Source organism: Rhipicephalus microplus, unplaced genomic scaffold (genome assembly GCF_043290135.1).
Source record: "Rhipicephalus microplus isolate Deutch F79 unplaced genomic scaffold, USDA_Rmic scaffold_18, whole genome shotgun sequence".
Classification (NCBI taxonomy): Eukaryota; Metazoa; Arthropoda; class Arachnida; order Ixodida; family Ixodidae; genus Rhipicephalus; species Rhipicephalus microplus.
The window spans coordinates 3163601-3224548 of record NW_027464591.1 but is presented as its reverse complement, the minus strand read 5'-3'; the positions used below and the strand labels follow the sequence as shown (position 1 = coordinate 3224548).

Below are 60948 nucleotides of genomic sequence, written 5' to 3'. Positions count from 1 at the left end.
AACATCAATGTTCAAAGTACATATGTCATTCCAACCTAGACAAGCGATAGTATGAAACTGTTCTCAGTCGGCTCTGTTTATGAGCCACTTGGGAACACGTGGTGGACACTCAGTTACTGTCGTTGTGCTCAAAACTACGGGGAAGTGGTCACTTCCGTACAGATTACTGACGACTTTCCACTGGAGTAGAGGCACAAAAGATGGAGATACTATGCTCAGGTCTATGGAGGAGTAGGTGTTATTAGCGAGGTTATAATAGGTTGGTTCTTTTCGATTTAGGAGACACGCGCTCGACGAGATAAGGAACTGTTCGATCAGTCGACCTCGCGCGTCATACCGAGAGTCACCCCATAACCTGCTATGCGCATTAAAGTCTCCAAGGAGAACATAAGGCTCCGGAAGTTCATCAATTAGAGAGTGTAAATCGCGTTTTTGGAGCTGATAGCTAGGAGGAATGTAAATACTGCACATTGTGATCAGTTTATCAAAAAGAACTGCTCGAACAGCCACTGCCTCAAGGGGTGTTTGGAGTTGTAAGTGTGTGCATGCTATTCCTTGATTCACTATGATGGCAACACCTCCGGATGATGTCATAGCATCAACACGGTCTTTTCGGAAAATAACATATTTACGAAGAAAATTTGTGTGTTTTAAATTAAGGTGTGTTTCTTGTACACACAGCACTTTTGGTGAGTGTTTATGTAAGAGTTCTTGGATGTCGTCAAGGTTTCTGAGAAGGCCCCTGACGTTCCATTGTATAATTTGAGTGTTCATGGTGAATGTGAAATAGTGCTGTGTGTACGAAAAGCGAGTGGCTGTTTAGACGGGGAGTTTGAGTTCACTTAACAGGGCCATCACCAGGCCCTGTTATTTGCTTTTTTGTTTTCTTGGCGCGCTCCAAGGAGCCACGCCGCTCTTTCGGCACCAAGGGTGCCGATGTATCCATTGCCTCCTCGGAGGCACTGGATGCCCGCACATGCGGGCTGTTAGTTTGAATTTTGGGCCTCGCCTGGTGAGGGGAGGCCTTGAGACCCGAAGACTCTGGAGTCCCCGGTCTCTGTTTGGGAGTAGGCGGTGTAGCCTGGGCTACAGCCGCCTTGGGGGCAGGTGCCACAACCGCCGGCTCGGTATGCGCGGGCCGGAGGGGTGGCGAGGGCTGGTGCGGCGGTGCCCCCTGACGCGCCGCATCAGCGTATGTAGGTCCATAGAATGGAGCGACTCTTCGCCGTGCTTCCTTAAATGTAATATTCTCCTTCACCTTCAACGTAATTATCTCTTTTTCTTTTTTCCAGTATGTGCAGGAGCGTGAATATGCGGCATGGTTTCCTTCACAGTTTACACAGTGTGGCGGTTGTTTGCAGTTCTCAGACACGTGGCCTAGGACTCCACATTGTGCACAAGTCTGGCGACCACGACAGGTTTTAGAACCATGGCCATACCTCTGGCATTGGAAGCAACGACGAGGGTTTGGTATGTACGGCCTGATAGATGTCTTTGTGTACCCTGTTTGAATAGATTCCGGTAGTTTACTGGATGCAAATGTGAGTATTAGGTGTTTCGTCGGTGTTTCCTTATGATCTCTTCTAATAATGATTCTCTGCACATTAGTGACATTTTGGCTCTTCCACCCCTCCGAAAGTTCAGTCTCAGTCAAGTCAAGTAAGTCCATGTCAGATACCACTCCGCGAGTTGTGTTCATCGATCTATGTGGTGTTATGGTTATTGGTATGCCACCGAAATCTGAAAGACGGTCTAGCTTTTCAAATTGTTCTTTGTCACGGATTTCGAGGAGAAGGTCTCCACTAGCCATTTTGGTTACCTTGTATCCTGTGCCAAGAGTTTCGGTAAGACACCTAGAAACCAGGAAAGGAGAGACGGTTCTGGCTTGCTTTTCAGTTTTTTCACAGTGGATAACATGATAGTGAGGATATGTTTCTTTGGGCTGGTTAAAAAAGTTTATATCATCGGTGCGTACCCGCTTTAAGCCGGTACGATCAGATAGTAAGGGGAATGCTCTGTGCATGCCTGTCTTATTTTTGTTCAGCAGCGTTGGCGGCCACCCACCACGGAGCCCAACGAGGGGACGCTACAGGTTTGCGGATGCTGAAACCTGCAGACGCCAGCCGTACAACGCCACTATAACCCAATGCGCCTAGACCAAGGTAGGCTATTTGCACAGGGTTAACCCTAGCCACCAGGAAGTTTGGAAGTAAACGGAAGAGGGCAGAAGACAGGACAGATAAACAGTAAGAGATAAAGACGAAGATGTAGGGAGAGAGAGATAGGAAAAGGCGACTGCCGATTTCCCCTGGGTGGGTCAGCCCAGGGGTGCCGTCTACGTGAAGCCGGGGCCAAAGGGGTGCGTTGCCTCTTCCGGGGGGCCTTAAAGGTCCAACCACCCAGCGTCGGCTCAACCCCCAGGATCCCCTTTTCCCCAGACACGGCAAAGCCACGCACGGCTAGGCGTGGGAGGGAGTCAAAACTCCCCCGTTAGCTCGGGTCCGTGGTGTCGCTACGCACCAAACGCCTACTTGCGCAGGCGCCCCTGCGGGCTAGAGGACATCCTAAATTCTAATACACGGGCTGTCTAGATTCTAATACACGGCTAACTTGCGCAGTTTTTGGCATATTTGTTTTCAGTGGCTTCCGCGGTGGCCCACTGCCCAATTCCACACCACACCTGTCTTTCGACTCTAAGAGCTGGTCAAGGCATAGCCTTATCGTCCGACAATTCCAGCTCCGGTTTTCGTCTAAAAACACATTATTCCTCTTTTTTATTACATACTATTAGATGAAACAAATACCAAAAGCCTAACAGCAAGGAGCTTAACACAAACCACATGAGATTGTCAAACGTAAGAAGGCAAATGCACCCATCGAGACCGAGTGTACATTATAACGCACATTTGAAGGCAACATCTTCTTATAACAAAAATATTCGCTGTTAGGTTAAACAAACGAGCAGAAGTTATTCCTAAACTCTTCCTAGGTAGACTGAAACAACAATAAAGAATATATAACTGGTAGATAATTGAGGGATTTGGGACCTACCGCAACACTGTTACTAGAACGTGGAAGCCAAAAACTATATGTTGGAAAGCAGGAAAGCATCGTTTCCACTGCAGAGTTCTTTTTGTATTGCTGATCAGAGGACACCACATATTAGAGAATGCAATTGCCCCGAGAATGGTGGCTCTAATAGCACCAAAAGTTTCAACTTTAAAAAAGTAATGTGAGTTTTAGTGCACGTGGGGTCTGAAGAGGATATTTGTTCTGAATGGTAATTGTTGGACTGCATCTCATCTGCCTCTACGCTTCTTTCTGAGCGCTTAAACGTATAAATTTCGGCAGTTTGAGACTTGTATATTTTTGCGTATCCTTGGCAGCACAATATTGTGAATGAAATTCGGCTAGAATTAGTGCCTTTAAACAGGCAAGAATTCCATTAAGGTCAGCGTTTTAAAGCTGGTGTATAATTCAATATTGGGAAACAGAAATGAACAGTTTTTCTTCCCCGTGCCTTTATCAATCCTCGCTATCACCAATGAACCAGTGACGGACGCATGGAGGTGTTGCAGGGACCACGCATGACAGGGTGTACTCAATGCTAATCAAGAAGATAGTTTTGTTGCTGTGGTCAAGCCTATATCAATGAGATGGGATATTGCCTCAGCAACTAGGAGCACGAATGTAGGAGAAATATTAGAAATTGTTCTTGTAGCCATGTGGCTTCGCGTTTGTAATTGTTATCGATTGGTTCTCCAAGCGAGTTCATTAAAAATCTAGGTATATAAAGTGGTTGAGTTATCGAAGACTCTCGCCTTGTGAAACAATAAGAGTTGATCAGAACGATTGCATTGTCTTTTCTAGAGTGTGTTGATGGTTGTAGATGACTGAATTTATGGTCGAAGTTATTTGCACCATTCACAATACCGGGAATCAACAAAATAATGTGACAAATATTTTGAAGTACGTGACGGACATGGGGCTAGCTGTAGAATTCTCCGCAGAAACATTTCATTCGATCTTTTATTTGACTTGCTTAGAGGTACCAATGTGTTACTGTGTAGCGATGCAAACATTTTTCTATACACAGTGAAAAAAAATTTAAAGCGTCTCATTTTTTTGGCTTGCCTTCCGCTGCGCAGAACGTGGTGTTGCACAGTATATCTCCGTGTTGACGAGTGCCTGACGAAAAAAAAGAAGAAGAAAATAAAATACAGGATAGAGAAAATTTCCTCGTCAGCCTCATGATGTTTTTTTTTATGAAAAGCTGTTTTAAAGTGCCAGGCAGCGCCCGCTTTTTGCCACGCCAGTACATTGAAAACAATGTGTTCGTTCAAAACTGCTGCTTTCAAAAGGATTGTGCTAGCATAGTTATCATAAGCGAGGTGAATAGAAGTCGAAGTTTCCTTATTTGAATATTCTACATGAAGAACAGCGTCGAGAATCAGCTGACGTAGGTACCACCGTACCAGAAGCCCTCGTATATTGTCTGTTAAAGCGCAAACGTTGTCAAAACGTAGCCAGCTATTTTTATTTAGAAAAAAAAATATGGTGTCTTGGGTTATATTATTTCTCATATACATTTAAAAATATGTAAGTACACACCATGAGTACAAATCACGTAGCGACTAAGTGGTGCAGCAATTTCATCGCGGCGTCGCCACCTGCCTGTCATTTTTTGTTATGTTCACCGTCGCCTTCGGCAACAGCGAATCCGTGTTAATACCTCTAAATTTGCTGCCTTTCCTCTTTCCGTGCGTTGATTAACAAACGTATTAACCAGTAAACGAGTGCCTATAACATTTCGTATCACTGAAGAAGCTACGACCATTGCTTAGTTTGGTTTTCGACTGCACTGCTGACGCTATCGAAGCTACAACTTATTTTATACGAAACTGACTGTTTGTCTGGCTTTCCAAGCTACTTCACGTTACATAGGATGTTACTTATAGTTAATGAAACACCAATTAGGTTCGAGTAACTGCTTTATTTTTCAGGTACTGCGCATTGATTCACAGAGCGCTTGCGTTACTCCTGAGTGCCGCAATACGGCATCTTAGACCAGAAAGCGAACCCTGGACAACGATATCCGCGTGTTTCTGTGCCCGCCTAGGCATAAACAATGTAAGAGCAAAGTGTTGACAATGGATAATAAGACCTACAGCAGGTCGAAGTCATAACTTACTGGAATGCTTTTCTTCGTCACTTTTGGTCCAAGTCGCAGTCTTTAAGAAGTAGGACAATGTAAACAAAACAAATTCGAAAAGGATTAGTGTTAACTGAATGAAAAGTTGTCGCTATGAAATAGCAATAAGCCCACGAAACGTGATACATATAACAGAAACTGAAAATGAGCATGCAATATAAGACGTAGTATAATATTTTACATAATTCCAATGGGCTACTTATTTATTTTGCCGTAATTAATTTTTAGTGGCGCACCGTAACCCAAAGACCATCAGGGCATCTGGCGTAACAGTCCTATTTCTCAACCGACACACGCGAAACTTAAAAGTAGCGCATTGGTAGCTGCGGTTGACGTATGATACTTGTATCACGTGACGGGCGTCCATCTGCCCGTGCAGTATAAGTGCACAGGTAAATGGGGCATCTCTGAAAGTGTGCGTGACTACATGTAGGAAGAATGGGATATTTTACATGACCAAGTTTGAAGGAAGATTCAATGTACAACAGACTGATGTCTCGTTAAAAAACGCCCCCTTCGATGAACAGCAAGATAGTTAAAGGATACCCCATGATTGTACGTTCAACCCCGTACGTTGGCCTGATTATTTTGACATTAGATGATAAAGAAAGCAGGATATTTCTAAACGTTGATTACTTGGCACTCGTTAAGACGCGTACGCATCACATGTTTTTCTGTTTATGTAAAGATTTTTAGATATATAAAAACAAGCTTTAGGAAAAAAAGAAGGAAAAAGCAATCTCTCTCTTGTCTTTTTTCTTGCCTGTCATCTGCGTCACGATGCTCATTTATACCAAAAGATAATGAATTACCAATTAGTGCAGATTGACATCTTGATGCAATCATTCAAAGGTTCCCGGAGGCCGCACTTGATTACTTTTGTCCGGTTTCTCGTAAAAAGCGAAAGATTGTACTGAGCTGCGACATTACACAACTGCCGCACAACCCTATCGGTCAGAAAAGCAATGCGTAGTATGAAGGTTTGACAGTGCAAATTTTCGCTCGTGATGGCACAACCTCCAGCCAAACTGCACAACTTCAAATGGCAGGCACTCATTGGTTTTCTTCGTTAAATGACTATGCGTCCTAATTACCGAAATATTTGATTGATTGATATGTGGGGTTTAACGTCCCAAAACCACCATATGATTATGAGAGACGCCGTAGTGGAGGGCTCCGGAAATTTCGACCACCTGGGGTTCTTTAACGTGCGCCCAAATCTGAGCACACGGGCCTACAACATTTCCGCCTCTATCGGAAATGCAGCCGCCGCCGCCGGGATTCGAACCCGTGACCTGCGGGTCAGCAGCCGAGTACCTTAGCCACTAGACCACCGCGGCGGGGCTAATTACCGAAATACTCAAGGCAACGTTTACGAAAGCAAAATAAATACCTAAGTATGTCAAGCAGGGACTTGGGATATCGTGCAAGCATGCGCAGGCGTTATTTCCCTGTTAGAGGACAAGCAGTGATGACTATTATTATAATGATTTATGAATACTCGGTTCTCTAGGAAAAACAGGGAAATGATGGTTGATGTATAGATTCATGAATACTTGCTTCTATAGGCACAGAACAAACTTAGCCATTGGTCGCGAGAGAAAAAAGAATGTGTGGTCATTAAGCCAGACATCTCAGTCACAAAAAAATGAGGGAAAACCTGACTGAGGTCATGGACACTTTCATGGATGAATGAATGAAAGATTTTCATGTCACAACTACCACTTTCATGCTATATCTTGGATTATGCAAACTGCCTTAGGGGTTAGGAGTGAGCGAAGCAACTTCATTGACGATCCATCATAAAGGGGGGAAGGCGTAGGGAAATTAAAGCTATAGCGTGCTTGGACGTCCCGGAGCAGCAACCTACTCGCGTCAAACCTGTGAGGATGCCACTTTTGGCCACTGGCGTTACAGAATGCTAAGCATATCCTGGACCACGTCTAATTGGTTGCCTGGTTCTCGGCTGATGGTCTTGCTGTTGACGACAGTTGGCATTGCTTCTAGGTTACCCGGCGGTGGCGCACAGTGCCATAGGAGGTGTTTATGGGTGGCTCGCGCCTTCTTGCAGTGTTAGCCCATATATTTGTTGTGTATAGCTCCGAACAGACATGCTTTGCCGAGATGGGAGCTCATATGGCTTGTACTTGCAGCTGCCGTAGTGTGGTTGCTTCGCTGCGTTGTAGGTCTCACTGAGGTGGTGGGTAGATGCGTCTGCTCGTTCTGTACCACTGTTGAACGTCGTCCGCCGTAGGTTACGATGGAGTACTCTTCCTCTTTGACATTCGACTGTGGTGGCTCCGAGAAATGTGTTGATGGAGATCCGCAGCCATAGTTAGTACGTGTGCTTCCGTATGTGCCTTCTCGTTGCGGTTCGTGCCCACGTCCAGCTTCCCGGCGTGATATTGCTTAGTCAAGTCATGTACTATGTGCGCAAAGTTTAGCTACGGTGCCACAGCATCGAAACCACAATACACGTTTCTCTACCCAATACAATGTCTTTAAGACACCCCTAGCAATTCGTTATGCCACAACTATCTGTTACGAGATAGAGAAACACAAATATTTACCCAATCAGAAATCGTGACATTGAAAGTCTCGGTTGGCCAGGAGACGTTGTTAGGAGTAGTAGTAATTTCATGGGACATATCAATAGGGTGGGCCACTTTCGTCTTGTTCGTACCGGTAGACTTCATCTCCTGTATCACGGCGATGACACAATGTTGTGGTTATTCAATAGGCGTCGCGTATGAAATACAAAAAGGAAAGGACAAGCTCTCTCAGGCAAGACAGATGAGTTGTACCACATATCTCAGATGAATGTGGCATTGGCGCGCATTTTACAACGCATCAGTGGTCGCTTTAGACACAACTTACATAGTAATTATTTGCGTGAACGTGTCGAAGCACTCACGCTAATACAAAACTGAGCGCAGCGTCAAGGTGGGGCAAAAATAGTAGCTTACAAAAAGTACGTAAAAAAAATCTCAGGTGATTGCCAAGGAAATGTGTGCGAGTCGGCTTCAGGCAATGAACAACTTTATTGCCGGAACAAGAACGAGTATATATACGCAACTAGTGCCGCCGCCAGGCATGCGCACTAAAGGTACAAACAGTGACGTGGCGCTTATTGAGCCTTGCTACATCTTCCCTTTTTTACGGGGCAGTTAACACCTGGTTAGCGCCTCTCAGGTAGAGGGTACCGACAGGGCTCGCATCGTTGCCTTGTGCTTCGCCGTAGTTCTGTAGGGGCCGATGAGGACGCCCCGTTTGGAGGGACAAGGCTCGCTTCTGGCTGGTTTGATTCTGGTTGCGGTTCTAGCAAGCGGAGATGCTCTCTTGTGCGCCGAAGTTCCCGGCCGTCTTCTGTTTTAACGATGGCCGAGCGGGTTTCCCCGAACGGTCCGATGAAGACTGCAGGCGCCCAGGTCCGCTGGTTTCTATCATATACGGTGACTTGCTGGCCTGGCTTCACAGGCGGTAGTGTTCTGCTACCGCGGTTGCAGTAGGTCCTCTGTCGTTGCCGTATTTCTTGAAGGCGGCCCTGTACCGCTTTTGGTGGGATGGTCCTCGGTTCCAAATGGCTGGTAGGCACCGGTAGCAGAGTTCTAGTCTGGCGTCCCATCAGCCTCTGCACAGGGGACTGGAGCACATCATCACGTGGAGTATTGCGCCACTCAAGCAAAGCCATTTGAAACACGGGCATTTTCAATGAGCACTTTTTTAAAAGCTTTTTTGCCTCCTGGACCGCTCTTTCCGTCATGCCGTTTGACCGCGGGTGGTAGGGGCTTGAGGTTACGTGAGCAATGCCCAAAGTGTCCAGAAACTCCTTGAACTCATGACTGCTAAAAGGCGGGCCATTATCACTGCACAACTTGAGTGGCAAGCCATGGACGGAAAAAATTTCTGAACACCATATTTTAGGCGAGCTCGCCGTTGTCGTCCGAAACACTCATAGTTCAAAGAAGAACGAGTAGAAGTCGACAATGACGGCGAACTCTCGGCCTTCGAAACAGAACAAATCTATGCCGACAACTTGCCATGGTAGCGAGGGTACCTCGTGACTCAAAAGTGGCATCTTAGGGTTCTGAGGTTTATGCTTTTGACATACTTTGCAAGCTTTGCAGAACTGCTCGATGTTGCTTGCCATATTCGGCCAAAACATCGCGTTCCTTGCCCTAGCCTTCATTTTTTCGACTCCCACATGCGCCGAGTGAAGAGTACTCATCATTTCTGATGTCTTCGATTGTGGCACGATTACCTTGTTACTCCGGAATACGAGGCCGTCCTGTTCGTGTATCTCGTCCCGGTACTCCCAGTACGTCCGAAGTGGCTCGGGGACGTCTTGCTTGTGAAGCGGCCATGCTGTACTTGCGTATTCGCGGAGCTTGCCCAGGGTTGAGTCCTCATTGGTGGCTTGAAGCAAGTCTTGCAGCGCGCGTGAAGAGGCTGAAATACATTGAAGAACATTGACCTGAAACTGCTCGTCTTCTGGCATGCATGCTTTGCTCGGAAACGTTGACAAAGCATCAGCTAGGAATAGTTCTTTGCCCGGTTTGTAAGTCACATGGATGGGGTAACGTTGTAGAGTAAGGCGCATGCGTTGTAACCGTAGTGGGCATTGATACAACGGCTTACTGAATATCGCTACTAAGGGACGGTGGTCACTTTCCACAGTCACTGAATGCTGTCCGAATATGTAGTCATGAAATTTAGTGCACCCATGTACAATAGCAAGTGTTTCCTTCTCTATCTGTGCGTATCTTGTCTGCGCTTCCGTAAGTGTCCGTGACGAAAATGCGACGCGCTGCGCATCCTGCATTAGGACAGCGCCCACCCCCAGCTGGCTCGCATCCATCGATAAGGTCACCGGTTTACTGGAATCAAAATACCGGAGTACTGGCGCTTGTATCAGAGCCTCACGCAGTCTAAGAAAACTTTCTTGCTGCACCTCCGTCCAGACCCATGCAGTGTCTTTCCGCAGCGAAGTACGAAGTGGCGCTGTGACCTCAGACATGTTTGGAATAAAACGCTGTACAAAGTTCATTGTGCCCAAAAAGACTTGTAGCTCCTTACAGTTCTTTGGTGTCGGCATTTCCAAAATGTCCTGTACACGTTGTGGGCCCACACGCAAGCCTTCGGCAGTGAGCACGTGCCCAAGGTAGCGAACCTCTGTCTGCAAAAAGAAACACTTCTTTAGGTTTAGTCGAAGATTCTGTTCGCGGCAGCGTGCTAGAAGGAGCTGCAAATTGTAGTCTTGTTCTTGCTTTGTTTTGCCCCAGACTAGAATGTCATCCATTACTACCGCTACATTTGCGAGACCTTCTAGGACACGATGCATCGCTGCTTGGAATATTTCTGGTGCTGAGGCAATACTGAAGGGCATGCGGAGAAAGCGGTAGCGTCCGTACGGTGTACTCATTGTGCAAAGTTTGGAGCTATAGTCATTCAGCTTTATCTGCCAAAACCCTGAAGCTGCGTCTAATGTCGAAAAAAATTTGGCTCCAGCAAGCTTTGGCACAACGTCTTCCAGTGTAGGCATAGGATAGTTCTCCCGAAAGTGCTTTGTTGAGCTCGATGGGATCTAGGCAGATGCGTACTTTATCTTTCTTAACGACGGTGACCATGTGACTTGACCATTCCGTTGGACCCCTTACCTTCGTTATCACGCCTTGTTCTTCCATACGCTTGAGCTCTTCCTTGACTCTTTCCTGAAGGGCCACGGGAACTCGCCTGGCTGGCACGACGATTCCAATGGCTCCGGGCTTTAACTTCATTGCGTACTCTTCGCCTTTCAGCTGTCCCAGTCCACTGAAGACTTCTGCGAAAGGTTGAGCCGCTGGGTACAACTGTTGGACGTGAACATTTTGCACGCGGCAAATAAATCCTAGGCGTTCCGCCACTAATCCACTTAGAGTCACAGGCACATTTTGTTCGACCACAAAAAAAGTTTCTTCGTGCTCTTTGCTGTTAGCACGTAGGCGCAGCCGTATTTTTCCTGTCGCTGGGGTCTTATGGCCGAAGAAGGCGGTCAGGGTCGCGTGGCAGGTTTGCAGGGGCCTATTGCTAAGCTTTTTTTGAGTCTTTGCTTGAAATTACGCAGCAGTTAGCACCCGTGTCTAGCTTGCACGTGAATTGGCAGCCTTCGATGTCAACTGCTGCAGTCCAGTTATCTCCCGCTGCGACTGCGCATACGGTCAAAGCTTCCAAGAAAAAATTTTCTTCATCCATTTGTAGTTCGTGCAGCTCTTTTTTCACGCCTCTGTTTTGTCGCCGCACCGACGATCTACATGCTTGAGCGAAATGATTACGCCCCCCGCAATTTTTGCAGGTTTTTCCTGTAGCCGGGCACCTTGCGTTACCGTGCGCGCTATAACCGCACCGACTACAGTGATGCTTTTGGGTGCTGACTGCCTGAATAACTGCGGCGCTTGCTGCTTCTGTGCCTTCATTAATTTCTTTAAACTGCTGCTTCCGAATTTCTTGGGCGCGACACATTTCGACGGCCCTGCTGTACGACAGATTGTCGGCGATAAGCTTTTCTTGCAAGCGTTTTTTTCTCAATCCCAGAATAATCCGGCTGCGAAGCAAACGGTCTCCTAGGTCCCCGAACTCGCAGCTCTTCGCTAAAAGCCGGAGATCGGTTAGCCAGTCATTGAAACACTCCCCTGGCCTTTGGTTCTTTGATCCGAAGCGGAATTCATTAAACGTCAGGTTAGTCACTGGCTTGTAGAATTCCTCAAACTTTTCGAGCAACGTCTCGACGTTGTTTTTGCCTGCATCATCTTTGAATTTGAAGGTGTTGTAAGCCTTCCTACCTTCTTCGCCGACTGTTACGAGTAACGTTGCTGCTTGTACTTCTTTAGGCTGCTTTCTCAACTGGGTAGTGGTGGAGAACAAAATGAACTCACTTTTCCATGTCTTCCATGCAAGCCATGCGTCTGTCGACGGGTCCAGTGGCTTGGGTGGGGGAAGCAGAGTTGACGGACCCGACATAGTGACGGGAATCCGCTGCCACCATGTGTGTGAGTCGGCTTCAGGCAATGAACAACTTTATTGCCGGAACAAGAACGAGTATATATACAACACTAGTGCCGCCGCCAGGCATGCGCACTAAAGGTACAAACAGTACGTGGCGCTTATTGAGCCTTGCTACAGGAAAGAGAGAGAGAGAGAGATTTTATTTGCAGAAACGGAGATAAGCTGGCCCTAGCTACAGCTTGCTCTGGCCTGCTACTCCCCACCGGAGAAAAGCAGCGGGTAAGCAAAAAAGTAATAAATGGCGGTGCTAACGTAGGGAGATGAGACTCAAGTTGTGTTACATTGAAGCAAATATCAAGACTTGCTTATAGTCCAGTGGCTCGTAAAACTATAGGCTAAGCATACGGTAGCTGTAGAAATTCACGCGGTTGAGTACTCTGCATAGGCGACTTTGGTAACTCAGAGTTCTATGTAAGTGCTTATGCGTTGCATACCTTGTTACATCTTATATTGTTGCATGTGTGGAAAATAAGGTGAAAAAAAGTGCCCCTTGTGTTGTACTTAAAATTGAGGAGCACAAAAGTTTCGGTCAGACATCTCTGCGGTATGGCTGGTAGACGGTCGAAAATTCGTCTAGGAGTGTTTATATATATTTCTTCAGTCTATGTATAAGCTGCTGCCGGCGATGTCAAATTCGTATCTCTACAGCTAATTGGGAGCCTTAAGAAAACTCACATTATTTTGCCTCAGCATTACTGGACACCATGTTTCGATCGAAAAGTTCAATATGGGGAAAATGTAACAAAACATTTAAACTTTTGAAATGTAATTTCAATGACTTCTTTTGGCAATAAAGGAACCAGTAATTGATTGATATGTGGGGTTTAACACCCCAAAAGACCGTATGATTACGAGAGACGCCTTAGTGGAGGGCTCCGGAAATTTCGACCAGCTGGGGATCTTTAACGTGCACTCAAATCTGAGCACACGGGCATTAAGCATTCTCGCCTCCATAGAAAATGCAGCCGCCACGGCCGGGATTCGATCCAGTGACCTGCGGGCCAGCAGCCGAGTACCTTAGCTACCGGACTAGCGCACCAGGGCTCCAATATTGGGAAAGAACGAGGAATGAGCGTTTGCTACTGTTCTGGAGGAACGTGTATAACCTAGAAACGGCAATAGCTTCACCAGACGTCTATATTGCAGTCGCCATGAAAGATAGACAAGATTTACATCAAGTCATTAATGCAAGCATCGATAGAGGTGTTGATTCAGGGTTACTGAAAGGTAGTTTTATAGTAAGTGCAGGAAATGTATTATATTGTAGCAGGTATACTTTGGTGTTTTTCTACCACTGTCAAATAATTAAAGTGCAATAAACGTGAAAATAGACCACACCAAATTACGACGTAGGCGTAGTAAGCCGGCGCAGAGTAAATAAGGTACAGTGATTTACTTTTACGTGTAGAAAAGTAGCTCACAGTTGTACTGGAGCTTCCTAGCTTCAAAGTTGTGACACGGCTCAAAGAGTGGCAGTGACCGCTGTAGTGAGAACTTAAAACACTTCGAGCGTTTTACCGGCCCAGGCAACTATAGACCTTTTTAAAAACGACTCCCTGGGGGCCACCATAGTTCCTCCAGGGCTTCGCAAATTGGCGTAACCCCTCGAAAATCCACTGTGGAGGCTATGCTACTAGCCTATGCTCTCCCGCGCGAGGCCCATCATGGCGGCGTTTTTTGCATCCCGTGAAAAGCTGTATACTAGCAATAAGTGACCCTGTAATATCCTCAGCATGCTGAACTACTTTACTCATCCAAATTATGTTTTTAAGCTTAGGCTTGCTTTGAAGCTGAGAGTGAATAGATGTTAGGATAACTTAAAGTACACAATCTTGACATAGGATTACGCGAACTACGCGTAATAAATATAAAATGAGAAACTCTTGCGGCCGCGCACCAAAAAATACGATCAACGTTTGAGCAAAAAGAAATTTAACAAATATATGTGAACGAACTACAAGCAGCATCTTACCGGGATAACGCCAGTTGCACTCGACGATCCCGCAGATGCTGTGATTCCATTCCAGCTCGCTGTAGCGCCATGTGACTGCGACGTATTTACCACACCGTGATACGAAGTTGTCTGTCTTGTCGTATTTGTAGAATGCGTCTGATAAAATTCGAAGTAGGAATTCAGGCTACATACCTTTCTGCAAGTCAAGTACATTATCACTGTGTACTGTTACGTCCCAAAAGACATATTCTAACAAGGTTCAGGACTGACGGGATCTTTGGAAATGGCGGAAAACTATAACATATTGCAATAATATAACCTCAACATGGCAGAAGCATTCCTTACCCATTCGTGAAGCTTGAGAACAGTGAGACAATATATTAGGCGTCATCGTTTTACTTCCCCCTAATCTGTCGATTCTAATAAAAATTCAACCTATAAAAACGTGGTTTTGACCACAGGTGGGAAAAAAGTATGTAGCTCACTCAGATTCCCTCATATAACATACTGTGCCCTTAGAACTCACGCACTAAATGTTTGATCAATTGGACCCACTGGGTCTCGAACTCACCAAAATATTGCTCTCCCGGACTCACTCAGACTCCAACTCATGGCTCAATGTGAGCCTCAGTGAGTCTAAGAGAATCGACTCATAAATGATGCTGCCAACCTATGGTTCTTACCCATCTAAAACACAGCTTCATATTAAAAGAAGAGCGAGTTTTTTGCTATGTGACAACAAAGAAATGCCTTTTTACCGAGGTGACGTCAGTATCAGTAGCAGTTTCTCTGGTGACCACTCTTTGTTCGGAGCTCATTTCAGTGATTGTTGATCGTGACATATTTGTATTGCTATAATTTGAGGTGATTTTTACGGTTGCCTGAACTGAAGAAGCCTGGTAAAAGCAAAAGGTGATGGTTGTTTGTTTACGTCACAAAAACATTGTCACGCATTTCATATACTATAAGCTAAAGCTTTTACATACATCAGATACACATGTGAAGCGGAAACCAGTTGTGTACAAAAGTTTCCGGCAAGATGGATGCCTGTTAAACTTGATAGTACCATTTGCAAAATTACCGAACGGATGTTTTAAGCATATACGGAAACATCGAATGGAGGAGCTTTCTGCCACATTGCAGTATGTCCTTGAAAAAGGCTAGTTTTTAATTAGGCGTAACCCACTCGTCCTGTAGAGTTGGTAAAAGCAGAGCTAGTAACATAGCCGCTGATTGTCACATTTGTACTAATAAAATCCTATATGAGGTTAAGTTAACTCCGAAACCTTCCTTTCTTTCGCGGGAGTTTTATTTCTTCACCAATCTCTGCTTTAACATTCGCCAGTGCGCCTTTTAACATGCGTACATTTGTGTATCCGATAAAGACTTCTATAGTGTAGGTGGCTGTCATTGTGGTGAATAAAGATAACAAGAAAACTTTAGAATTAAACACCATTTTTAGTGTACAGTCCAGTACACTGGTACAAGTAGTGGTGTAAGGACTGGCGAACATAATTAAAATGGAAGTTGGAGCGAGTTGGTATGCGTTCATCTTTGTTGATGCAGCGCATACGCGACGATGACGACGACGACGGAGTCGTCTTCTTGAGCGCGCTGCATGAACCAAGATAGACTTCAGTTAATGTCTATCTATCTATCTATCTATCTATCTATCTATCTATCTATCTATCTATCTATCTATCTATCTATCTATCTATCTATCTATCTATCTATCTATCTATCTATCTATCTATCTATCTATCTATCTATCTATCTATCTATCTATCTATCTATCTATCTATCTATCTATCTATCTATCTATCTATCTATCTATCTATCTATCTATCTATCTATCTATCTATCTATCTATCTATCTATCTATCTATCTATCTATCTATCTATCTATCTATCTATCTATCTATCTATCTATCTATCTATCTATCTATCTATCTATCCACTTACGTTTGTGCGCTCTCGTGGTGACCTCCTTAACATGGCTTGAACGAAAATTAGCATGGTCAAGACATGAATAATGTCACAATTCTGTCCCGTACGTCGTCAAACACTTCCCGCCAGACAGTGGCACATACCCACGGTTGGGTATGTGCCGCTGGTATGCGGGTATGTGCGATAAGCGATTGACGCTTAGTATCTATCCAGGAACGACGATAACACACATGAGTAATTTTAACGCACGAGCAATAAGAGGTACCCAACATCGGTAGCATTGACCCGAAAAATGCAAAATATAAATGGCAGGGTCCCAGCTGGAATCACACCCAAACATTCTGCGTGGAAATGAAGCATCGTACCACAGAGATACGCCAGGTCTCGGAACTACTTTTCAATAGACGGCGATCTTCATGAAACGTCAATAATGGTTGCAGTGCTGCATACCCAACTTTGTAAACACTACATATGTACTCCTTTCATACGGCCGTCTCGTCGGGTTAACTTCAATTGTGGTTAGTTTCCATGCGCTGAAGCAGATTTATGTAGCAGTGCCCAGGGCCAGCATCCTCGCGAGTACCAGCGCTTCATATCAGCTTCTCGTGTTGCTAATACGAATGTTCCAGTTGGCATCGTTGCGCAAGTGCAAACAACTGGTTATATAAACGTCTGCAGCTCTTCGATATATGTCTGTGCTTGCAGCATTTGTACACATATTTAGCGTCATTTCATGACGTATCGCTCAATAAAAATTGCAACACGGTCACCTTCCCTCCACATCTTCATGTAACGTCAATTTCCAGGTACGTGTGATCTGCCGATTTTTCATAACTGTGATTAATGTGAGCCCCGACGCTACGTCAGACTATGAGCCACCTTTAAGCATCACACTGTAGCTGACATGCCTCTTAAGCCGATGAGTGGCGCACAACTACGCAGTTTGCCCAAACACATTCATCGGCCTCGCAGTGCTTGTCCCATTACGTAGATTCCCACTGCGCGTAGGATGTTCCTGAATTCTTAGAGATAGGCATTGAAAACTTTTTCCCTACGCCTAAGAATGACCCGCTGTGTCATGTATGAAAGGACTGCATTGAATATCTCATTTATGTATGCGCTAATATGGACTAGTTTAAGCCCCGCCGCGGTGGTCTAGTGGCTAAGGTACTCGGCTGCTGACCCGCAGGGCGCGGGTTCGAATCCTGGCTGCGGCGGCTGCATTTCCGATGGAGGCGGAAATGTTGTAGGCCCGTGTGCTCAGATTTGGGTGCACGTTAAAGAACCCCAGGTGGTCTAAATTTCCGGAGCCCTCCACTACGGCGTCTCTCATAATCATATAGTGGTTTTGGGACGTTAAACCCCACATATCAATCAATGGACTAGTATAAAAAAGTCACAGTTTTGCCACAAAGGCGAAGCAATGAACACGATAGCAACAAATTGGAAAGTCACGCGCAGAATGGCAAGCAGATAAAAACGTGCTCTGCGTTTCTCACGCACAAATGACGCACGAAACGTACTCACAGGTACAGATGAACGCGAATAAGCGCCTCAGCTGTTACTTCGCTGTGTCTGAAAAGCGCGCCCTTTTCGCAAATGGAGGCTGTGCAACGATTGCAGTGATTTTTGTGCGGTAACTACAGAGTCATTCCTGCGAAACTCAAAGGCTAGCCAAGACGTACGATCCTCCCCACTGCAAGATAAGGTCACGTGGTCGAGCGTACACCCCCTTATTCTCTACGCGGGCCGAAGTACGCGAGAGATGAGAGCCGCCGCGCGCTCACTGCGCCATCTTGCTGATAATGCTGAAAACACGATGGTCCCCCCCGCCCCACCCGAAATGCCAGCCAACAGCGGTAAGTGGTAGATATAAATAGCTGGTCGTTTGAACGTTGAGGGATGTACCCTTCAGTGGCTCAGTAATTAACGCCTCGCATTCACCACATGGAAGTCCCACGTGCGATTTCGCGTACCAGAGGCTTTTTTCTGTTTTTTTTGCGTTACATGTATCGATACGCATACAAATACGGTGCATGACATCAACGCCGCCGCTGACGACGGCGGTGAAATCCAATCGAGAGTGTTCACATAATTGCTGTCGCAATAAGAGCCACATCGAGCATATATGCATCGTCACGGGGCCTGTTTGCCCCGACAAAACACGCTTAGTGTACAGTCACACACGCACATAAAAAATAACTTGAAACTGTGTTCTCCACAATACCCTTAGTGACGCAAAGTAAACTTCAAAGCTGCCTTAAATTTTGGGTAAAATTGTTTAAATATAAGAAGCTTTCCTCTCGTCATGGACTGCGATGGTGCGTTTTCTGCCAGAACTGTCACATCACGACTTGCCGAGTAGGAGCTGATAGGGAGTTGTCAAATAGGGGTCCCAATAACTTCGGGGCACCAAAGAAATAGCGTCGAGGCCACTGAGTATGTGCGACAGCCATTAAGGGTCTAGGTTTTGAGTAGGGTACACTATTTCTCTAACTTAGGACGAGTTCCAAAGCCTACCGCCGAAAGCTTAGCGTCAGTCAAACGTGACGGCAACCACGGAAGTGACAGCTCTCGGCCAATACTAGAGTGACTTAGAGTAGGAGGAGTGTCCAAAGCACCAGACACGCTATTCTAAACCTACCTAATCTCACTTTTTCTCGTGTGAACACTAGAATAGAGCTGCGTGAGTCACGTTGCTCACTAGTAAACTGTTTCACCAATGAAGAAAATGCAAATTAAGGTTACCACAGGTTTCAGAATAACTTAATTTTTTTCAATGAAGGATGCGTAATCTCACCGTAGTCACTTACGTGAGATGGTTCACCGGATGGCAGCGTTTCTTTTCCACTTGACTCAATTGGCGGTAACCTTGAAGTTTTCGCTGTAGTGTAATATGAGGTCGTCCTTTGCGTGACCTTAGCCGAAGACGCCTGGCAGAAGAAAAACATCTGCCCAACTTTGCTTTGGAAAGTAGGTTAGGCATTAATGTGTTCACTCTTACACAACATCAGCGGCATCAGTTGGCTTTTAAGATTGGCTTTTTAACCCAACACTAATTCAGTCATTGAGTCATTGAAATATTTAATAAGACCTCATGCAGAAGTTCATTTCACATCTGCCATTGCAGGTGAAAGCAAGATAGATGGACGATACCTCTCCACATCTCTCTCTCTCTCTCTCTCTCTCTCTCTCTCTCTCACACACACACACACACACACACACACACACACACACACACACACACACACACACACACACACACACACACACACACACACACACACACACACACACACACACACACACAAACACACAAACACACAAACACACAAACACAAAAACACGCGCGCGCGCGGGGGGGAATAAATTTGTAGCGTTTTACATTGGCGTTATATTTAGCCTGACAAATAAAGTGATTGATTTGATTGATATGTGGGGTTTAACTTCTCAAAATCACCATATGATTATGAGAGATGCCGTAGTGGAGGGCTCCGGAAATTTCGACCACCTGTTGTTCTTTAAAGTGTACTCAAATCTGAGCACACGGGCGTACATCATTTCACCATCGAAAATGCAGCTGCCGCAGCAGGGATTCGATCCCGTGTCCTGCGGGTCAGCAGCCGAGTATCTTAGCTACTAGACCACCGCGGTGGGGCTCACAAATAAATTGAATAAAAAAGAACTGGCCAATATACACAACACGATATATCCAAACGACCCCACAGCGTCGCCTAATATCCCAGCTGGGTTGCAGAATATGACCACCAAGTACCGAAATGCGGATTTCTCGGGCATTTTTCGTGTAGAAAAATGCTTCTTACCGGATTTATTTTGGGAATGTAATAGGGTTCTACTGACGACGACGACCATTGTTTGGCGCTCGCTTTGACGGGTGGAGACTTTGAGGCGTCGATGTGGCTAGAACTCGAGGTCTTTAGCCCAGTCATCGCAGCTGAAGAAGTCTGGCGAGAAAAAGAATGAACTTTTTGTTTATGTGAGCGCTTGTATCTCAGCTGGACCAGTTGCTCAAATATCATCACCGCCATTTGTCGCGATGGTGACGGTAAGACCACATGAGACGTACAAGGACAAGAAACCGACGAGAAATAACGCTGCCTTCCAACTGAAATCACGGATGCAGTGATCACAGAAGTAGAACAGAAGTAGAGCGCTTGGATCCTGCAGGATCCAAGCGCTCTGCTTTGTTTGTAATTATTTTTATTTTAGGGACTAAGCTCCTTAGAGCCGCACCCGTTAGTCCTGCGTCCCGTCGTAGTATGTAACCAGTCTTACGCTTTGACCTGCAAACATTTTGACCTCCAAGGTGGTGCCGTTGAGAGATTCCTTCTGTGCGTTGTTGAACAACAAAAAATAGTGCTCAATGGACATGCCAATAGCTGATATTGGGGTATGAGAGATAGGAGCATTCGGCTTTTAGTTAACGTGCACGCTGCGATCCCCATTAGCAGCCATTGCATGTACATTGAGCACTATCTGAAGGGAAAGTGTTGCTACGTTATACCCGCTGGGTGTAAACACCTTAGTTTTAGAAAGGTTTAGCGAGCGTTGAGCCACAGTGCCATGAATACAATGAACTAGTATATACCATGAATGAACTCGAGGTAGTCAAAGGTGGGAAGTAGGTACGAAGTGCAAGCCGCAAGAAAGTAAAAGCCGAATTCTCCTGTCTTTCATTTCCCATGCAGCCATTGGCATGTACATTGAGCTCTATCTGCCAGGAAAAGGTTGCTACGTTATACTCGCTGGGCGTAACCTCCTTGGTTTTAGAAAGGCTTAGCAAGTGTTGGGCCGCGGTGCCATGAATACAGTGAACTAGTATATACCATGAACTCGAGGTGGTTAAAGGTAGTTAAAGACCCGAAGCGCAAGCTGTTAGAAAGTGTGCGTGTGCCACCTCTCGTTTAGTCCTTGGAATGTCCGCTGGATGGCGGTGTTTCTATATGGGGAATATATGATGAAAAGGTGCGAGATGGTGGTACTTGGAGTGTTGCATAGATGGACGAACGGACACACTGACAGATGCATGAATGAACGCATGAACGGGCGCAGGGGCGGATGCATGGACGAACGCAGGAACGGACGCATGCACGGACGGGCAGATGGACGCATGGACTGTCGCACAGACGGAAGGAAGCAAGAACGAATGGACGGACGAATGCTTCGCCCCACTCTCCATCATTCGCTCCGTGAATATGCTGCCAATTTATTTTTAAATGCGAAGCATTTATTAGCAAACTTCGGTGACTTTGAACGTATCTATCTATCTATCTATCTATCTATCTATCTATCTATCTATCTATCTATCTATCTATCTATCTATCTATCTATCTATCTATCTATCTATCTATCTATCTATCTATCTATCTATCTATCTATCTATCTATCTATCTATCTAGCCACCTTCAACATTTAGCTCTCCTGGCCGTTCGAATAAAGATATAACTACCAACTTGGTACGGGATAACATGACTGTATAAAGAACATATTCGACTGGTCATAACATGAAAATCATGACATGTATGCCATGAATGTCATGATTTACATTTCATGGTCATGCAGCTCTTGCGGTGGTTTTGTTCCCATGACATGTTGCAAAACTGGTATGGTATGAAATGATTGCATGGCGAATATAAGCAACAGACCTTAGCATGACACGCATGTCATGAAAATCATGACATGCGTGTCATGTAACATGACTACATGCCACGCCCATGATGCGCTCACGGCCGTTTCGCTAGCGTCACAGGTACCTAGTTTGGTAGTACGGTACTTGAATGTAAGACGAAGGTATGTGACTGGTGCAAACATGATAATCATGGGATGCCGTCCGTGTCATGTAACAACATGACTACTTTCCACGCTCACGATGCGCTGGCGGCCGCTCTGCGAGCTTCACTTATGCCGAATTTGGTACTACGAGACGTGAATGGATGACGAAAGTATGATACTGGTGCCAGCATGATAAACACGAGATGCGTATTATGTAACAATGTGACTACATGCTACGCTCATGATTCCCTGGTGGCCGTTTCGCTAGCTTCACATTGTTGCGACGCGCACCTCCGACGACGTTACGAAGGGCGCCTCGAAATCTCACCGCTGCAACCACTGTTTCGAAGGACGGCGATGCCAACACGGTCCCGAAGGCGCCAATGCTTCGAACTCCGCCGGAAAGGTCACCTGCCGTTTGGTAGCGTAGGTTTCTCAGCTCGCGACTGCTTCTGCGCAAAGCTGATAGACGAGCGGACGACACGACGGTGAGTTTAAACAAGGTTTATGTACAGCATATATACAGAGGCGTTACAAATTCGGCACTGGGGCCGACAGAGACTCGAAGAGCCGAGCTCTCCTCTCTAACACATAAGTCTGCTCTAAAATGGGTCTCTTGTCAAAAGGGGTCCTCTCGACGCGCCGCAGGGCTTCTTTTATATGCCCCGGGTCCAACCCAAACGTCCAACACGAAGCGCCGCTGGTCGCGAGGTCTGAATCCTCCAATAAGGTCGCCGCTGGGCCGCGTCCTTCTTTCTCCTCAAATATGGAGAGGCTGCGCTGCAGGTGGCTGCACCCAAGGACGAGTGACGTCGCAAGGCATTGCATCAGACCCGCCAGACAGGAAGGCGCCAGTTGTTTACTCGACGGGCTCGCTTGCGGAGATGACTCACTGCACGTGCACGCCAGAAAGGCGCCGTTGAGTTGTTGATCGCGTCAGGCGGGCGACGCGGGCTGGGCTTGACACAGATTGCCTTTTTCAGAGGCATGGACGTTCGCTGTGGAGTCGCAGGCATAACAGCACCCCCGCCGCCAGACAATGCGCCGAAAAGACGAGCTGCTTCTACGGGGCTCGGATGACAGGCGCGCTCGTTCGCCAGGTCCCTCCAGGTTCGCCTCCAGGGCCATGGTGAGAATGCAGCTCCAGACTCCGTTCCGGGAACACATCCCATTCTTGAGGACGGATCCCAGCTCCACTGGCTTATCGACACAACTTGTTGACCAGCTTTGCTCGTCTCTTCTGACAATCTTTGGTTTCAGCACTTGTCGATGGTTCTGCATCTTGCCAAGAACGGTGCGACAACAGACAACACACGACACAAGCAAGTGCCCTTGGTCACCCGACAGAACACCAGACAAAGTATAGTTCAACATATACCTAGCTACGTGTCTTTTGGAATTTCGTTCCCTCTACATCAAGAGGCACATGTGGGATACAAGACTCTTAAAATGACAACTCAAATTTTTTTCCCACGTACAACAACGTAACGAATTAGAATACAACATAAAGTTGGCTCCTTGAGCTCACTCTGGACGAGAGCGCTTAGCTAAGGTCATGATGAGGTCAAAATTTTGCCCGGAATCGCCAGCGAGAAACCGAAAGGTTGAGAAGGTACTAGCTAGAACGCACTGCTCAATGCACCTGCATTAGCGTTAGGCTTTCCCCTTTTTTTAGCGAACGTCAAAGTTGTGCAATTGGAGCATCATGCTCCACCTCAGTAACCGGCCATTTTTAGGCGACGATACCTATGCGGTACCAAGAGCGGCTCACACTTGCGACGTTGCACAGGGGAACAACGATACGGCTTGCTACGGATTGACTCCTCACCGCTTAGCTCGATATCGTGTTCGATCACCGTCGTGTTTCCGGGGCGGTCCGAAAACACGCCTCCAAACTCGGAAACAATCCTTCTCAGATCCTCCTTCCGGACTTCACTTAACGCAGGCTCTAGGTTTATCTGCTCCCAGATTACTTTCGATCCCCCTTCGATTACCTCACAAGAACTAAAAATTTCTGCTTCCTCTTCCTCTGAAGCATTCAACAGCTGATTTACGACTGCTTGATGTTGAACGTTGGGTTTTATCAAGTTCTAAATTTTGTTCTGCTGCCTTCCTAATTTCTTTTCATAATTCGTATCGGGAAGCTTCGATATTACATTGGCAGGCCCTTCCCAATCAACCTCAAGCTTGTTCCTCCTGGACGGCTGCAGCAGCATTACCTGGCTTCCTCCTTCAAAAGCGCGCTTCTTCACCGATTTGTCGTTGTACTCTTTCGACAACACTTGTGCAACTTTCATGTGGCTTTCCACTTGCGCTTTAATCGAGAGGTCCTCGCGCTGCTCTTGAATGGGCGTCTCTTGATCATCCCTCCACAGCTCGCTCCAACTTTCCGCTACAGGCGAGAGCGTTGCAACCCTCTCGCTCTGACTCAATGGCGTCATGTCGTCTCCCCCTACGCATACCGCGCCGGTCGCTTCGGCGACGGGCCGCTCGCGTGACTGCTCACATGACTCACGCGGAAAATTTCCTGTCTGGGGTTCCGTCGACCCGCCGACAAGGTCACTTGAGAGTTCACCGCATTAAACAAGATCAAGCTTCCGCGAAAGTTCTCGCGCTTGCGATCGCGTGAGGGCCACGTACGCTAAGTTGGGGAAGAACGATTTACCCTGCTCTTTGAGAAACTGCTCTGAGTTGTTGGAGAAAAGATAAGGAAAACGATCGTTTAGCGCGGCAGACACAGCCGCTTCAGTGCGAAGCTTACCGAACGGGCCTTCAATGACAACCGTAGCTATTGGTAGGCAAGCACTCTGCTCCTCGGCGACTTGCCTGATCCACGCGCGTTCTCCTGTAAAGTCATCCGGAGACACCAATGAAGGATGGACAACGTCCATGGTTGCCGCTGAGTCTCTAAGTGCTCGGCACGTTTTCTCATTCACCCTAATTTCTTGGAGATACGGCTCCAACAACCGCACGTTTTTTTCTGATTCTCGGATTGTTGCGAAAGCAAACTTTTCCTGACAGTTTATCGCGATGTGCCCTTCCTTTTTGCAGTTGTAGCAGATTAGCGGCTTCCGTGATTCAAACGCCCGTGTGGTATCAGTGCGTTGTTTAGGAACCTCACTCGATTTCTCCGTTCTGTTTGCCCTTCCCCTACACTGTCCTTCGTAAGAGACGGGTCCTTCTTGAAATTACGGTGCGGGTTTCCGTTGATCAGGTTTCTTCGAAAAGCCCTCTTTCCTTTCACCCTTTTCAACGCGCACTGCCCTGCTATGCAACTTTCGGCGAGTATAATACTCCTCAGATAACTCTGCTGCCTTGTTTATCTGTACTTCACCAAGTCTGTCCTGCAGCCAAAGTTTGACATCCTCCTCGATGCAGCGGTAGAATTGCTCCAATGCAACGCATTCCACCACTTTATCGCGGTCGTCATAAACACCTTCGCCCTTGAGCCATTCAATTAAATCGGCTTTAAGACGAAACGCGAAGTCAACGTGTGACTCATTCCCCTTTTCAGCATACCGGAACCTTTGCCTGAAAGCCTCGGGTGACAACTTATAACGTCTCAAGAGCACTTCCTTAACCTCGTCATAGCTCTCAAACGCTTCCCTCGACAAGCAAGTTATCGCGTCGGACACTTCGCCGGGAAGAAGAGCTAACCGGTTCTGCGCCCAAAAAGACCGCTCCAAAGCGTTTCGCTCACAGACGTGTTCAAACTTGACGAGATACTTCGCCATGTTCTCGCCTACTACGAACGGTGGCAGTTGGTCCCGAATTGCATAACCGCTGACCTGAACTGTTGGAGAAGCTACGCTAGGCGCCTGCGAACATTGTAGTATTGCCAATTCTATTCGTTTCAACTCGAGGCGCTCCTGTCTCTCGGCTTCCTCGCGGCGTTCTCGCCTTTCAGCTTCTTTACGTTCGTGAGCTTCGCGCCTTTCAGCTTCTTGACGTTCGCGAGCTTCTCGCCTTTTAGCTTCTTCACGAACTTCTCGCCTTTCAGCTTCTTCGTGAGCTTCTCGCCTTTCAGCCTCCTCGCGGCGTGCTTTGATATCCACCCAGGCCTCATCGACTTCCTCAGCCGACACGCCCTCATCCTTCATGACCTCAAGGATCGCTTGTTTCCGTTTCGCACGGCCCAAAGTAATGCCGAGTTCCTCACAAATTTCGATGAGTTCCTTGACTTAAAGTTCTCCATCGTTCACACTAGCCTCTTGCTGTTTGCCCTGTTAAGAATCTACTTGCCGTACCCACTATAAGCCTACTAGCAAGACGCGCAAGCAATTTTTCACACTCCCGCGTTTACCCCCACCGCATTAACTTTGGTTTCAAAGCATTTCGACTTTGCTTGAAACGATCAAAGCTCACTTCAATGCTTCAAACAGCCCTTCTTTAAACTACTACAACCTGAGCTAGAGTAGTCTGGTGAACTGAGGGGAAAAGGAAAATATCAGGCACTCACCGCATCGATGTCGCTGACGCCGGCCGATCCCACAGCTGCCAACCACTGTTGCGACGCGCACCTCCGACGACGTTACGAACGGCGCCTCGAAATCTCACCGCTGCAACCACTGTTTCGAAGGACGGCGACGCTAACACGGTCCCGAAGGCGCCACTGCTTCGAACTCCGCCGGAAATGTCACCTGCCGTTTGGTAGCGTAGGTTTCTCAGCTCGCGACTGCTTCTGCGCAAAGCTGATAGACGAGCGGACGAGATGACGGTGAGTTTAAACAAGGTTTATGTACAGCATATATACAGAGGCGTTACAAATTCGGCACTGGGGCCGACAGAGACTCGAAGAGCCGAGCTCTCCTTTTTACCCCTTAGGTCTGCTCTCAAACGGGTCCGCTGTAAAAAGGGGCCTCTCTCGATGCGCCGCAGGGCTTCTTTTATATGCCCCGGGTCCAACCCAAACGTCCAACCCGAAGCGCCGCTGGTCGCGAGGTCAGAATCCTCCAATGAGGTCGCCGCTGGGCCGCGTCCTTCTTTCTCCTCAAATCTGGAGAGGCTGCGCTGCAGGTGGCTGCACCCAAGGACGAGTGACGTCGCAAGGCATTGCGTCAGACCCGCCAGACAGGAAGGCGCCAGTTGTTTACTCGACGGGCTCGCTTGCGGAGATGACTCACTGCACGTGCACGCCAGAAAGGCGCCGTTGAGTTGTTGATCGCGTCAAGCGGGCGACGCGGGCTGGCCTTGACACAGATTGCCTTTTTCAGAGGCAGGGACGTTCGCTGTCGACTCGCAGGCATAACAACATGTACCAAACTCGGTATTACGCGACGCGAACGGACGACATAGGTAAATGACACATCCAAACCTGATAATCACGGCATGCGTGTCTTGTAACAACATGGCTACATGCCACACTCATGATGCGATCGCGGCCGCTTCACTAGCTTCACATATGCCAAATTTGGTATTACATGACGTCAATGGATTACGAAGGTATCTGACTGGTGCAAACATGATAATCATGAGATGCGTGTCATGTGAGAACATGACTACATGCCACAGTCAAGGCGCCAATACATTTTGACGTGACGCGGTGCGTGTGCTCTCCGGCGTTCATTTCGTTTCATCACACCGGCGTTGCCACGCCAGGCGCCGGTCCTGCCATATACTCCCAGGCACGCGCCGCGCTGCGTTGCTTTGACGCATGCACGTTTCAGCGCGTCCGGCGTCCCTCCGTCACGAAATGAAGGAGACACAGTGTTGTCTGGGTAACGCATCGGCACGAAATGCAGCATGTCGCATTTTGCGCTGGTTGCCGTCGGGCCGTGCCGACGGATGCTGGTCACGCCTGGCGTCAGACTATAGAGTGCGCGTTTTGCTAGCGCCTAGCCTGTTCGTGCGTCAACGTTGCGTCAGAGTATATTGGGCTCTTTATGATGCGCTCGCGGCCGTTTCGCTAGCTCCACATATACCAAATTCGGTGTTACGTGACGTAAATGGATGCGAAGTATATGACTGGTGCAAACATGATAATTGTGACACGCATGTCATGTATAAACATACATTCGCGGGCGTTCCGCTAGCGCTACATATCCAAAATTTGGTATCAAGGGGCGCGAACAGATGACAAAGATAAACGACACATCCAAACATGATAATCATGACACGGAAGTCTTTTACGGCATCATTTACCTCCAATTCGTAACGTTGTGCTGATTTTAATGTGACATATTGACATTTCTCATTCGTGCTTCGCATATCATCGATTCCCACTGTACATGGGATCTGCCAATTTTTTTTCTGTTAATCTTTGTCTCAGTTGTCTATCTGTTGCATCTGTATCAGCTTTTCTTCGTTTAAAATGTATATATGTGTGATATTGTTTAATAGAGCTTTCACTAGATAGCGCTGGTGTCAGTCCTTAACTGTAGTCACCATCTTAGTTTGCGCTCAAAGTTTTTTAAGACAGTATGGGTGCTTTTACTGGCATATGGCAGCGTCTTCTAAAAATTACACCATCTCCCACTAAAGGAAACCATAAGTGTCATGTGAAGCAGCCAATGTGTCGACTCAAGTCCTGCTCAATGCAGCCACCTTGTTCGATGTTAACGCGTCCTTACAAGTGGAGCAGACCGTGAATTCACTTTAGTGTCTGTTGCCGTTCCTTGTCCCGAACACATGTTGGAGCACGCCGCCGGGAGCACGAGGGTACATCGCGCGTCTGCAGAATCTCGTTCTCTGACGCCATCACGTGATTGCTGAGTGAGTGTTAGAGAAGGCCGCAGCTCATACGCAGCCATTTACACAGGCGGCCGGACCACGCTAGTGCATGAGTGCGTTCTGAGTGCTTGGGCCAGCTGTTGCGCGTGCGCAGTAGGGGTCGTTACGCACACCTTATTGATCTTCTCCATAAGCTGCTTCGCATCTAAGAAAGTAACAATGAAAGATAGCAAGTTTCGCGCAAATAGGAAGAGAGGTAGCGATATTGCAGTACAACATTCCATCGCAGAATTGTACCCATATACATTCCGAATGTTTGCTCATATACAAAACGTAGAATGCCATAACCATTGTCATACCATAAGAATAATAATGACTACAGTCAAACCCGGATATATTTGGTTTGAAGAAAATAAACAGAGTTCTATGTATAAGACATCGAATATACACAAATATGTTATATAGTAAATATAAATTCGATAGAATTTTACAACTTGTTACACACTTATTCATTGTATGCATGTTTGACGTACGCGGGCTCGAAGCATTGCCCCCCCCCCCCCCCCGTTTCTAGCTTCACAATTTTCATCCATCAGAGCTGTTAGCAACCATCAGCGCAGATACCGTCACAATGTTCGGGAGGCTTCGCGATTTTCTGATATTATTTTAAAATGCGAATCGTCGAGCTTACTCGGAAGGTCTAGCAAGCGCTACCAGTGATAGCGCGCGAACCTTCGATGCCGCCAGTACCGTAAACGCAGACCCACCTCTCGGCAAATCAGTTTCATCGACAGCCAGCGATTTGTTCGCCGCCATCAGTGCACAGTGCGTATTGCTGCAACTCGAGTTTTCATCTCCCAAGTCAAGGTTCGTCCCAATGAAAAGTTTCGCCCGTAACACGCCAACGCTAGCCTTATTCAGCTTCCCGGCCACGTGACAGTATTGTCGCGAGTAGGGAGCTCATAATGAAGCAATAAATATTGAATCGGACAAAAACAACGAGTAAATACGGTTGTGGTCGAAAACCGTGAAAGACATTTGGACGTTTCGTACCTTGCTCGAGTGGGTGACACTCGATAATTTCGGAGACATGACTGTCACCCCTCTCTTGTGCACGTGTGTCTCTGTCAAGCTTTGCGAACTTTTTTCCCGCGTAGCAGATGTTTTGTTTGCTTCAATTTCTGTTACCTGGCTCAAAAAGTGAAATACAAGAAGACCACAAATCACGCAATTGACAAGATATATACATCACTAACAGTATATGAAACGCTTAAGAACAAAACAAACAAAAACAATAACGACGGAGAGGCGTGCGAAGTGGAAAATTTTCGAATCCTATGAAAACTACTCCAGAGAAACAACAAGGAAATATAAATCAACGATTATTTTGTCCAGTGCATGAAGCGGCCAGGTTCCCCTCAAGTTGCCGAGTGCAGCATTTTAGCCTGGTCCTTCTTCGCAACTTTGCTGCAAACAAACTCAATTCAATTCAATATTCGCATTTTAAAAGCAAGATGAACGGTAAATCCGCAGTTCACACTATGCATATAATAAAGAGTTGTCTTGGCGGTTATTGCGTAAAAATAATATCTGATGGCGTTTAAAGGCGAACTGCGACGATTTTTCGACCATGTCAAGGTGATGGCGTTATGTTCCTGAGACACTCTTGTCATGAGCCCAATGGCTGAAATTTTCGAGAAATTTGAAAATAATTTTATTAAGCAAGAAAGTGCAATACCGAAACTGAAACCAAACCAGGCGACCTGTCTGCTTATGACGTACTATTTGGTAAGAACCGGAGTCCCACCGGCGCGGAGTATGAAAACTGTGAAAGCCAGACTAGCGAAGCGCCGGCCGAAGAGCACAGAGGAAGGAAACAAGCTTTCCTGTGCTATACCCGTGCCAAACACCACCGCCGTTGCTTCGTGGCCGCACAATAAACGCTGTAGTGGCCAAAGTAGCGATGCTATGGGATTCGGCTGCGTCACTTCCGTTGACAGGCCAAACATGACGTCACAAAGACAGTGTTGCCAATAATTCTGGCAAGTGAGGTGATCCTTTCGAGGCGATCTTTAAAATTCATTTGCAAACAATCGGTGCATCTCTCAAAAGTGTAATTTGGCACAAATGACGGAAGTGCGCAAAGAAACGTACCCAGAGAATTTTATTGAAATCCATTAACCTCGAAAAATCGCCGGAGTTGGCCTTTAACGTCGTAAAACCACTATAACATTAAGATAGACGCTGCAGTGTAAGGCTCCGAAAATTTCGTCTACCTGGCGTACTTCAACGTGCACCTAAATATAAGTACGTGATCCTCAAGAACTTACGTCTCTATCGAAAATGTAGCCGCTGCAGTCGGGATTCGATCACGCGACCTACCGACCAGCAGTCGAGCTCCATAACTATACTAGACCACCGTGGCGTGTGCTTAGTTATTTCTTAATGACCTGCTCTGCTTTATCGTATACGGACATGGCTATGAACCGCTCACAGCCCGCTGAACCCGTTGGTAATGTCAAAAATTCATCAGTTTGACCACTGACGAATCCAGAAATGAAATAACAAGAAAGCATTTCTACACAAAGCAGTGTGTCGCATGGGTCTTCCAGTGCCGTTAAAAATTCACGTCCTAATAGCAAATGTGCAGGAAAGAAAAATGCAAACACAAAGTACCCTGTTAAACACGTCATTAAAAGAAATCAGTAAATGAAGAAAACAACGTGTCACTAGGTTTATCACGGTGTTCACTGAAAGAGAAAACTGTTATGCAGCAAATCCGAACAAATCAACCTAACTGATGTTCTCGCGACCATTACCAAAAAAGTTCTATGGGGGATATTCGAGAAAACAGCAATATATAATTTTTAATTTTGCTGATAAAAACGTCTAGCTTTCCGACACACTTGTTTTGATTTAAGATTACACTCTAATTAAGTATACTAATTGATTTCACTACCACAGTTGCATGGTAACTTACAATATACCATTTGCGCTACACCGATTGAGCTATCGCAGAGCAGTTGGGCCTCAACTGAGCGGACCAGTACGTATGATAATACATAAGCTGCTGACGTATATTGTGCTGTTACCTGCCATTTTCGTGCGCCTGGTTAGATACCTAACAAAAAAGGGGTGAAAAATGTTTTTTGGTTCTTTCTGTGTGGGGAAAAGGAGAATATTATCAACCCGACGTCATATCTCCTAACAAGACTTCGTCATTATCTACACTCTTTAACGAATTTAGTAAAAAGTAGCAACTGCAAGCAAAATAGGTAGTAAATGCAGTGCTTACAAGTTTCCTGGTTTTTTCGACCGTAACTAACCTTTGCAACCTGTTTACTACCCACGTTTAAAAACAGTTACTAGGTGCAACCATTAGTAACGTTTTGCTACCTGTTAACACCTGCTTTAGTACACAGTTCGTTAGTCAGTACGCAGTAACAGCAAGGAAATACGTAGTAACTGCAGCCGTTACCAACTTTTTTTGTACCGTTACAACCGCATTGCTACCTAGTCGTTCACTATGTAATCTGATATTGTATGTAATTCCTACTCGGTTAAATTATGAGTGGAATCGTCTCTACATATCTAAAAGCAGAAAAATGACATCAATTATATTCATGAATTAAGAAAGAAAAGATTTCTTTTTAATCACGCAAATGAGATATGTAAGCATCACTCTGCTATTGTCAAAATGAAGAAGTACAACTTAATCGATAAAAAATTTAAACAAGTGCTACACGCGTTTCAGTAGGCAAATACAACAAACTTGACAAGCAGATCGAACTTAACCAGGGGGTCAAAATTATTCTAGAGTTCCTCACTGTGACGTATCTCATAATAATATCGTAGTTTCGGCACATAATGCTCCGGAAACGATTGTTACCTTTAAACTTTCAATGTACTAGCATGATGAACCGTTAAAATGCATACAACGTGACTGAGTATGGTACCTTGTTTTGGCTATCGTACGCAATGCTTGCTTGTAGCAGCTTTACAATAAATAGATATGTCAGATAATTTTTAAAGACGACTTGTTACGTGCGCCTGAAGGCGTAGTACAACACGTTAATTCAGGTAGTAGAGTTTAATGCTCCAAGTTCGCATTTTTTTCATATGTTATTCTGAAATAAAAGTGCTCCCCTGTACCAGACATGCATCTTCTGAGTAGGGCCTATAGATACTCCGCAAGTCGCTTAGTTCGGTTGCGATGTGAACTGGTTAAGTGTGTGTATTCTTCGCGTTCATGACAATATGCAACATTACCCAAAGTTTCATTGTAATGAGACATTACCTTGATCAGTATTATTAAAAATATTGTGGCAGGTGAACACGCAGTTTTGGTTGCTACTTTTTTCTCAAATCTTTATACGTTGCTACGCATGGTTAATAATGGCCAGGGAAGTAACAGTTAAATACTGTTAGTAACGGCAGAGGTAGTAACCGTTACCACCCTCACTGTTAATAACTGGACTTACTATCAGGGTTGTAACATATGTGACAGACCATTACTACCCCAAGGTTAGCAAGTACTCTACTAAATATTTAAAGAGTACACTATGTCTGTTTCCGTAGTCAACGATAATATGTGAACTAATAACCGGTTCCTTGATGACCTCCGTCCTCGGTACTTGACTTCTGGATGAAAATCCACCAATTGCACAAAGTTATCAATGCATGTGAATTTGGTATTTAGTATTTTCATTCGAATTTGTTCAGTGGCACTTATACCACTCGAATACATATCTCATTGACAACACCGAGTTATTCTTTCGTCAATGGTATAATGCAGGAGTCGCCCAATTGTGGCTTACCCATGCAAACTGCCTCTTGGGGCCACATGGGGCCTACGAGGTAGTTTTACGCGGCAGTTTTATGCGGCACCCAGCATTACGCCAAACCGCTTTCCTCTTCCCAAGTCACTTTCTATCCAAAGGCAGAGGTGAGAGTTATGACTTAAAATAATATTTTTGCTCGTAACCTGTTCGTTAGGAGCTTTGTAATAGGCACACTGGAAACAAACATAATATCTAATGGAGTGCTCGTCGGCGCTCGTGACTAGAGTAACTTAGAGTTACCTTATACAGTTACTCAACTCATGACTAGGGTCGACTCGCTTTCTGGATTTTGTGCCGACCGGTTGTGCCCACGCGATTTCTGACGACAGCGTAGGTCTGGCTGACCAGCTCGCCTACGCCATCTCCTGCCGCCGACAAGAGCTCTCGCTGAGTGGTGCCCCGTCCTCGGACTCCTGCGACCATGTCCATCTTTCCTATCTCCTCTTTACTTCCGTCGTTTGCTGTCCCTGCGCCTCGCTCTCTCCTTCGTCTCTCTATCTATTAACCTTTTAATCCCTCCTTACCCCTATCCCTCGTGAGCTACTGTTGAGGTGTCGCACTCTGATGCAGACAGTTACGGGGCTCACACTTCTCTTCTTTTCTCTTTAAGAATCGCATAATATATAATCGAGTCTTTAACTTCATTGTCAATTGGTCAAATTTTTTTCTTCACCTGCGAGCGAGATCCCCCCTTAAATTTCCCGTGTTGCCCACCATTCTGTCGCCTCCACGCAACTTAGACCTCCTCCTGAGAAGGGTTCCCTACACCCGACCTAACGTGCTGTGTTTGCTCAGTCTTGTAGCGCAAAACGTCGCACAGGCTGTTCCGTAAGGCCAACCGTTTTACGCTCTCTGCGGAGAGTGCTTTCGTCGGAACTCATCTTTCATGCTAATTGATGAATAAGTCTGTGCCTTGTGGACGTTCAAAGGATAGCAAACAATCCTAAAGAAAAACATAGAACACGAACTATCGAAATGTTTCTAGAAAACCAGCAACAACCACAAGAACGCGTGCGCTGCCAGTCTAAATAATCGAGAAACGCAGTTTGACTGCATGAAGTGAGTGAATATTGAACCTTTATGACGATCATGACAGCTGATCGTGTCTTGCTGGGTGGTGCGGCGAATATTTATAATATCGGGCCTTACGTCCCAAAACCATGATATTGTCATGAGAGTTGCCGTAGTAGAAAGCTCCGGAAATTCCGGCCATCTGGTGTTCTTTAACGTGCATTCACATCGCACAGTACACGGGGCTCTACTACTTCACCTCCATTGAAGTGCGACCGATGCAGCTGGAACCGAACCCGCGAACGGCGGGTCAACAGCTAAGCACCTTAACCACTGCTCCACCACAGCAGACGCGCGATGTATGGAATCGTAAGGGTAACGTTTTCAAAGCGATTTGGAACTTTTTTTTTCACTGAAGGACCACCACCGCTCACATTCTGTTCAATGTCAGGATAGTCTGAAATTCGCTGTAGTGAATTATACCATAGCACAAGATACTTTAGTGAGTAAGGTACTCCGTTTCTCGCTATAAGTACGAGCAAAAGCAAGGCAGAAGTAAACTTTTACAGACTCTCAATACAAGCATGTTCTCGTGACATTGCTGTTGTCCTGCTAACGTTTTGCGAAATTGAAATTATTAACGCTAAAGTTAGTCCAATTATACACTCAGTGCCACCGATCGTGCATGCGATCGCAACAAGAGGCAACGCAGTGGGCTAAGATGCGCAATTTGTGAAACTTCTCACCGTGCTACTAGCATCGCTGATATTTGCCGATTCAGGCGTTGCTGGTACACCGTCGACTGTTCTCGTAGGAGGAGCGTTCGAGAAATCTGTCGTCGTTTGTGTCTCGTCCGTTTCGGTTTCTTCACTAACCGTAGTCTGTGAGGAGAGAAATTACATGGCTGATCAGTACCTTAAATCTTTTTTTTTTTTTTCGCGAATAGGCTTTAGTTGGTGTGAAGGCTCGAGAAACACAAAGCTGGCGGTGTATGAATGCTACGCCAAAACTATTACTCTTCGTGACATGCATCCACACCCCCTTGTGGGAGTTAGCAAGAGAATAATAAGATGCGTGTCCGCATGCGCACACAATGATTAGAATAAAAGACTCTAAGGTCTCACTATTTTCGATCCCTTGCCACTATGCTGTAATTTGCAAAGGCAAAGTTTTACTTTAATTATATTTGCAGCTATTAAATAGAAATTCTATGATTAATCCGGTAGCTATTATTGCTAATGTAGCGATGCCTGCGAACTCTGAAATGAGTCGAACTCTCGTGTGCTTTCTAGTGGGTATACCGAAAAATGACGCCGCTCGTGCTGCGAGTCCATGCTTCGCCGTGACTGTCGCCATAGCGTATGATCACTGGTTGCCGACTAATAAACGCCTTAACACTCGGAATACTTTACTTCAAGTCGTGTAAAGACAACTCCGGTCTATAATAATAATAATAATAATAATAATAATAATAATAATAATAATAATAATAATAATAATAATAATAATAATAATAATAATAATAATAATAATAATAATAATAATAATAATAATAATAATAATAATAAATTATCTCCATCGGTAGTGTCAGAGGGGGAGGAAACAAAATACGAGATGGCTCGGCTATATTTCTTCGTGTTCCTGTTACAACTGAATTTGAATATTCATAATATAACCTGATTGAAAAAATACGTACTTGAATGTAAAGGGCCCCGTGGCTCGGACGCCGCGTATCATGAATTTTTAGCACTTTCGTTTTAAATAATTGAGAATAGACAGCCAACGTTCACAGAATGACGGTTGTTGTCACGGGACTTTGATATTGAGGCTCCCTCTCCTGTCTGTTGAGTTTTTTTTTTTAGAAAACAGATAGTCAGAACGCAAAGTGCTGTTCTGAAAGCACTATTCGCGCTAGAGATCTCCAAAAGGCGACCATCAAAACACGCCTACCGATTCTTCAGAGTCTGACGCGCTGCTCGTTTCAGGAGAATTGTCACTGCTGTCATCTCGACGAGTGTCTGCCCCTGGGTATAGAAAACATTATGGTAAGAACATCATTTTTTTAATTTTTCGATTTCCTTGCGCACCCAGCAGTGCTCAATGCTCACCCGTAGGCACTCATAAAGCGGCAAACTTGCTTCGTCCCCGAATAACGCTTAATAGTCATAAACGTATACGAATCATGAAAATCATACAAAACACATTGTCTACTGTAATTTCTTAAACACTAGTGCTACCAGGCTTCAAATTTTCTGAATTCTATCCGGTAAATTTTCTCAATAAACAATTTATTACAATTCAGTAACGTGCCTAATATCATGTGCCCACTTTTTTTTGGCCAACTTAATGCAAACCGTGACCAATAATTCACATCGCAGCAAGCATGCGCCTCTGATATCACCTTCAGGCGCGAGTCAGGATGCGCTGTCTGAAAATGCGTCAACTTCTCATGAAGTGATTCCAAGAAAATCATTCTCACACTCCAAAAAAAAAATAATAATTGAAGGAATGTCTTGTTTTTAGCTCGAACGTGTTTTATGGCGTGGTCTACTACGGCTCTGCTGATGTAATTCCGTCACCCAAGTGACGTCAAAAATAAACAAGAAATGGTGGAGAAAATACCAGAATGCAAGAATTTGTCACTCGGAAACTAAGTAGGAACTTCTCGATTGCCAGCGCGTGGCGCTAACCACTACACCAGAAGCGGTGCGTTATCGGGATGCTAACAGCAATACATTTATACACCATATACCGCTAGGCGGTTTTCAGAGCTTCGAAACTTGAGCGCGTTTTTGTCATGAGTGGCGAGATGGCGCAACGTACTCGCGTTGGGCGAACTTTAATCACCTGCACGAAGCGTGGTCTCTCCTCGTAATTAGGGAGAAGACGCCTGGGGGTATACAGAAAAAAAAAAAAAAAGAAATGGTGAGGACAGCGACGACATTAGACTTTGTTCGTTTTTGAAAATTTTAGATTCAATAATTTTTCAACACCCAGTACACCGATGACGTCCCCAGAGTTATCGTTGACTTTATCGTACTTGACAGGAAAAAATAATCAATCTTTGGTTAATATCGGGACACTATAATGTTTGAGTACCATTAGTAAGGTCTTTTAGCCCGGAAGCTTTCTTCCTGAAAGATTTGGTCCTGTTAGCCATGTGGCCCGCGAATAGAGATTGAGCGAACGATTTTGGACTGTCCATTACCTGACAGCCGATGAGATACGGAATAATCTTTACCTCCACCAGGAACACCTCTCTCTTTGACCGCTGTTGGCTCGATGTTCTCTGGTTCATGCTCAGCGGCAAGGCGGACACGTTCCGCGACGGCCACTTTGCGGGAGCGTCTCTTGTCGAACGCTTGTTTCGCTCGTTGCGCATCAACGTGGTCGGCAACTGGTCGCGTGGGCCGCGCTGCAGGCACCTGGAATTTATTTGGTTAACTTTTTCGTTCGTAAGTGTTCTTGGTGCACCCGACCAGTGGCCTAGAATAGGGATATTTCTGCCCCGACAATTGGCAGAAAATTTGTTAATGTGAACTATTCTGGTGCATTATGCATTGTCGCGCCAAATCCACCTACCCACCCACCCACTCATCCACCCATCCACCCACCCAATACCACCCGGTCCAATCCAATCTCATCCAATTCAATCCCATCCATCCATCCATCCATCCATCCATACATCCAATGCAGTCCTATCCTATCCAATCCGATCATATCCAATCCCATCCAATTCCATCAATCCCTCCATCCATTAAACAGCATTTGTGGTCAAATACCTTCCCACATTTCACGCGTTGAAAACAATAAATGTCTTTGAAATTAATAAAGGGATATAGTTAAGGGGCCTGTGCCACAGAAAACACGCTCCCTGGCCTGGTGAGCATTGGTTGGTAGCGAAAAATTTGGTGGACGCAAAGAATAAAACTGATGCGTAGAACATGAATTGATTATTGGTATTCTCCGTATAACAGCTAAGCATTTTCCCAAAGAGTCACGCATTTTCTTGAAACAGTTCCCGAAAAAAAAAAAGAAATTTTGCATCCATTCAACGTTAGTCAAATTCGCAGTGTTGACTATGAACGTTTGTAAAGGGTAAAAAGCATTACTGATCAACTCCTATGACTGTGAAAGTCATGTCAGTCATCTCTAGACCCCTGAGGACAACTGCTTATGACATACACGATATCGCAACGTAGCTTGAAGCTAGTAGTTGTAAAACTGGGATTTGTGTTCTAACACGAGCGCGTGCGTTACGTCAGACCGAAAGATAGCCTTTGGAAGCTAGTGAAGTCGACGTGACTGTTAAAAGGGCCCTGCAACACTTTTTGAGGCCGGTCAGAAAACGCTGCCGATCAGTAGCAGAAGCTGCCGACAACACGTGAGCCAAATAATATAGCGCAGCACGTGGCCTGGAATTCACAATAAATTATAAAAGTCACCTAAAAATTGCTTTCTCTTATCTCGACAAATCACGGAATAAGCCCAAATTCTCTCGTAGTAAGCCAATCTATCGGCCATTGGCTGATTTGAACATGGCGCGCTCGATCGTTACAGAGATCGCCCCGGGAGGCCACTACATGTCAGCGTGTGCGCGCGTGATCACACTGAAAACTTGCGCGTTCGAAGAAAAAAAAGAAGGAAGTCTTCAAGGTCAGGAGGTGCGCGTGACGTTTTTTGCTTGCCCCTCCCATCCCACTCTGCTTAGCTTCCAGCGCTTTCGTCAGGACGAGAGAAGAGAGATTGCGATTGCAGCTTGTGACAAATCTTTGCAACTCCGCTCGTACTGGACAGATTCTTATAAGTTTTGCGACGTTGGTTTTTTGAGGCAAAAAAGTGTTCCTTCAAAATTTTAGAAATGTTTTGCTGAACGTACTGGGGCGAAAAATTGTTTCTTCATAATTTCAGAAATGTTTTGCTGAACGTTCTGGTACAATCTGCATAGAAGAAAAATATTTGTTTATCCACGCCCGCGTTTTTAAAGAGCAATATAGTAGCGCGTGCGTCTGTAGGCCAAAATTTCTTACGGATGCTGTCGTGACGTATCGCGTCGCAGGGCCCCAGTCTGCCTGGTGAATGGCTCCTTTCGGGATAACTGTTTCTGCAGAAAAGACTAAAAATGAAAAGAAATGTTTAAGGCGCTATTTCTGTTTGTCTGGCGGAAAGCTATGGCACATGGGTATTTCAGAAAATCTGTCCTGTTTTTTGAAGCACCGTTCATTACTTGATTCTAACTTGTCTCTGCCACCTGTACTTAGTTCGGTTCAAGTTGCAAAATGACACACTTTGGATTAAACATCGGAGGTTCCGACAAGGTGGCAAAGTGGTGATCCTGCTCAACGTCTGACCTTTGAGTCACGGCTTCGGTATTTCGACCATGGCGGTCGCATTGCGATGGTCGAGGAATGCTAGATGCCCGTGTTTTGTACAACACAAAGAATACCATGCGGTTGGAATTCCTGGAGCCATCCGTATTTCCGGAGCCCCCAGCTACGGCATACATCTCTTGTAATGGTATGGTCTTTCAGAGCGGAATACTACGCAGAATTTACACATTTGACTACAACCCGCGAACCGATTTGCTGACAAAATGCACATGACGCAACGAATCTAGATTCACTTAACCCATATTCTACAACATGGCGGCTACAACGACGCCAGTGCCCGCATGGCGTGCACATGGGTTGAGTGATTGATATGTGAGGTTTAACGTCCCCAAACCACCATATGATTATGAGAGACGCCGTTGTTAAGGGCTCCGGAAACTTAGGCCACCTGGGATGTATGCACATGGGTCGTTGCACTAGAAATTTTGACATGTACTTATTAGAGCATCTCTTAAAAACGTTCGAGAAAGCAGATGAGAACTTGGGTTGCTAAGCATCACACCGCATATTACAAACACCGTATTTATTCGATTGTGAGACGACCATGGTTGGCACGCGCGGGGTGACATTTCATATGGTCTAGAAACAAAAAAAAATAACACTGGTACACATTATGCGAGGGTCGATATTAGTAGCAAAAATCTAAAAGAAAAACAAAGCCTGGTGTCACATTTGAGTAAATACGGTTATATATATGTCGGTCACGTGCACAGCTCCAGATCGGTTACAAGACGATCACTGCTAAAAAAATCGTGAGAATCTACGCATGCTCCGTTACTGACCACACACTGCACGTCAAGCACGAAACCACCATGAAGTCAATTACACCCAGGTTGTGCAAAGGCATTTTTTTTCAGAGTATCAGGCTTAAAGTGGCTGACGACAATCTTGCGAACGATCTGCAGATGACGGCAAGCCGACTTCGTTAAAGGACGACCGGTGCGACATGTTTGGATTTCCGCTAACACCACTAATCTCTGCTCTACACTGGCTCTTCATGTGAAGGTTGCCTTGGACATTCATTTCACGATTCGCCGTCAGCTTCAAACGCTTATTTTGAAGACAGCGATACAAGCAATTCATGGTGTTCACGCTACCAGTTGCAAGCGTAGTCTCTAGCAAGATATAGTGCAAGAGACTACCAACTTCGTAATTTATATGTTCTCGCTCAAAACAGCTGTCAGTGGGCCAAATGCTACCTCAGTGCTAACTGAGAAACTACTAATTTTACTTCAATGCAGGCTCATAACAAGCAACCTGGAAAGTATACGTCGAGCTTCGCAAGCACTATTTCAACACAGTTACTCGGAAGTTTACGCCGTACAATGCTTGGCACTACGTCGAAAGGTCCCACTCTTTCTTTCACGTCAGAGACGTACTTCATATCGGACAGCATCCGCCTTTTGGACAACACAGCCTCGCGAAAGTATTCGACGACGCACACCACATCGCTGAAAACATAGCGGAGAATAATCGCTGGCATCGCTGCTCGCCCGCTGCTTCGCAGTTTTCAGCAAATTGTCCAATTCTTCACTGGTGCTGCGCGTTCCACAGTACCTACAAACACGACGCACATCGGACAAAGCCGGGTAGTGTCGTATCGCATTCACCATGCGTTTCAGTGCACGTGACGTGTACGAGGGCACGTTAAAACCAAGGAGGATTAAAGAAAAATTGCTGGAATGGAAGCTCCCCAATGCCTTGCGAGCAGAAGTGAAGAAAGCTTTTGCCACGGCCAAAATGGCGGAAGCATGCTCTTTTCTGATAGTGTCCACCTAAAGATCAAGTGGCTTTGATATGTTATGTAAATGCTACGTTAGTTATGTATTAAAAGATAGTTGTTCCCGCGAAATAACACATAGAAACGAGTATGGATGACTGAATCTTCAAAGAGATTTGCCTCCAATTAGAGACTCACTACGGAAAACTAGTACATGTAAGACGCACTTGAAGCACTATGTGACCCGAATAAGTTCCCACATTAAACTTGTTGGGCGTGCGAGGGAAACGCTTCAATTTTAATCGCTGAACGGTGATACTTTATCATGCCCCTAGTAAGATGGCCACTGCCGCCGCCATCTTGCCAGAGGAACGGCTTCAGTTCTGCGCAATCATTTCCACTCCAGCAATTTTTTTTTTCAATATCCTTTGTTAAAACGTGCTCGTAGTGTGCCTCGCGGCAGCTTTGTCCTACTAGCTGGTTCTCAGCAAGCTCACCAAGGCGGCGCATCGTGTAAATTTCAGGCACACCACCTGGGCAACGTTCGCTTCCCATAGTCTCCTGAATTTTGTGTATGCCTCCACGACAATACGTCATATTTCTTTTATGCAACCCTTTCACCTCCATGCTACAACAGCCCGGAATCACCTGCAGCCATTGCGCAAGTTGTATTCTAGCTCTAATGTAAACGCACATCGCACAAGAGTAAGCGTTCTGGTGGAGTTCACCGCTACTTCTTCCTTTCTTCCACATATATCTCTTCAATGTAGCTTATATTTCTGCACTAGTTCGAGGAATGCAGTGCTTATCTGATGAATTTGGCATTGCAGGACGCGCCACACCCTTCTAATTGGCTTCGTGTTAGACAAGCCTACCACAAATTCAATATTAATTCGTAGACGGATATACATGCCACAGAGAATACAACAGTTCCTCTCTAGTATGAAAACTTTTGCTAATTGCTATCAGGACAAGCATGAACGTAACTCGTTAAATTGCTTACATTGAGTCTTTTCTAGAATACGTTTTTTTTTAAAGAAAGATGATTCGTGTTTCTTTATGGTTCCCACAGCCTGACTATTGCGATATTGAAAACCGAACAGCGCGTTTTCTGCTACCTGCCCATTTGCAGAAAATACGACTTCTCTCAGAGGGTGATAGAGCTTCTTCGTTGCTGCGCATTAGTCCATAATTTGGTACGGTAAGCGAGGAAAGCAAGCCATCGCACTGCATCTGAACCGCATTTGCGCGACATTTACTCCAACGGCATTGTGCGTTGAATTTCGCAGAACTAGTCTAAAACGTTCAGCTAAATAGACCTACGCATCCGCATGCTAGAGAAACACTTTTGCAGGAACAACCATCGGGCACTGAGCCCCGCCGCGGTGGTCTAGTGGCTAAGGTACTCGGCTGCTGACCCGCAGGTCGCGGGTTCGATTCCCGGCTGCGGCGGCTGCATTTCCGATGGAGGCGGAAATGTTGTAGGCCCGTGTACTCAGATTTGGGTGCACGTTAAAGAACCCCAGGTGGTCAAAATTTCCGGAGCCCTCCACTACGGCGTCTCTCATAATCAAATGGTGGTTTTGGGACGTTAAACCCCACAAATCAATCAATCATCGGGCACTGAATTGATAAATTAAAAGCTGGCACTCACTGGACGACCACGCGACGAGGCTCTTGCTTATGGTGACGGCTGTGACGAAGCCCATCGCACCCAGCAAAAGCAGGATGCATCCGCAGCGGCTGATTCGAGGTCTGAACAGCTGGCACCAGAGCAGCGCCACCGGAACTTTGGTGATGGAGGCGATGCTTGATTCGCTTACGGAGCGCTTCCACGTGGTCGCCATTGGTGAGTTTGACGACCTGGAAGACCACAAGGGCCTAGTGTTGCCGCTGCGGCTAATGAGTAATCGTGTAGTGTAGACCCTAGAGACTGTGGATGATACCCACGCAGGCGGATTGGCGATGCACCGGATAATTTTTGACACACCGTTTTAAATGAAAGGCTAACTTTAGTTCATTCAGAACAACTATGTATCAATAAAAAGTAGAGGATATATAGTATACCAAGATAGAATAGAAGCAATTAGGGCGGGGATTCGAACAATAAGGTAAAGAAGGCAACAGGGAAAGTCTATTTTGAAATCGAAACCTTTCTCAACCTTTTAGACATGCCTGCAAGGCACCATTTATTCCCTTCACTATGTACAAGGGACAAAGCACTAAAAGAAAATATACATAGTGCATTTAAATATACCACAAAGAGTCAGAAGACGACAGATGAAGTAATTTTGTGCGGGTTGGAGTATATGTAAAAGGAAAGAAGATACGGTTTGCTGTCTCGTGTACTCCGCAAAACGAACAATTAGGGGAACTGACAGACGAGGTCTGTGTACACAAAGATCCATATATGAAGTTTGACAGCCGTATATATAGGCCAGTGTCCGCGACGTGAATTCTTCGTGATGGCTATATTTTATTACTTCAAAGATTGAGGCGTTTTTTTCTTCTTAATTTTGTGCCTAGAATGAACTTGAAGGCTGGAAATACCCAAATTATCAGGTCATTCAAAGATGACGTAGTTAGCGCATCTGCCATTTCTATCACAAATAGGTCCTTATGCCCCGTTTCCCCGACGTTCTTTATCTTCTTCTCGTGATCATCATCATCATAATCATCATCAGCCTGACTACGTCCACTGCAGGACAAAGGCCTCTCCCATGTTCCGCCAGTTAACCCGGTCCGGTGCTTGCTGCTGCCAATTTATACCCGCAAACTTCTTAATCTCATCTGCCCACCTAACCTTATGTCTCCCCATAACCCGCTTCCCTTCTCTGGGAATCCAGTTAGTTACCCTTAATGACCAGCGGTTATTCTGTCTACGCGCTACATGCCCGGCCCATGTCCATTTCCTCTTCTTTATTTCAACTATGATATCCTTAACCCCCGTTTGTCCCCTAATCCACTCTGCTCTCTTCTTGTCTCTTGAGGTTAGACCTACCATTTTTCTTTCCGTTGCTCGCTGCGTCGTCCTCAATTTAAGCTGAACCCTCTTTGTAAGTCTCCAGGTTTCTGCTCCGTAGCTAAGTACCGGCAAGATACAGCTGTTATATACCTTCCTCTTGAGGGATAGTGGCAATCTACCTGTCATAATTTGAGAGTGCTTGCCGAATGTGCTCCACCCCATTCTTGTTCTTCTAGTTACTTCAATCTCGTGGTTAGGCTCTGCGGTTATTACCTGCCCTAAGTAGACATAGTCTTTTACAACTTCAAGTGCACTATTACCTATCTCGAAGCGCTGCTCCTTTCCGAGGTTGTTGTACATTACTTTCGTTTTCTGCAGAATAATTTTAAGACCCACCTTTCTGCTCTCCTTGTCTAACTCCGTAATCTTGAGTTGCAATTCGTCCCCTGAGTTACTCAGCAATGCAATGTCATCGGCGAAGCGCAGGTTACTAAGGTATTCTCCATTAAATCTTATCCCTAACTATTCCCATTCTAGGCTTCTGAAAACCTCCTGTAAGCACGCGGTAAATAGCATTGGGGAGATTGTGTCCCCCTGCCTTACACCCTTCTTGATTGGTATTCTGTTGCTTTCTTTATGAAGCACTATGGTAGCAGTTGATGCCCTGTAGATTTCTTCCAGAATGTTTATATATACTTCATCTACGCCCTGATTCCGCAGTGTCTGCATGACGGCTGATATTTCTACTTCTGATACTATGCCCTTAATTGACGCTGTTGCAGAGCCGTGGCGCTCACAAACTACCGCAAGGCACCTCCGGCCGCTTACCTACGTCATCACACTGGCAACGCCTAGTTTGCTCGTCCTCGTTAGCGCACTAAAACGGTCGGTACATTGGTCTTAGAAGAGCCACCGAGGGGCCCTACCTCCACAACAAAATCTTTTTTACCTCATCTGTTTAAATATTTAAGGCAATTTAAGCAAGAATATTTTACGATGAAACTACACCTGTCTTTTTTTTAGAATTAAACCTTGCCTTGGTGCAACGTCATTCATAAGGTTCGCTTTGCCACTTTTAGTGAGCCAGTGCTGAGTATTGGGGCCTACCAAACACCTGCGACGCATACGTAGCGGACGACGAAATATCCCTTTAAATCTTTATCAGTTTCTTCCACCTATCCTATAATTTACTATACATATCGATTCATATCTGATCACTTTTTATGCATAATTGGTGTTTCTTGGCCAATCTACCATAGTGGGTGTGAGCCATACATATAATTCCTTATTATCATCACCATGCATACGTGACTTAGCTGAAAAAATATAGAAGGACGCAAAACAAACGATTTGTTTCTGTTATTTAGTGCAGCGATCTCTTCTCACGCTTGTTTAAAATGTGCTTTAGTTTGTTTTTTTGTACTTTTACGCAACAGGAAGTAAATATTCCATGTCGTTGCGGTAAGGGCGTGCCTGTTGTATGAGAATGCATAAATAATTGTCCGAGGTATCGGGGTCATGAAATATTGTTTCCAGCACGTCGAAGTGCTCTTTACTGGCGCAGTTCTTTGATGGTCTGCTTACTGGTCCCCTTGGCCGTTCAATTTTCATGCTGTAGCGCATATTCATGCCAACTTCGGTAAAGGTTCCCAGTAATTTCACATTTTATCTTCAAAAAACATGATTAGGAAGAAAGTGCTGTATCAAGAATTACTGTAATTAATATCCTCTATACAAAAAAGACATCCAGTATGCCTATATGCATACATACCAATGTATTAGTTTCTTACATGAGCATATAGTTAATTTTGTAGCTATTGGATAACGGCGGGAAATTCGCTGTTGACGTTGCTGGCACTGAAAGATACACAGGACGGGAAAAGAACAGAAAGATAGCTCTTTATTTAAAGGTAGAGATTATAGCCGGCGTATGTAGATCGCCAACTTGCTACTATGCGTGGAGAAGGAGATTTGAGACTGAAATACCAAGAGAGATAAAGAGAGAGAGAGAGAGAGAGAGACAGAGAAAGCAAAAGTTATAACAGAAAAAAAAAACAAAGAGGGATTGAATGTTATCTATTTTCAGCGCAGTGGAACAAAAGCATATTATCAATGCTGATGTTCATGGGCACCATAATCATAAATACTTTGAATAATTAGGCTGAAGCATTCTAATTTTATGCTGGTATATTACCATCAATTTTTAACGTTGGCAATTATATATCCCGCGAAGAGGTTAGGCGTGCCAAAGGTTTTGTCACAACAAAAGCAAAAAAAGAAAAACACCGTCACTGCACAAAATTCAGACACTGCACAAAGTGTTTATAGGCTACTATGCGGTCATTTGTGTGACATCGCCCAATAAAGCCACCGAAATAAAACTGGCAGGAGGTATATTTCCTAGATCTTTGTTCTTTTGTGCACCGGATACGCAAGCACCAGCCCAAAACAGGCGAGCGTCCAGGTATCAAGTGCACGCTTAGGAGCTTCCAGACCAGTGTGCGAGGCTATAGAACGCCGTGTTCCTAGGGTCGAAAAACAATTCTTTAATATAAGTCATCGATATTGAACAAGAGAGGAAGTTTGTGACTAAAAAATTATGTAGATCCCACATATTGTGGTAATCGATTATATGCGAAGCCCGAGTGAGGAAGGTTGATATGTCATTTTAAACCAACACAACGTCACGAGGCGGACGTAAATTATGCCGTATATGATTTCCATGTCATGACAATCATGTTTGTATGTGTCCTTTATCTTCGTCGTCTATCCACGTCATGCGATAGCGAATTTCGTATATGTGGAGCTAGCGAAACAGCCGCGAGCATGCTATGAGCGTTGTATGTAGTCATGTTTTACATGGCACGCATATCATGATTATCATGTTTGGACGCGTCACTTACGATCGTCGTCTATTCACGTCACGTGATACAAAAATTGGTATATGAGGAGTTAGCGAAACGACCGCGAGCACGCTATGAGCGTAGCATGTAATCCTGTCTCACGTGACACGCATATCACGATTATGTATAGACGTGTCATTTACCTTCGTCTTTCACGTCACGTGATACCCGATTTGGTATGTGTGAACCTGGCGAAACGGCTGCGAGCACGCTATAAGTGCAGCATGTAGTCCTGTTCTTACATCACCCGCATCTCATGTATAATATGTTTGCACCAGTCACGTACCTTCCTTATACATTCACGTCCCGTAATACCAACTTTCGTATATGTGGAGCTAGCGAAACGACCGGTAGCGCATCATGAGTGTGGCATAAAGTCATGTCGTTACATGACACGCATGTCATCATTTTCATGTTTGGGTCTGTCGCTTGTGTTTGTCATGCAGTCATGTCATACTATACCAGTTTTGCGAAATGTCATGTGAACGGAATTTCCGCAAGAGCAGCAAGACCATGAAATGTTAATCATGACAATAATGACATATATCTCATACTTTTAATGTCAAGACTATTCAAATATGCTCGTCATACTGTCATGTTGTGCCATACCAATTTAGGTATCGATACCATTTACGAGACGGTCAGGAGAGCTAAAAGTCGTATGCGGATAGATAGATGGATAGATAGATAGATAGATAGATAGATAGATAGATAGATAGATAGATAAATGGATAGATACGCTTAAAGTCGCCGAAGTTCGCTAAGAAATGCTTCGCATTTAATACAAAAGTATACCACCCATACAACGAGCACGCGCATCATTGCAACTTGCGAGAGCTGCCTAAGTGAAATAGCGCCATGTGATCAAACTTACTTCAGGATAAAAACAGCGCCAATACTTCACCCCCTCCACCGCTGTCGCTTCGCAGGCTCGTAGTCCGTAAGATGAGTAAACATGAATTTTCGCTTATATTTCGCATAACCTCTTGTAGCAAGTTCAGGCACCACGCAGTGCTGGTGCCCTCGGTGTGCCGATTCATTGTTTTTTGTCTACGTTTTATGCAAAAAAAAGCCATCCTCTGCAAATTATAGATGTGGGCCATACTGCGTAGGTAGCGGGACAGCAAGACGATGGCAGTAATAACGGTGACGACGCTAACAGCTCATGAAGTGCCTATATTTTGGGCAGGACACATAGCACTTATTGCCATCCAGGCGACATTGCCCTATGGCGCCTCGATAGCGCCTCTATGAGATGTTCAACTTTTACTACCTCGCTAAAATGTCACTTTCTTAAACTCTATAGAACATTACCACCAAGGACTCGATGCTGCGGCACCATTATAACATCTCAATATTGCCGTCGACCTCGCAGCCATGTATGTGCCTTGACGTATGGAAATCTTGCAGGGGTATCGCAAAGAGGAAGACGAGCAAGAAATAATCAAGACGTCACTGTTTCTTTGTGCCTATTGTGTTCATCGTTCCCCATATTGCGTTATGATGTTCAACTTGCACCAACGCGCCCAAATGTCACTTTCTTTTTACGTACTTCAGTAGCGGCGACTAAATAAGTCGGACATCTAGTAACTCGAGCCTGTCATGTGGTGTCGCAACACCGTACGGAGCTTCAGTTTCCAAATCAGATTGCTACCTCTGCGTCATCTATGTTATATATTTACAAGCTGACAACTTATGAAAGAGCACCTTCGACTAAGTGGCTTTCTGTTTTCCTTCCTCGGTGATTTCAATGAGTCTTACGTGATCGCTGTATTTGCCTTTGGATAACTAAAAAAAACATATTAGCAAAACGTTTTCCAATGTTTCTTGACACCAAAGAAAAAACACTCATTTCGAGGTTTCCTACTGAGCTGTTAGTTGAAACGGTACGCAAGGAGTTTCTTGTTTTATTTAGCAGATGATTGAATTTAAACAAGGTTGGGTTGAACTCTTCCAAGAATGAATACCTTGTACATGGCGACGCACGTAAAATATGGCTTGTTTTGATCTTTAGTGGTATGATCAACGCTAATATGGTGCTACTAGGCGTGGAGGCTGCATGTCAAAAAATATTGCTAATATACCTGCTATTTTTGGCAAGGGATTGCATTTGTGCACGTATACCCTTCGAAATTTAGTCCGGCGTGAATTGAAACATGCTGACCGATTTCTACAGTGATAGCCTGCTTATATGCCTAAGGAGGTCCCAGATGGGTTGTGCGTCCGTACAAGCACAGTATCCGCCACCTAACTTGCTTTTTCGAACGTCACAATGAGGAAGATTTGCTCTAGCGAAGTATCGAAGAGGAAGTCGTGCAGCTTCATTCGCTTCTTGATCCTTGCCATGTAAGTGAACGTCCTGCTCCAGAACTTGCGAATTCAGGAAAACCGAAACTCAAGCAGTCTCTTCATTCCTTAAAGGAAACGGAGCGACTCTTTACGGTTCAACAATATTAGCGCTTGCGCGTTTTTCTGTTTAGATGTATAGAACCCTATAGACGCGTAATGCTTGCTTAGCGCAGGTTGTGTCAATGTCCTGCAAAGCTCCCAAATAATTTATAATCCTCTGACAGACTTTACCCTCAAAGCAAACGAGAGAGTTTTTTCTGGGATTAACACAGCTAACAGCGATGATACTGGAGCCTTCATGGCCACATGTGTGAAACCCGACCAGCTCTACGGGTTGGGAGCTCACCGGCGTCGAGTGAGTGACACCACCAATGTCTCTTCGCGAGCAATCAGTCACAGACGCTAGATTGATTTTGACCAGCGATTAAGTGGCCTCCTCTGTCGTGGTACCTGGTGCGTAGCAGTGTGAACACCAGTACTGAAAGTTGGGCGAGTTGGTACTCATTCATGACTTCTTTGCGCAAACACGTACACGGACACAAGAAAAAGAGGCAAACAACACGGGCGCAAGGTGTTGCGCCCGTGTTGTTTGCCTCTTTTTCTTGTGTCCGTGTACGTGTTTGCGCAAAGAAGTCATGAATGAGTGTGAACACTACTCGCTCATACGAGTCACGCACTCCGGCTTGTACTTCGGCGCACAAGGTGCAGCGACAGTCGAGTCTGTCACCACGTCAACTTCAGCTGCTTCATTTCTCCCGTTGCTGCTGCAACACTGTGATCTCGCTACCCACCTTCTGATTCACTACTATTTCATTGGGTGCCTTACCGCTAACTAGATCACTTGACGACCAACGACTGTGTCGTCCGATATAGCTGCACCTTGAGTGACATTATCTTTCTTGGGACAAGTTCATCATTGAAGCAGTCTCATTAAAACCAGATGAGATTGTTTTATCCATCGTTACAACCACGTTACAATACCTCAGTAGTACAAGAGCGTTGAAAATCACTGCCTTAAAGTAAACGGGCTTTTACAAGTAATAAAAGACATTGGTTACAAGCATTTAAGGTGGCGTGGCGAATTTTAAAGTCGTACCAGGGGTCAAAACGAGTGAATTGAGCAAGGAGTGGGTGGTTGGAAGGTGTCTACTCATTATAAAGTATGTAGATACGCAGGTACGCGCGAAACTTTACAGGCGAGTTCTAGGTATTCAGAAAAATGCAAAAAGAATCAAGGCGTAGTGGGTACTTCGCCACACTACTTGTATGCAGTAGGCATTCTAGGGTAGTTTGAACTGGCAAGTGATAAGCCCCCAAATATTCATTTTCTTGAGGCATGGTTGAAGGGTACGCCAACAGGGCGCAATCACGCTGTTGTGTTCTATTCTTGAAGGTGAAGCTCAAGCGCCCTCCATGTTTTCTTCATAAACGCACTTACAAGCATACTACTGCAGTTTGCAGGCCTCTTTTAGGGGCGAAGCTTCTTATGGCGTGGATTGTGCATCCCTCGTATGTAACCACCAGTGGCACATACCCGAAATAGCGGTCCTTACGATTTTGACCTCCAAGGTGGTTCCGGTGAGAGATTTCTTCTGTGCGTTATTGAACAATTAAAAATAGTGCTCAATGCACACGTTAATGGCTGCTAAGGGGGAATCAGAGACAGGAGCATTCGGCCTTTAGGTAACGCGCACGCTGCGATCCCCATTAGCAGCTATTGGCGTGTACATTGAGCACGATCTGACAAGAAAGGGTTGCTACGTTATACTCGCTGGGTGTAACCTCCTTGGTTTTAGACAGGTTTAGCGACCGTTGGGCCGCATAGCCACGAATACAGTGAACTAGTATATACCATGAACTCGAGGTGGTTAAAGGTGGAAGTATACCCGAAGCGCAAGCCGTAAGAAAGTGTGCATGTGCCACCTACCATTTAGTCCTTGAAATGTCCGCTCGATGGCGGTGCTTCCATATGGAGAATATATGATGAAAAGATGCGAGATGGTGGTACTTAGAGTGCTGAATAGATGGACGAAGGGACGCACAGACAGATGCATGGATGGACGCATGAACGGACGCAGGCGCGGATGCATGGACGAACGCAGGGACGGACGCACGAACAGACGCACGCACGGACGGGTGGATGGACGCTTGAACGGTTACACAGACGTACGCAGGAACGGACGGAAGCAAGAACGAATGGACGGACGAATGCTTCGCCCCACTCCCCATCATTCACTCCGTGGATATGCTGCCATTTTTTATTGACGTGAAGGAGACCTCAGCTGTCAATATCGACTACCATGCTACGAGGCTTCTGAAGCATGCGTACATATTTTTTTTGCCTATTTAAAATGTCAGTGGAAGCCGTCTTGAGTTAGAATAAACTTGACCTTGCCGGAGCCAAGGAAGACGAGATGGACCATTTTCACGCTCTTTGCCAGGTCACCCCGATCAAAAGAATATGACGGCAAGTTCTCTAGCTACAGTTCACTCGCATGGAATGCATGGTTGGGTACACTCACTCATGAGTGATCTGACACTCATTAACTGATTTAAAAGTGGTGAGTGTATCAGTGAGAACTCATGAGTGTGAGTGGTCGTAAGTGAGCACTCATCAGTGAGATCGTCCCGTTAACAAGCGCCATTAAATGCATGTCAGGCACCATCATTTGCGCGGTGTTGTTTCTTCTGATGTGTGCGATTTTTTGCAGCCGGCTTTACAAGTCCTATAGAGCACCCTTATTCCACCATCGGTTCACCTCTGCCGTTAGGTAAAAGAGCTCCAACATCAGCTGCTGTCCCACCACTGCAGGACGAACAGGATGGTGACTGTTCTGTCGGACCATACGTGCCAACGAGTTCACCGAATGACAGTGACCCGACCCGGAACTCAAAACTCGCGTAGAATCTCGCGTGGCAAGGTCACTATCCTTCCAAAGGTATGTAAGTGAGGACTGGAATCTTTTTTTTTTTGCGGAACGGCGTTTCTCTAAAAAAGCTTCTCTCGTTGCTTCGAGCCGACTACCTGCTTGTTACACTTTCAGCATTGCACTCAGAGCTTCTGAAAGCTGCACACAATAATCCTATGGCTCGACAGCTTGAATATTTCTGCACTTTCACGTGGATGCAAGAGAAGTACTACTATCTTCACCTAACTGCCAACGTCACCTAGGGACTTGCTGACACTCAGCTATGGAAGACGCCGCCGACCGGGCCTGCCAGAAAATGCAGAAATTGGGATAACCTTACTGGGGCTGTTCCCGCAGTCGAAATCTGGAAACAAATAAATTTACGTAGCTCCCGACTACTCCACTTACGGCGAACAGACAGGGACCCTGCATGAAGGCAGCTCCTTGAAGGTAGAGAATTTCAGCGTCGAAGATACCATCGTGCGTCACACCGCCCGAAAAGTCCTGATCACTGACAGAAGAACAGCCTTTACTGCGGTCCTAACTGATGGAATCGCGAGATGCATCCACAGAAGTCACCACGGGACCAGCGTCTACCACCCATAGACCAATGGCCTCACCGAGTGCATAAGTAAGAACATCACTGACAAGCTGGCCATGTTCGTCGACGTCGAACACAAGACATGGGATGGCATGACATCATTCCATAAATGACCTTAGCCTACAACAGGACCAGACAAGAAAAACAACGCAGATGAGCTTAAGCCAATGGCACAAACGCCCGGCAACAACACTCGGATATGGTTGGACATTGTTGAACTCACGACGAAGAAATGAACATTAACAGGGCATGTAGCGCGTCGGCAGAATAACCACTAGTCATTATTGGTGACTGACTAAATTTCGAAAGAACCGGGAGAGAGGGAGACACAGCTAGGTGGGTTTATGATATTAAGAAGTTTGCGGGAACAACGTGACAGCACCATTTACGGGACCAGGAAAGCCAAGGAAGAAGAGCAACAGGTTATGGCTTAGATTTCAATGCCATTTCCCGCACAAGGTTTCGTTTTTCAGAGATCTCCACAGACTTTGGGTCTAACTGCTGTGGTACGGAGAGAATTTGAGGTATACTGTGTTGAGTTACTTGGGCTCAACCTAAATTACTTTCACAAAGATGAGCTACTTTGTTTTGTCCGAGGTCATTCAACAACCTTCAATAAGAAGCGCCGTGTATATTGGCTCGTGTGTCGTCACCATACCCAATGAATTGAGGTCGTGTTTTCGTAACAAGCTTGCTTTTGTGAAGACTCCTTTAAGATACGTTTTTTTTCTAGCAATGCTGCAAGCTCCATATGTCTGAATGAGCTTTTAAGCAACCAGCTTTACTTTCTTACAACATGTGAAAACAATGCATCGAGATGAAACATGACTGACTGTCCCGCAATTGAGAGTATATGTTGATTGATTTGATTGATTGATATGTGGGGTTTACCGTCCCAAAACCACCATATGATTATGAGAGACACCTTGGTGGAGGGCTTCGGAAATTTCGATCACCTGGGGTTCTTTAACGTGCACCCAAATCTGAGCACACGGGCCTACAACATTTCCGCCTTCATCGGAAACGCAGCCGCCGCAGGCGGGATTTGAACCCGCGACCTGCGGGTTAGCAGCCGAGTACCTTATCCAATAGACCGCCGCGGCGGGCTCGCGAGCGCATCATAAGCGTAACATGTAGTCATGTTACATGACACGCATCGCATGCTTATCATGTTTACACCAGTATCATACCTTTGTCATTAAGTCACGTCCCGTAAAACCAAATCTGGTATATGTGACGCTAACGATACGGCCGCGAGCGCATCATGAGTGTGGCATGTATTCATGTGGTTACATGACACGCATGTCATGATTTTTGCGTGAGTTCGTCGCTTGTGTTCGGCATCCAATCATGTCATACCATACCAGTTTTGCAACATGTCTTGTGAACGAAGCCATCGCGAAAGCTGCAGGACCATGAAATGTAAATCATGACATTCATAACATACATGTTACGATTTTCATGTCATTACTAGTCGAATATGTTCTTCATACAGTCATGTTATGCCATACCACGTTTGGTATTGATACCATTATGCAAGCGGCCAGGAGAGCTAAAAGTCATAGCTGGCTAGACAGACAGAACAGACCGACAGACATTATATATATATATATATATATATATGGACCCAAAGTCGCCGAAGTTCTCTAAGAAATGCCTCGCATTTAATACCCTCTCCAGTTCAGAAGACCAATTTCGCAAGAGCTGAACAGGTGCAGCATGTGCACTACTGCCTGCGGTGTTCGCCTCGCACGCCTCGTTACATGCTCCGTCAAGGGCAAACAAACAAAAGGAGCTCATCGCTCTGGCCTACCTTGTACTAGGGAGCACTTTGTGATATTTTATGCGAGTTATACTGCAGTGGCCAACGTTTTTAATATTCCAGATGCATACGAAGATACCAGTGCCAAAAGGCATGAAATTTTCATTGCCCTTAACAATAGGAGGCATAGACTGCTTTTGTTAATGATTGATCAACTTACGAAGCAAAGCCTGCAAAATGCACGAAATGATATACCTATTGAGGGACTCCGCTATTTTAGTCGATTAGCAGACATTGAAAGTCCAGTACCAGTATGATGCGTAATTAAATGCGGCAGCCCAAGCAGCATTGTTTGCAGCGAGAAAAGAGGGGGAGATGGGGCTGGGTAGGCCAAGTGTGGACGAGTATCACTGTGCTCTGTGGCTCATGACAGAAGTACATTTCAAGTGGGCGTGGTGCATGTGGGTTAAATGTGCACATATATATGTAAAAACTTCTGTTGTATCGCTGCATACAGACAAGCAGCTAACTTGCATTCTTAGTTGTCAGCATGAACAACAGTCCTATGCTTGCTTCATTATTTTACAGCATACGCAAAGGCCTTTGATGCAAAGAAGGGACTAAAATACAAAGAAAAATTGGCCCTGCTCTCTATAGGAACAAAGCGCAATGAGCTCAGAAGCAAACGCAACAAAAATAAGCCATATAAAAAGTAAATGTCCACGAAGTATTTATGTTCACTTCAGTATATGTGCAGCTGCATGTATTCTGCCTGCTCTATGTATGCATGCATATACACATAAATACACATGCAGATAAGCTGTCAGATCTCTGCCAAAAGTAAGATTTTCTTGACACTTTTAGATGCACGTCATACCTAGGCACCTTCATTTTGATATATTGATGCGGCTCGAAAGCAAAGAGCAAAGTGCCAGCATTTGTAATCAGTGATAGTCACCTACTCTTTGAAATGCACTGGATAAAGTGATAAATTAGGCACTGCAGTGTGTTCATAAATCCACTAAATTAAGAGTACAATAACGAAATCACCAGAAAATCCATCAGTAAATTTTCATTTTTGACGAAAGTCAACAAAACACAAAGACAAAGATTGAAGAAGCATGCAGATCAAATGTGTGGTGAACGTTTCAATAATCAAAGCGTAGCCTGAATATATATACATACATATATATATATATATATATATATATATATATATATATATATATATATATATATATATATATATATATATATATATATATATATATATATATATATATATATATATATATATGCATAAGCACCAGGGGCCGAATTCACAAAGCTTTCTCTTTGGCTACGCATTTTTTTAGCCAAAAGTTCTCTTATCTGGAGGGATTACTATAGCGCGGGAATGAATTTAACTTATTCAGCACTTAAGAGGGCAAGGAGGACACACGATAGCCGATGAAACGACAAGGAAAGAAAGAAGTGTGTGCCGATAATATCAAGGTAGCACGCAAAGCGTCTAGCATCGAGAGTATACGATGATAGCCAATGATTTGCTGCATCTAAGTTTCAGTTCCGCGAGCGTCTGCTACAGCGCTTACGGGATGCCACGTACGTTGTAATAGACGTTTTGGTGGGCTGTGCAAAGCCAAGCACTCGCCTTTAATCAACGACTGTAGCTAAAAAAAACAATTGCTCGATGGCCTTAAGCCAACGAGCAATCCATGCACTATCTCGCCAAGTACAAGTAAACAGCACTCCAGGTGCACCACATAAATGAAACCACACATAAATCGATGCATGCAATGTTTGAAAATGTGCCTCGAATGTCTTCCCCTATTTAACGCGACGAGTTACCTTACGTTTTATTGAAGCTGCGCTGCTACTTAACTAATTTGGTGCAATCTTTCACGTTATAGTGGTGAACGGAAGGGTGTTTTGTACCTATAGTCAATTTTGTACCTATAGTCAAATAGTTAATTTTCTGGCCCAGCAGACGTCAGGGAAAGTCTCCGCAAAGCAGGGTCAGATGCTCAGAGAGCATAAAAAAGTAGAGTACGCGTTATATGGGAGTGACAGCCACTTAGAAAGCGAGATGAAGTGTGACTGTCCTTAGGTGTGAGAATCAATGCTAATTAAGAGAGTTGAGTTAATGAGCCAAAACTTTCCTAAATAACAATAATGGAAGCAAACTGAGCATTCATCTAGTGAAAGTGACACTAGTGACAGTGAACTCATAATAGTTGATTAGCGTTGTCACAGGCCGATATATATTTTTATTTTCTTATCTATATTTGGCAAACTATGAGGAGGTAGCGTACGTTAGAGCCGGCTATCCCAACGTCATGACAGTAATGTACAAGAATAAATAGCGCACGGTTATACAGTCACACGTGGTGGTTTATATCTTCTAGTAACCTTGGGTAAACGCATTCCAACTATGTTTTCTATTTTTGACAAAGTTTCACGGGACGTTTTTGCATTTGGCTTCATTCGAAGGAATGACGATATATCAGCAATAGGGCGAACACAAGCACTGCTGCAGTGGACGAGCGGTTACAGCGCTCAACTACAATCTAGGAGGTACTTGGTTCGATTCGCAGAATCACTGAGCACTTTTTTTTTTCAAGAGGTTGCCCGGCCTGACATTATGCGTGGTGGCGGGTACTAGTTTTTTGAGAAGTAGGCTTTCGCACTTGCTTCTTTCACTCCCCTTTTGACCCAAAAGCGCTGTACTGTGCTCCTTCAAAAATTAAACAATTCAGGGTTCATAATTTTTTCCTCCATCCTCTCTTATCGCAAAAGTGTCCAGTGCTGAAATACCAATATCATACCTGGTATATTACTTTTCACGTGTTTGGATATTCGACCAGCAATCAGTCTTCACGGTGTTTTGAAGAAACTCTACACGTGCAGTGAGCTAACTGCTTGCAGCCAAGTTGGCTGCCTTTGTAGGGACGCGCTTTCATGGTAATTTGGTGGGCATCATCACATGCAGCAAGACCAAAGAGCACGGACAGTTAGAGCTGACGCAAACAGAGTGATTAGTTTGTGTCTTCTCTCCCGCTATTTGTCATGCTGCACGCTTCAGTGTAATGTCGCTGCCAATGGTTAAAACGAACTATAGCAGTTCATCGAGTTCTGCTGAGAGGGTCCCCTATTGTCGAGAATGGAACAGAACAATGGCAATTTGATTTGTGTGATAAAGAGGTACCCTGCTTTTGGTTACTAGAATAAATTTCTAAACTGAAGTTTATTTTTTATTAACAACAGTTCCAATGCAGATGAAAGGTGCATGGACAAAATTCGTGTATTCAGCTTGACTTGGTTTGTGACCTCAATTGTAATTGCGAACCGGTATCACAATATGCATAAATATCACACACATATACAACCACGGGTGATAGCTTGCTTATTCTGATTAAAATTGAAAGGTTGAAATCGACATATTCAACCAACGCAATGTGTACGAGATATGCCATGTAGATTAGCTATGCTCGAAACTAATCTTCGCAGGTTCGTTCCATTTTACCCAATTTCTTGCCCATGACTGTAGGTTGGTAAATGAAACTTCTTCGAACACACATATTCTGTGTAAGGTTACATTTATTTTTATGCAGTACAAAACAAATTGAAATGTATAATGGCTCAAAAGAGAAATAACTAGAAACAAGTTCAGCCAAATCATTACCAAACTTACTCACCAAAGATAAACGGATTCTCATTTAAAAGATACATACATACATACATACATACATACATGCATGCATACATGCATACATGCATGCATGCATACATACATGCATGCATGCATACATACATGCATGCATGCATACATACATGCATGCATGCATACATACATACATGCATGCATGCATGCATGCATGCATACATACATACATACATGCATACATATACGCACACACACATATACATATGTACACCCATACATACATACATGCACACACTCAGGTGTAAATATTAAAATGAATGGCTATAAAACAACAATTCTATTACGCTCATTTTGAATATACTACAGAAAGTAACTTACGAGAGAAATCCACCGGCACTGTTATGTTTGAACACGGTGTTTCTCGAACCATCTCGCAAAAGCTTGATGCATAGTTTTCCGCTGCTGCCCAGTGACAAGCAGTTTTTAAAAAAAAAAAAAACACAAGAATAAAGCCCTTGACAATATCTTGCTAAAGAAAAGGGCTGTGCATCAATATTTTGTACATGTCTGCAATATCACTCTGTTTATTTACATAGCTTGGCTCATTCACAACCCACTAACAAAGCATGTTAGTACACTTGGGCTGAAAGTTGGCACAGCGCGCGTAAATTCTAGACAATATGTGAATAATACAATTATAAGCTACTAAGCTCCTTGGTGCAAACAGTGTTTATATTGACAGCTATAAGTGCCATTTTGTTTCCCCAAAACACTTCTCAAATGTAGAATCAACTTTATTTAGCTAAAAGTTTCTATTCTGGCACGTCGTGGTGGCTCAACGGTGGAAGTGACTCTTTCGGCCAAGAAAACAAAGACCAATTATTTTTCCAGTTCGTGAATTCACCCCATAATAACATTGAGGCAGCTGGTAGGAGTGCTTTTGGAGAGAGGAAACCACCACATTCCCACCAGTTGTGGCCTTGGGTAGCTACTTCACTTGGACAAAAATGATGAAAAACACTCCTCAAGAAGACTTCAAAGTTTGGGCATCAACACAGTTCCCATACAGCTGTCTATTAGTCTGCTTGAAAAATATTGAGTTTACTGGTGGGCAAAGACTGTACACTATGTGAGGTGATGCTCCAGTGCACTGCATGTATGTCTTGCTGCTGGCCTCAACTGCGATGTTGCTCAGCACATATGTGTAAAATAACAACTAATACTATGCCACTGCAAAGTAATTATGTGTCATTTGCATGAAACAGGGACCACAATAAAAGAACATAACACCATTTGCCTTCACAAAGTTCAATAAATGTAAATAAATTTCCATAGAGTTTTCACAGTTTATCTGTGGATAGTAATATTGGTTGTAAACACATTCTTACTTCCACTAACAAACAATTTCAAGATGCCAGATTCAATATTAGAGTATACCAGCACTTTTGTAGGGCTAAACAATTGTACAGGCACCTAGAAAAACACAAGCGAATGCATTCTATAGCTACATATAAAAATAAATACTTTTATTTCTAGTTTGAGTAGAGCTGCATAGATGATAAGTCACTTGCATTACATTATGAACAAACCTATCCGAGCATAGTATACATTTAAAAAGTTACACTTACACAGTAGATAAGTAGACTGTTGAAGGACGGATAGGCAGTGGGATAATACCCAAGCACTAAAATCTACTGTTAAGATATACTAGGAGTAGTGATGATCCTCTTCCTTCCAAATAAAATAATTCACATAGATTCACTTCCCAGAGCTTATACACTCATGGCATCATTGGTGCGATACAAATGAGTGTACACTGAAGGATTACATCGACTAAATACATAATTACTGCATCCTTGGCTTTACTTCTTGTACTACAAAGAATGCAAACACAGTTACCATTGGCGACCATAGATGCTGTGATTTCTGGCATGTAAATGTAGAGGCACGCAGGCACTTAACACACATGTTAAAAACTTCAGCTCAAAAATATTTGCCCACTAACACTACAGCAGCCTTTAAATTAGTGTCATAGTTTGGTATCTTCCAAGGAAAATTTAAATAATTTCGAATGCAAGCAAATAAACTGCTCAATAATGCACTGCTAAGAAGTTAAGCAGCAGCTGCTCCTGACATCACAATGTGCCCTTTCTGCTGTTGTAAACTTTGAGCAGGAGAACAGTCACTGGCAGTCCCTTTATACTTGTTGGTCTTCTG

General features: G+C 44.9%; 2 protein-coding genes across 2 annotated transcripts; both read right to left on the bottom strand.

Annotated features, from left to right (window-relative positions):
* Window positions 1-4032: 4032 nt before the first annotated feature.
* LOC142785130 (uncharacterized) lies at window positions 4033-37887 on the bottom strand. Its single transcript, XM_075883571.1, has 11 exons — window positions 37710-37887; window positions 36419-36492; window positions 35215-35349; window positions 29670-29804; window positions 19979-20119; window positions 18968-19087; window positions 14966-15103; window positions 14226-14363; window positions 7783-7911; window positions 5192-5231; window positions 4033-4188 (listed from the first exon to the last, which is right to left on the bottom strand). Exons 4-11 carry the CDS (start codon window positions 29706-29708, stop codon window positions 4118-4120), a joined length of 816 nt encoding a protein of 271 aa, XP_075739686.1. The 5' UTR covers window positions 29709-29804; window positions 35215-35349; window positions 36419-36492; window positions 37710-37887; the 3' UTR covers window positions 4033-4117.
* LOC142785123 (uncharacterized) lies at window positions 8287-9161 on the bottom strand (the record flags this gene model as incomplete). Its single annotated transcript, XM_075883562.1, has 1 exon — window positions 8287-9161. A coding segment is annotated over one exon (771 nt), but the record flags the coding sequence as incomplete, so codon positions are not given.
* Window positions 37888-60948: the final 23061 nt, after the last annotated feature.

Coding starts and splice junctions, on each gene's coding strand:
- LOC142785130 (XM_075883571.1), bottom strand. CDS start 29,708: ATGTCTCCGAAATTATCGAGTGTCACCCACTCGAGCAAG. Junction 19,088..19,978: donor ACATTCCCAAAATAAATCCG/GTAAGAAGCATT, acceptor TTCTTCTGCCAG/GCGTCTTCGGCTAAGGTCAC. Junction 5,232..7,782: donor ATGTCACGATTTCTGATTGG/GTAAATATTTGT, acceptor TACTTCTTAAAG/ACTGCGACTTGGACCAAAAG.